This window comes from Porites lutea, chromosome 7 (assembly GCF_958299795.1).
Source record: "Porites lutea chromosome 7, jaPorLute2.1, whole genome shotgun sequence".
Lineage (NCBI taxonomy): Eukaryota > Metazoa > Cnidaria > Anthozoa > Scleractinia > Poritidae > Porites > Porites lutea.
In genome coordinates this window covers 28,680,722-28,746,678 of record NC_133207.1, presented here as the reverse complement: position 1 = coordinate 28,746,678, position 65,957 = coordinate 28,680,722, and the positions used below count along the sequence as shown (strand labels likewise).

General features: G+C 38.6%; 4 protein-coding genes across 4 annotated transcripts; 3 read left to right on the top strand and 1 right to left on the bottom strand.

Moving 5' to 3' along the window:
* The first annotated feature begins 12,136 nt into the window (after positions 1–12,136).
* LOC140944254 (uncharacterized skeletal organic matrix protein 5-like) lies at positions 12,137–17,709 on the top strand. Its single transcript, XM_073393387.1, has 5 exons — positions 12,137–12,361; positions 13,884–14,009; positions 15,140–15,173; positions 15,626–15,767; positions 17,062–17,709. The coding sequence occupies exons 1-5, from the start codon at positions 12,322–12,324 to the stop codon at positions 17,578–17,580; spliced, it is 861 nt and encodes a 286-aa protein (XP_073249488.1). The 5' UTR covers positions 12,137–12,321; the 3' UTR covers positions 17,581–17,709.
* Positions 17,710–24,315: 6,606 nt separating this feature from the next.
* On the top strand, positions 24,316–36,404 carry LOC140944737 (uncharacterized). The gene is made up of 7 exons (XM_073393853.1): positions 24,316–24,325; positions 25,574–25,815; positions 25,932–26,046; positions 27,579–27,704; positions 32,470–32,746; positions 33,223–33,364; positions 35,397–36,404. Exons 1-7 carry the CDS (start codon positions 24,316–24,318, stop codon positions 35,934–35,936), a joined length of 1,452 nt encoding a protein of 483 aa, XP_073249954.1. The 3' UTR covers positions 35,937–36,404.
* A 4,180-nt stretch (positions 36,405–40,584) lies between these two features.
* Positions 40,585–45,284, bottom strand: LOC140944253 (TNF receptor-associated factor 3-like). The gene is made up of 5 exons (XM_073393386.1): positions 45,075–45,284; positions 44,621–44,777; positions 43,810–43,968; positions 43,107–43,262; positions 40,585–42,230 (listed from the first exon to the last, which is right to left on the bottom strand). Exons 1-5 carry the CDS (start codon positions 45,233–45,235, stop codon positions 41,187–41,189), a joined length of 1,677 nt encoding a protein of 558 aa, XP_073249487.1. The 5' UTR covers positions 45,236–45,284; the 3' UTR covers positions 40,585–41,186.
* Positions 45,285–59,086: 13,802 nt separating this feature from the next.
* On the top strand, positions 59,087–63,684 carry LOC140943530 (TNF receptor-associated factor 3-like). The gene is made up of 5 exons (XM_073392617.1): positions 59,087–59,271; positions 59,960–60,116; positions 60,428–60,586; positions 60,976–61,131; positions 61,957–63,684. The coding sequence occupies exons 1-5, from the start codon at positions 59,132–59,134 to the stop codon at positions 62,995–62,997; spliced, it is 1,653 nt and encodes a 550-aa protein (XP_073248718.1). The 5' UTR covers positions 59,087–59,131; the 3' UTR covers positions 62,998–63,684.
* Positions 63,685–65,957: the final 2,273 nt, after the last annotated feature.

Below are 65,957 nucleotides of genomic sequence, written 5' to 3'. Positions count from 1 at the left end.
GTCAAAGACAAGTTTACTCATACTTACATTTCCTGTTACACGTTCTTCTTATTCTTCCTATTCATCGCCAGTGAACTTTCTTGAAATACAAAGAAAATTTCTCTGTTCTTGCCCGCAAGAAGACGTAGCCACATGTGTATAGATTTTCCAAATCGAATGTAGCGATCACCAAGCACATCTTCGCGCATGCTCAGACGTTTGACCGCGGTGGAGCCATCCGTATGGTTACGAAAGGATTGGGGATGAACTCGACCTCTTGTTAGATTTGTAAAAAAAGGGCGCGACGTCTCTAGGAAGTCGCACACGTCCCGCCTGTAATGCAAGGTATGACAACAAGAATGTATTAAAACCATCCAAGTGATTTTTATTGGCCATACAGTGTGTTTTTTTCTTGACTTCCGTTCCTCTCCGAGGACCTGGGGAGCAGTTGGGGATGGTCACGTGATCAATTCACGTCAAAAACTTTCTGATGGGTTTCTTTCTTGACTTCCGGTCGCGCTGTACACGACAATGTCCGGTGTTACTTTATGCGCATGCGTTGTTGGACATTAACACAAAAGCAGTACCACATGCGTGAGCGTACAACAACCACTGCAAATATAAAGGCAAGGTAATCTCTCCTAGGTTATAAGACAATGTCCTAGCGGATGTTACTTTATGCGCATGCGTTGTTGGACATTAACACAAAAGCAGTACCACAAGGGTGGGCGTACAACATGCAACACAAATATAAAGACCAAGTCATCCCTCCTAGGTTATAAGACAATGCGACTAGTTTATGTTACTTTATGCGCATGCGTTGTTGGACATTAACACAAAAGCAGTACCACAAGGGTGAGCGTACATCATCCACTGCAAATATAAAGGTCAAGTCATCCCTCCTAGGTTATAAGACAATGCCCTAGCGAATGTTACTTCATGCGCATGCGTTGCTGAAAATCACCCTAAAGGCATACCACAAGGGTAAGCGTACAACACAAATATAAAGGCCATTTATTCCATTGTGCAATAAAGCAGTTGAGGGGTACCATTTGTTGACTTCCGGTGGCGCGGTCACTTCCGGGGTCTGGGGAGTCACTTCCGGTTGCGCAATCACTTCCGGGAGTCTGGGGAGTCACTTCCGGGGGTCTGGGGAGTAGTTGAAGGAATGCTGCGCTCTGATTGGTCGAGAGAGGTCACGTGAACAAAATTCGTCCATTTGACGTCATCATGGTCACGTGGGCTGAATGCTGTCTTCTGATTGGTCGATTCAAAATTTGCTGCGCTCTGATTGGCTAGGACCCATATGAGCCATGTATACTACTACTGTGTTGTGAAATTTTATACCAATTTTTAGCTGACTGATAGACCTAAACGTGCCAAAGGGAAAGCTGCATGATTTTTCGTTTGTGTCGATCTGTGGACTGTAACGTGGCGGTAAGCAAGTCACAAACATGAACGAAAGATTGATTTTTTTTTCTCAATCATAATTGAATGTGATATGAAGTTTACGTCGTCCGTGGATAAAATTTCGTATAAATGAGCGCTATATGGTTGTAAAACGCTAAAAACGAGCCAACGCGTCTGACGCGTCAGAAACGCTCAGTCTCTCTTGATCTCTCAGTCATCTCAGACTCGGTCGAGGAACAGACGGATTTTTTTGTTGTGCTCCTGAATAAGAATGAATTGCACAGGCCACAGCGTATGTTTAATTGGCCAGTTACTAACAAAACGAGGAACCAGGCAAAATGATCCACAACGATCAAAACTAATAGACAAACGATCCACAACGATCCAAAACAAGTTCCACCCTCCTACGAACGTCGGTTAAAATTGATTAAATAATAAATATTTCACTGCTTTTTCATACCCGGAGCGAAGGATGATCTGTATGGTCTTTTTATACAAAAAAGACTTCAAAACAAAAGGATAACAGGCGAAATCTGGGCGTTGCATGCATTTTTCTATCAGCATGGCTGAAAATAGAGTTCACAAAAGTAGACTAAGTGAAAAATAGAGTCCTGAGGTCAGTCTCACTCTCTACCGTAATCATTAACCAGCTCCAAGATCCTCCATCCCAAATTACATGGAGATTTGGATTAGATTAATCGTAGGACAAAACTTTAAATTGCGATGTCGGTGTTTCGCTACGTTTTTTTGGCGGTGATGCGGCGTTTTTTTTTTTTTTTTTCTGCGGTGTTGCGGTGTAGACAGTCCCCCAATGTTCCCCTCATTATTATACCATAAACCCTTACGGAACTGTAATACATTTCTTCCCGTAATTTTGTAAATCGGAAAAGAAAACAAACTTGTTATGCCTTCTAACAACGTCTTTCATATAGCAAGATTCGAACACGAAACAAAGTGCGAAGACAAACATTAAAACCGGGAAAAAATGGAATCCAGCTCTTTTTGGAATCCGGAATCCACTGTGCGGGAATCCGGAATCCAGTACCCGGAATCCGGAATCCACAGCATGGAATCCAGAATCCAAGACTGTCCTGGATTCCCTTACATGGGGCGAGAAAATGGCGGGAAAGTGAAAAATTTTCGAGTCCTGCGTCGAGTTCTGGCTCAAAGTCCTGGATCGAGTCCTAGCGATCGAGTCCTGGCACGGTATATAGGCATTCTCGCTTAACTACGGCTTGTTTTATTTTTAAATACCGTCTTACTGAGCCTTATTATCTATACAGCACTGAAATATCTGAACCAAAAAGGTCCACTGGATGAGAAACACCCAACGACGGTTTTCTTCATTCTAAATACATTGAAAACACTTTTTAGGCTATCCAGAATTCTTTTACAGATATTTAGAAATGCATTCCGCCTAAGCGACGCTATAAAATTTGTACGGTTCGGTCATTCTAGGGGAGCTTGAGTCTTATCAAATTACAAAAGCTTCAGTATCATTTTCCCAAAAATTTTAGAGGCAAATTAACGCATTACGAAATAAGAAATTTTCTGAATCCTCTCTCCATCATATTTGTGAATTCGAAAATTTTAGGTTTCCTTTTTTCTACGAAAAATAACCTAACCTTGGGAGTGAAATGTGAAAAAGTCAACTTCAAAGTCAAAATCGTAGGGAATTTATTAGATAAGCTTAGAAAATTGTGCATGAATGCGGAACGGTCATGTAGAAATGTTTTGCCGTCCTCAAAAACAAATTATCTCTTTAAAGAAAATAGGCTTACAGTCAAGTCTTTGGCCCATTAAGGAATTAATTTTTCCTCGTGTCTTTCAAAATACGCAGGAATTTCGCACAAAATAATTTTCTTAAATTAAGACTGAAAGGACACAAGCACAATAGTATGTCACCATTTTCAACCTGAGCTCTCTGTCTTCTAGTTCTGGACAAAAGATTTCAGCCGAATATGCATTTTATCGACCACCAACGAAGATACTTGAAAAATTATCTTATATATTTTACTCGCTCAATCTGTCTTCTCATTACCTAAGAGCCTATAGTTAATTTTGGAAATCAACGCTAACTAACAAGTCTTTTTCTTGCGCGCGCAATGCATGATTTCCAAGAGTAAGTCTATTCTTTCTGTAAAATAGTAAACTGTGTTCAGTGCAGCGGTGTATTTATCGTTATTACCCTGAAAAAAATGTATAATAAAATAATTTTTAAATTCGGTTTTTGTAATATGCGAAATAATAACTAATGTTACTAATGATCAGACCCTGCCGAACCTGGGTTAAGCAAAGAGGAACTTTAAATCCTACAAGTCCAAAAAGTATAGTGTATTACCAGGTATTTATGTTTTCTCATCGTACCTTTTCTGTTTAGAAAATAGACGCCTATTAATTTATTGAAGTAGGTGTATTTAAAAACAAAAACAATTTCAAAAATTTTAGCAGGCTTTACATTTCTTTAAAGTTAGCCGTGGTCTTCTTTCCCTAGGGGGCCACGCACGGCGAGCGAAACTGCAAATTTATGGTTAAAAGGAATAGAGATTGGGACGGAAAAGGAAAACAGACCGTGAAAAAAAAAGACTGATTGTCTTATTATTCCTTCTTAATTTTTCTTCACTCGGGCTTCCGCCCTCGTTCCTCGCGGCTTTGCCTTTCGACCTCACGCACGCTCTCCATCTATTATGACTCAAAAGAAAACCAATGCAAGACACTGCTCGCAGTCTAGTCTCAGGGTATCAACCGGTAAAAGAATCCTTAAAGAGTGCTGAAAGTAATAATTAAAAACTTTACAATACAAACGAAAAGAAATAGTGACCAGAAAAGAAAAAAAAAAGGTTTCCATGCCAATGAAGTGGCCTTTATTTTGATTTCCATGAAATCCATTGTCAGTAATTCTCTCAGTGAATAGAGGAATCCACGCCCTTTTTGCATCAGGAACCCAGGGGATCCTCGTTGGATGGGGGAGCTGGCTACTGTAAGGGTTGTAAAGGACCATCTGGAAGCAAATCTATTAATTACCTTATTTACTTTATTTTTTAACACAGTTTCATCTTGTAAAGACCTTTTCGACAAGAAAATGTGACTAAAAACCACCGATTTATTTATCCAGAGTGCTTTTACATCATCTCTAATAATGCATTCTAAGCGGCGCTATAAAATGTGTGCCTGTTCGGTCATCCCAGGGGAGCTTGAGTCTTTTCGAAATTACAAGGACTTCAGTATTATTTTCCGGAAAATTTTACTTGCAATTTAACGCATTAGGAAAGCGGGAATTTTTCTGATTCCTCCCTCCATAACATTTTTGAATTTCGAAAAGTTTAGGTTTCCTTTTTTCTACAAAAAGTAGCCTAACCTAGGGAGTGAAATGTCAAAAAATAAACCTAGAAAATCTCGTAGGGAGTTTCAATCAGCTTCGAAAATTACATGAATGGAACGGTCATCTAAAACTTTTTAGCTGTCCTCAAATAATAGAAAATCCTAGGCAATATTTGCTTCTCCGAACAGACATTCTACAGAAAACCGTCGTTGGGTGCCCCTGAGAGTTGACGCACCGACCGATCGTAGCTGATCGTTACTGGCTATTGAACTGTAGATTCTCGTCTTAGATTTTCCCTTATTATGATATTTGTTCCTTGCAGATCAACTCTGAGCAAAGCTTACCTACTAATTCTGGGAGATGATGTTTTTGACATTTCCTTCAAAATGACTGTGGCCCTTTCTGAAAATGACGCATGCAAAGTTGATAGATGGACGCTGGTTATGAAGATTGATGGAAAGGAAGTATACACACTTCCAACATTGCTCGTTCACATTTCAAATCAAGAAACTGACTATTTTCTTTCATATTGTCAGTGATCATCAAGTGTATGATAAAATTTCAAGTACGACCGTTTTCAGGATTGTATCAAATGCATAATAACACTGAACACTTAAAGGAACAGTTCCCCGTTACTGCGCATGCACCAAACTTTGCTTTTTGGACAGGATGTCGCGAAATCAAAAGATGCGAGGAGAGTAAGAGAACCTTGAAAAATCCGTTTGCATCGCGCTTGGCCGGGTTCAATACGACAATTAAACTTCTCAGGATTACAGATCAGTGATATATTGTTCCGCTTCAGTTTCGATTTGAGCAAAATCTGGATTTTATGGCGTTACTTTTATTGCCGTTGGCCGGAGGACCAAAAGATTGGAAGCACTTTGTTGCCGATTGAAGGCTTATTTCTTCTGCTAGCTTCCATACAAGCTCAGATAATTGTGAAAGGGATACGCAGAAATGAAACAGCAACAATAGAGACTGTAAGAAAGAAACCATTGATACATGGATGTGACTGAGGAGATCTTGTGGAGGGGAGCTTCGCGAAGCAGAATGTTTTGCAACGACGCGTTAGTAAACTTTTAAATGAATCTCCCTACGGCCGACAAAATCAAACAAACAGGCGCTACATGTTTAGAAAAACTAGTGCCCTGAAATCATAATATAATTTTTACTAACCTTTGTGATGATTCATAGCGTTGAGATTGCATTTTTTTGTCTTTCAACATTTGAGGCTAGAACGCGAGCAAATCAGGCAGATATTACTGGACTTGGCACAATTGACCTCTGACACGAGTTTCAAATTTGAAAATATGTTTTTAAAGCGAGCGAAACGAGATTTTCGGGTCGCGAGGCGGCCCAGCTAGCGATAAAATCGCGATGAGTCTTCGAACCGCGAGCTAAATATTTATATAAGACGAAAACCTTCTTCGATCGCGAAAGTCTAAAATATTACTTGAGAATATAAACAACAAGACGCCGTCAGCGGTGCGGTCCGGAAGGAAATCTTGTCGAGTCAATATGAACAGCTCTATTGTCTTTTGAAGAAAAACAGATGATGCTCGCGCGTGCGCATAATCGGGACACTGTCCCTTTAAAAGTGTTTTTAGAGGGTCGAAATGGGGTTTGAGTCAGCCGTGAATTAAAGGGGTAGTCTCATTAGCTATACATGCACGGGAAATCCCTCAGTCTAAATCGCTCTTCCGGCTCTCGTTTATCTCTAATTATTAAAACTGGATCATTGGATAATGGAATTCTAGAGCTCTGATTGGCTTAGCCATGGTCTCCAAATATGGTAACTGTATGTGTCTGCTCAAAATTAAAAACATGCCGAAAATCGGTTGTTTCTACAAATGAAGTCGCGAAGAATTCTCGACATTTTGTGGGCGTTTTTAATAAAACAATTATTCCACTCGTGCTTGTTGGATATGAGATGATTATAGGCAACTCATATCCAACGCGCACTCATGGAACAATTGTTAATTAGCCGTCAATCGAGTCAATTGTCCTCTAACTAAGAGTAATTTGCTGTCAGTAAAAGCAAAATGCAATAGGCCACTTTCGATATATTAAAATTCAGCATGATAGCGAGTATTAGAGGATACAAACAAAGAAAATGGATACACATGAATAATCATTGTTTATTCATCTTCTTTGTTTGTGTCTAAGTCTCGCTGACTATTAGATCGACTTTCCGTTCTGGTATTTCTAAATACACTCGCCTTTACCACTGATTCTCGTTTTTCATTTGACAGTTTTGAGTATAATTCTTGGTAATTGAATGGAATTAGCCTTAATTCCAGCGTGAGTATAAGAATTTTCCTTACCCGGCGTAAACGTAGGGAGATTATGTCGAAGAGTCTGAGTGATTGTCTCAAGAAAGACTCCCCCTGGTGTTTTGTGCGATTAAAAGAGGCTAGCTAGGGTCTTGTAACCATAGCATATTGAATGGATTAAAAGGATGAAATCCAAAGGACTCATTCACTGCATAACTAAACACTGCTGCATTTCTTTTCCACTAGTTTTATAGTGCAGAAGGATATATTGAAAAAAAAAAGGTTGTCATAACTTGTGGAAGCCAAAGAAAAAATTTCGTAAAGGAGTTTAATACAAAGTCTTACTATCAAGCTCCCTTTAAGATAACGAATACGAAAGGGTTAAGGATGATAACGTGACTCTTTTCAATTATATTTGTTATAAATGAGTGAAATATGCCTTATTTGGTGACTATTCATTAAGCCTGCTGAGGCTGATTACACTGATTCAGTTTAATGGTGCAAAAACGATGAGGAGTTGCTTTTCTCCTTCTTTTTTGTCACAGCGAACGTTTCACTACAATTTATGCCTCCTATTGAAGTAACGAAGAATCCTTTATTAACCTTGACGGAGGGAAGACTTGGTTTGACTCACAGGAGACCCTCCTACTGGAACACATCATTCACCAAGATCTGCCTCAGTTTGAAGATTGACAACCTGTTCAAATTTATTGCAATCAACAGGGATGCCAATTCCCTGTATTCCTGAGTGATTACTGATGGCAAAACCGCAGCACTTCATTGAATCGTGAAGCGTGGAAGTTGCCGATTGGTTCAAAGACCTCCTTGCAGCTCAATTAATGTAACAAGGAGGGGTTTGACGCGGTGAGCAAAGACGCTGGTTATTGCAAAGCAAGAATCGGCATCATTGGAAGCAATTAGGGGGATTGAATAAAATGTGACACCAGAATCGGGTTTGGTACTAGGAGAAATTTTGATGACTCTTAGACTAACACTTGTGGAAACGAAACTACGTACTGGGTTGGTAAAAGTGACTGATTCAGAAGCACATCAAGGCCATGGGATACATCTTGGTGCAGTGACAAAAGAACTACACGGTAGAAACTTAATATGTTTGTCAAAGCTGTTTATTATCACGATCACATGCAACTCTCTCTTTTTATATGTTTTTTTTTATACATCGGGAAATTACCCTAAACATCTATATTAGTTGCTGACCTTTAACATGCTTTAAGAAGCTTAAAGAAAAACCATTAGTGCCATCAGTTCATGTCTTAACACACCTTCCAGATATGTAAGAAACCGTAAACAATAATCGCGGCATGATTAGCTCAGTCGGTAAAGCGGTTGACTGCAGAGCGGAAGGTCGCGGGTTCGATTCCCGGAGCCAGACGAATACTCAGGGTCTTAAAATAACTGAGAAATGAAGGTACTCTCTTTGCACTGCAAGCGGCTAGACCTTGGTCGCGTGGCTCGGATGACCACGTAAAATGGCGGTCTCTTCTCCAGTTGGAGGCGTAAAAACAGTGTCCCCTGTAAACCTTTCTACCGATACGGCGGCCATATTGAATTTATTAGATTTAAGGACTATTATGAGATGCCCCGGGGCACTCATAATAAGCACAAGCGCTCTTTTCGGCCAAAAAGAGAACTACAATTTATATTTCTCGACAAAAAGGTGATTATTATTACATCCAAACACGGCACAACCATCTTTTTTTTCCCATTACAATCTTTTTATAGGAAAACTTGAGAAAAATTGGCCCGCAAATCGCGCGTAATTACTGATGGAGTATATCGGATCGTGCTCATGCCCCTGGTTATCCCATAATACTCCTTAAATCCAATTAATTCAATATGGCCGCCGTATCGGTAAAAAGGGTCTATAAGTTATTTCGAGCTAGCTACCTTGAAGTGCATTTTTTTTAAAATAAAGGATGGCTAAAGATCAAGTGTTTGGACGAATTAAATGCCATAGTCAATGTTATGCTACGCGATTGTGACCGCGAATATTCGATTTTTAACCAGGGCCAACCTGCTCATGTAACCAGGCCCTTATTGAAGAAAACAAGTACTCTGCACCTGCATCATGCTTATCTGTAAATTTTTTGTCGTTTCTACATAATTAGGACGTAAAATGATCAAGTTTTAAGCGCTCTAGTTAAGAAAAGGCGATGAATTTTATTGTATCTGTCGGACGCGGTCCTCTCTCTTGAGCTCTAACTTAACTTCTTCAGACGGCTTGAAATAATAGCGGAAAGGTGTGACAGGCGCAAATTCAGTGTTTTAGCGACCTTTTCATTGTCGTTACAGTTGTTGTATCGTGTTAGGGTTCTGATTTTTAGGTGGTCGCGCATAGTTCGCGGGAGACTTGCGCGACAACTCGACAGGAAGAAAGCGGACAACTGATCTGAGGAGGGGTCATCTGGGGAAAAGTTAGCGAGAGAATAAAAAGTTAGGAATTACAGTTTCTACAGCGACTGAGGTTCCCACTGCGTGAGCCGTAGGTGGTCTATGCGAGGGTAAAATTCAAAGATTTCCCGTTAAAATAGTGACTTTAAAGCCCTTTCTTAAAATGGAAACATCATGTTCTGAGATATGAGATATAGATACTTACATAAGATATAGTTTATTAAAAAATCGCTTCGCGCCCAAAGGCTAAATTGTGCAATTATTTTCAATACGATTACAAATTTTTAGAAAAAAAACTTCATTAAAATATAGAATATAAAATATTGTAAATCTAATTAATAATTTAAAATATAACAGAATTAAACAATTATGTGTATAAAAATATTTACAATTTGTTCAAAAACGGTCTAGATTCTTATAGTCTTGTAAATGTTAATGCCTTCTTTTACACTGGCTATTTTTATGTTTCCTTTATAATTATAATGACACATGAAAAATAATTCAGCTATTTTCTTTGTTGTAGTTGATGAGTTTATTCAATGGGCACTTCAAAAGCGATGGCGCAATACTCAACTGTTATATTCTCTTAACAAGAAAGAAATCCTTGAAAACGTTGCACGTAATAAAAATGAAAATATACATCCCTTAACTTGACAAAATATAAAAAATAAATGTATGCGTTTAAACAAGTGTAAATAAATATGCATGGATACCTCATATAAACTGATAATAAGCTGTGGGTGTAAGCTTATTGTTCAAACAATGAGAGACAATGGCCATTGGTAAATAATTTGTTTGAAGACCCTGCACTGAGCAGTTTTTTCCGGTTCAAACAAGGGCAACGTCGCGGTGTGCATATTCCTATCAAACTTATACGAAAGAGTTTTCGCAATTTTTTGGTTATGTTCTTTGTTTGTATCTTATGGTTTACAATCACATTGTTCTGTCCAGTTCAAGGGCAATTCTGCAGTCCAAGTGGAGGTTAGTTTTGCCAGTCCAGACGTATCTGAGAGTTCCTCGGATTAACTGCATTGACTAAACAGTTTAAAGTTGAGATTACAGTGGTCTCAAAACCAGCGATAAAAAAAAACCCTCTATAAAAAATGCCATGAGATTCACCAGGTTATGAAATTTGTTCGTAGGCTTACGCTTGTAAATCAGTAGATTAGCGATTAAGGTGAAGGTTACAGGACTGTTTGCCAAGATGCAGTCATATTTAAATTATTTAATTCTTTGACACAAGAGAATATTGATATAAAATGGTTTAGTGATACTTAAGAATGTCGAGGATCCTATATTAAACTATTTTAAAATATGCACTTAAAAGTTTGAGGAAATCCGTGTTACTGAACAAGCAAAGTTAATTTTGACGAACCTGATCTACCACTGAGAATGCGTCACTCAGTAATTAAATCTGCGCCTGAACTACCGCTTTTGTTTTAATAAAATCGGTCACTAAGAGGAGGATATAAAGAAAACAGAAACTTTAAATATAAGCTAATATATATAGTATTAAAATACAACCATTAATTTATACAGCAAACTTATGAACCGAAACTCCAGAGGATACATCTACATCTAACTTTATTATGTCACTAAAATCACTGTAGATGTTTGTATTAGTCAGCTCCTTTTTCTTTTCCACTATAGTAACGTCGTTCTAAACCTTTTCCAGCGGCACCTTATTCGGGTTTCAGTATTGAATTTGTGCTTATCACGTGACCACCATTACCACCACGTATCTAGTGTTTTCGCTCTCTTGACAAGTCCCAAATTGACGTTTTCTGCAATACTTGCTAATTGGAGCACAGGCGTCCCAAGTTTACGTTACGAGAGTGTTATGTGAATTTTCTCACAAGAGAGTCGGTGTCGCGTTACAAGCGACCGTTGAGACTTTGTATGGAAAATAAAATACTGAGGTCTGCAAACGCTGATATCATTTTATTTTTCTTTTTTTTTTTTTAAAATAAATAAAGGAGACTTACCTTTGATATTTGATAACAAACTCGGATCGTGACGTGAGCATGGGAGGCCTGTGATTAGAGGCCCCTTTGAGTTTGACGGCACCTGTTGTTTTTAAAATGAAAAATACTTTACAAAATATGCATTAAAAAGAAACGTACTGAAAAGGAGCTTCAGCTAAGAACCATTTAATACTTGGAGTGACCTAATATGATTAAAAATATGATTTAAAACGAGTCTAGACCAGCAGTGAAATGTTACTCCGGAAGTTGGGATGCGGTTGCGGGAAAAATTAATGATAATATGTATACCTTTTAAAGGTAAATTTCCTGTTTTTTATCAAGTTGTTCCGTTGCCACTTCCGTCAAGGAATTTGATAAGTAGAATTTTTTTGCAATTCGTTGAAAGCTTAATCTGGTAGTGGATTTAATATAACAAATCTCTTGTTATATACAAGAGGTCTATTATTGAAAGTACAGCTATTTTTCAGCGCTCATTCTTTTTTGTTTCTCTCAGGCACCTGTCGCCAGCTAGACTTTGACAACACTGTTGATGGAAAGCGCCTCAAAAATCACGTGATTCGTACTGTTGACGTCACCTGTGAAAGATCCTGCCGGACTTTGTGCTACATGGAACCAAACTGTGTCAGCTACAACTTCAACAAAGTCACAAGGAAATGTGAGCTGAATAATTCCACTATAAAAGACAGAGAAGAAATGTTGGAAACAAATCCAGATTACATATACCTTGGAGCTAATGTAAGTTTTTGCTATTAACTTTACCTTAATTAACAATCTCAAATTCATGTTATATGTTAATCCATGATAAGATTACTTTCAAATTAATCAGTCGTTGTGGAGGCATTAAGAATGTCTGTTTTCTTTCCAGAACGCTTGTGAAAATGAACAGTGCAAAAACAATGCAACCTGTCAAACAGGTTTTACAGACAGAGGATACCGCTGTATGTGCACTTCTGGATTTGAAGGAAAGTACTGTGAGATTGGTAAGTTAAAGCTAATAAGGTGCAGTTTCACCAGAAATTTCCTAACTGTTCGTTCAAATCAAGCCAGAATTTGAGGGCATTATATAAAATCACTTGCTGACGCACAAAATGGTCTTCGAATAAAACTAGAACTCATAAATATATTTTCCAACGTGTGGGCAAGCTGTGATTAATAGTTTTTGACAAAATTTCCCACGGCAAATAACCTGGCATTGTCGCAGGGATATGAATCGGGGTCTGTTGGATTTCAAGTAGCTGCATTATGTTGCTTTCATAACCCGCATGAAAACTTTAGGTTTGCTCGGCAAGTGCGTCTAATCAGACGAGTTGGCTACTGATCAGTGTTTTTACTTAATTCAATTAGAGAGTCTGGAAGTAGCCAGTGTGAATAGGCTCATTTGTGTGTAGGGAGACTGCGAAAAGAAGGCGAAAAAGTGGAAGACGACTGGGAAAGGGGAAAGCGGAATGAAAGGGTAGGGGACGTTTCCTCTTATCTCTACGCTTCCAAGGAGTCTACCCAAAGGCTACATTGAAAACACTAGATGGAGTACCTCCCCTTTTTTTCCAGTTATTAATTTGAAGCGCTATCTTTCTCTTTGCATTCGCTTGTTTTGTCGCTCCTCTCTAAGAATGGTAAACGTCCAGGGTGCAACCACTGAGTTATGGATGCACGCGGGAGGCTGTGGCTGGTAATAAGCTCAAAAGCAGAGTAAGAGTTGCTTCAGGCGTTGTAGAGAGCAACGTAGCTTTGACTCCTTGAGTACATAGCAAACCTCCCGCGTGCATCTAAAACTCCGGCGATGGTTACGTATACACAACTGCAACGTTTACCATTTATTTTATAACATAATTAAAAGAGAAAAAATTTTCATTTGCGTACGGTTGAGTCAGTCATCGCACAGTTGACGTATGCGGTCACTGCCTGCTTGTAAACAGATTATGCCTTTCAAAAACTTGACTTTGAGATTTTCTTTTGCTGAATCAGCCGTTTTCAGCATTTAGGTAGATTGTAAAACGCCTTATGTTGTTATTCTGAATGACTTCTGTGTACTATAGGCCTAAACCAAAGGTCGAACTTTTCATGAGACGAACAAAACTCTACTTTGGGTCGACTTAAAGTACGTTAATATTGTCTGTTGAGTAAGACGTCGAACTTAGGACGCGTCGAACCAATCAACTAAATCAGACCAAAAATCATTTTTATTTATTTTACCTTCGACCGAGGCCAAAATCAGCCACCATCCACTGTATTGATGGTAGAAAGCTTATACTGAAAAATCAAAGCGCGCTTTAATTACTTTTATTGTGTTAAAAACTCTCATGAGGTCAATCTAATTTGGGTAGCTATACAAGTCCAGTGGTTTGTGGTGACATCCTTTGTTTTCTGCGGTGGGTACTGAGTTTGTCTAAATCATAAGGTCTCTGGTAACCATGCATTTCTCGTCATAGAGTCTTCACTGATTAATGTTTACAGTGGTTATCAGATGAACTGATCAAAAACAGTTGAGAAATTATGTTTCAGATATAGACGAATGCGCAAAGAACACACACAAGTGCGATACCTATGCTTACTGCAATAATACCAAGGGAGGATACAACTGCAGTTGTCATCCGGGATATTATGGAGATGGAAAGAATTGCAAACCAGGTGAGTCAGCAGTCTTTTTATCGATTTTGAAGATACTTGGGAGACTTAGAGAGCAAACAGCACAACTAAATCCTACGAATCCTACAAATGCAAGGTACGTCTATCGTACTAGTATTTGGGCCTCTAGGTATATTCTTTTTACCTACAACGTACCTCTCTTTCGTCTCCAGAAGCGAAAGTTTTAAAACTCATTGCAATTCTCCAGAACAAATTAAGTGTCTTGTTTTGTATTCCTTCATACGCAGAAGGTCTTTCTTACTCCTCTTTCGTGCCTTCGAAATTGAACTTAGTTATCAGTAATATAGAACTGGAGAGAATCAAGCTTTTGGGCGTTCAAATAGACCAAAATTTGAATTTTACAATTGAGTCACACAAATGAATTCAAGTCAAGTCAACTTTATTTAGGCAGGGTAGCCCTATCAGCAATTGGGCCCTGCGTAAATTATGACTACTTGATAAAAGTTTAAAAATTAAAAATTACTTTAAAATTGTGTACAAGGATTTTAAAAAGTGCCCAAGAGGGAAATTACATATCATCATAATTTGTTTGAGATCAAGAAAAACAAGAGAGCTATCGAAGTTACCTAAGAATTATATTAATAAGAAACAACTAATGGCTAAAATGAACTCTAAGAAAGTTCTTAAAAGTGGAAAGCGACGTAGCTTCTTTTTTTATGTGGGTACATTATTAAAAGGAACCGTACCTGAAAATCTAAAAGTGTTTTTTCCTAGCATTAACTTAGGGTTCGGCAGATGAATGTCGTTCCTTTGTCTTGTCTTGTAAGTGTGAATAGTGCGATTTCTAATAAAAAAATCCGATAAATATGGAGGAACTAATTCATTTGGATATTTAAAAACTAAAATACATTTGTGGGATTTTTTAAGAACCAAGGCCCGTCAAAAAGGTGGCCGGGTCTTAGTCCTAGTCCATGTAAGCCTGTGGCTTCAGCGCACCTCATTATGTAACCTTGTCAGTGATGAATTAAGAGTTATTATTTTCATCATACGATCATCACGCAATCATCATCATCAGTTATACTTCTTACCACTTGGATTTCTTAACTCACATGTGTCTAAAAAAGGTCTTTTTTTAAAATTTATATCTCCCTTATTTTATTTTTGTAACACAGTCTCATCGTGTAAAGAACTTTTCGACAGCAAAATGTGAGTAAAAGTACAAAGTTTACTTTTTAGACAACTATTATAATCACAAAATCTGTCGACTTTTTTATAGCGGGCATGAGCGGGGGGTCGAGTGCATGCGCACGGCATTGTCTCGTTTTGAAAATGTGGTATCAAATATAACCTATCGATTCAGTGATCGACTCGGAGAATTCACTCAAATTAACTGAGGTGAATGGGACAATTGCGTGATGACGTCATTTTAGTACAATCACCAGAATACTTCAGTTTTGTTGTTCTCTTCAAATTAGGGCTATTGGTTTTTAAACCAGAGCAGGAATGACAAATTTAAATAAGAAAACAAAAAATGAAATGGATTCTGGTTGTTGCTGTCATTGTCGTCATCGTAAAAATGGTCTATTGAAAGATGTCAAAATTAGGCCTCCACTAACCTATATCATATGACGCTCATTTAGGTGTTGTTTCCCTTGCAGATCAAACGAGAGCAAAGCCTATCCACTGATTTTGGGAGATGATGTATTTGACATTTTTTGCAACATGGCCGTGGCCCCTGCTGAAAATGACGCATGCGGAGTTGGGGGATGGACGCTGGTTATGAAGATCAATGGAACAAAGGTATACCTATTCCAACATAGCCCATTCCGTCTTTTAAATCAAGAAACTGAGGAAACTAAGAATTTTTTTCTTTCTGTCAGTAATCGTTACATTATGATGAAAACTCAAACAACACAATATTTTATTGTTTTATAGCAAGATATATTGTTATATGGCTGGAAATTTTTTCTCAACTGGTTACTTCGACGTCACATGACATTTAACAATGAAACTGTTTCCCGCCAAAATCTCCGAGCGGGTAACATTGACAAGTCTATGACATCAAAGGGTAGCAGTGGTTGTTTACCATTTACAAAAATTTCCAGGAAATCCGGTTGGAAAGTAAATAGAACACGACCTCTTAGGTCTTCCTAACGGAAAATATCCTGGAGCAACGGAACATCTGAAAAGGTGGTCTTGTCTTTCCCGATGGAATACTCCAAACAGAAGTTCGTGTTCCATTTCTTCGAAGCCATCTTTGGTATCAGTCTCACGACTTTGCGGCCGTTTTCCGGTAAAAGGAACTGATTTGTGCAGTGGTAAACGCGATTCCAGTTCCGGAACAAGATTTACCAGTTCTGATCTTTGCGAACCATTTACACAAACCGTGAACCGACCTGTTTATCAATGTAAATGGTAAACAACCAGTGCACTGTTACCCGCGAATGTTGACCGCTCTAATCTCAAATGTTTCTCGGGAAACGAAATTAAATTATAACACCGTGGGTTGTAGACGGCGCCGCTAGGCTTTGAAAGAGTGTGCTCACACAGGAAGTAGCGTAATTTGCTTCTAGCATTGCTCCTATATTTCTAAAGTCATGCCAATAGTTAATATGTTAGTTTTTGCAAATTATGCTCATTTTAGCAAAAAATGCAGAAAACCAAGACCCCCTTGGATTCTGGATTCTCCGCCGTGGATTCCGGATTCCAGTTTAATTGATTCCACTCACTGTCAGTGGGACTTGGATTCTGGATTCAAAACGTTAGTGGGATTCTGGATTCCAAGGCCCAGGATTCCGGATTCAATAATGAAAATTTCCCAGATTTGGGAATCCGGATTCCCTTGCATGGGGCGAGTAAAAGAGCCAAGGAGCTTTTAAAATAATACACTTCTTTGAAAATGACAAGTTTGTGCAGTCTGACGAGCCAAGTAGAAATTGATTACCTGGATTAAAAGTATGAAGTCCAATTACAGATAATTCGGTGCATCAGCCCAAATTTTTATTGGGCTTGTGCGTTTATGAATCAAAACTTTTGAAAAACGTTTCCTGTTAAATGAGTGCTTTAAATATTCCCCATTCTGTTGCCATCACAGCAAACGTTTCACTACGATGCCACCCTTTGGGGCAACAACGAAACTTTCAACCTTGATGGAGGGAAGACTGGGTTCGACTCAGATGAGACCAAACTTCCCACCTACTGGAACACATCCTTCTCTAAGATCTGCCTCGGTATGATGATTGACAGCCAGGCGAAATTTATTACAATCAGCAGGAACGCCAGCTCCCTGTATTCTGTGATCGCTGATGGACAATACCGCGACACTTCATTGGGTCGTAACACGTGGAAGTCGCTGATTGGTTCTGAGGCCTCCTTGCAACACCACTGTAATCAGGAGGGGTTTAACACCTTTGGCAATGTGGCTGGTTCTTCCAAAGCAAGAATCGGCATCATTGGAAACAATGAGGGGGACTGTGGAGGATGTGACTCAAGAATCGGGTTTGGTACTGGAGGAAATTATGATAACTTTAACACTTGTGGAAACGAAGCTACGTACCGGAGTGATAATGGTGACAAGCACATCAAGGCCATGGGTTACATCTTAGTTCAGTGACAAGAACTAAACGAAGAAACTTGTGTTTGTTGAAGTTTTTTTTGTGTGCGTGTCACTTTCACATTGTATTAACCAGAATAAACATCCGGATTCGTTGTCTGAAATCTTCTCACTTTTTGCTCCACAAACTGAGTTTACCGAGGTATTTTGTGAAATAGAGCCATAAACTGTTGAAGTTATACCTACGAATTTAATAAAATGAAGATGATAAGTGGAAAGTTTCTCGTCACTTACGCCGTTCATTCGATTGGTGACTGCATAATATATTTGATTTAGTCTGTAGTTAATTCGTTCAGCTCTCCTCTAAATCTGTTTGACCCAACACAAAACATACACAGCCCTGGAGTGCGGCTCGCTTTAAGCCAAGCCTTCGGTTTATTCTATGAAAAGACTAAAGCATACATGGTTTATTATACAAAAGTAATATATAAGTAAACAAAACAATCCATGTAAACTGAAATGGGAAGATGGAACAACAACTTGGTGAAAAACCTCCCCGTGCGTCTACTTGCTCCTAGGAGGAAAACCCCAGGCCAGCGGTACACCATAAACAACGGTCCCTCGGACAAGACCAACTAAAGGCCATGAGAATAAATGAAAAAGCGTTACGTAGGAGAAAACTAATATACCTAAGACATTAGAAATTGACGTGAGGAAAGAATCTTTGACATAACCATCCTTAGCAAATTCACTAGACCAGCGGCCATGCCCCTTAAAAAGACGATCTGGAACACAAGCATTTGTGGCATTAGCAGCCCGGCCACTTCTTAGACTATGCGTACCAAAAGCGCAAATATCAGCCACAATGTCTTTAAATGCCTCTAACACTGACTATATTTCTCTTAAACGCGAATAACTCAAAACCAGTACTGAAGATATCACTGCAGTGCTATTTCCAGTTAGTAAATATCTACTAAGCTAATAAGCCATACTAAATACTATGGCTAAGCTTACTATCACAAATGCTGCAATCTAACTGGCTACGCAACTCACTGGCTATTCCGTGATAGACAATGAGCAACGAAAACGTGATCAGCAGGCGCAGTTTTATACTTCAAAATGACAATGACTAAAGTAAAATTTTCATGTTAGTGGAATATGAATCGACATTTATACTACTAACAACAATTAGATTATTCGCTCTCGAATTGCGATACGTGATAAAAATCTCGAGCTTGCGATCTTATTATTAATTACTAGTAGTAGTTGGCACTACAGCTGCCCCCCCTCTGTATGTTGTCGGTCAATGTGCTCGGCCATTTTCGAGAGCTTCCGAAGCAATGACGTCGTCATAAAATTGCAAAACGATTTTCCTCTCTTTGACGTTCGAAGATGTCGCGAATGAGTTATCTTGGCTTAGATCCTTACTTTAAAGACTTAGTGCCTTCATTTCATCCATATAAGAGAGATAATCATAGCAATCGTCTAACGCCCTAGCCATTCTTGATAGCGAATTTTACAAGAGCCGAATTTTCAAAACCTGCTAGCTGCTATCTAATAAGTATCTAGGCGAAACTGTTAGAGACGGCTCTTGTCTTAGGCATTTAAATCGGGTCAGCATTATAGATCCTATCGGCCGTAGCCTCTTTCTCCCCTTATAAAGTTTACACAAGGAACAACTGTTTTCTGCTTTTACATCACACTCAGGTGATATTTCAAGCAAGAAATGTTCACGAAAGAGCAAGTTTCTTTGAAAGAAGGTTGAAAGTAGAATTCGAACCCGCGACACATAAGATCCAATATACCACGCTAACCACTTGACTACTGACAGAGGATTTGACGAGTGGATGGGAAATAATTTTAAGACATATAGCATTAACCCCAACCCCAAAAAATAACCTAACCAGTTTCGAAACAGTGCTTAACCCTAATCACTAGAGGCAGTGCTTAACCGTAATCAGAAAAGGCAGTGTTCAACCCTAATCAGTAAAGGTAGTGCTTAACCCTAATCAGAAAAGGCAGTGCTCAACCCTAATCACTAGAGGCAGTGCTTAACCTTAATCAGTTAAGGCAGTGCTTAACCCTAAACTGTAAAGGCAGTGCTTAACCCTAATCAGTAAAGGCAGTGTTTAACCCTAATCAGTAAAGGAAGTGTTTAACCCTAATCAGTAAAGGCAGTGCTTAACCCTAATCAGTAAAGGCAGTGTTTAACCCTAATCAGTAAAGGCAGTGCTTAACCCTAATCAGTAAAGGCAGTGCTTAACCCTTAACTGTAAAGGCGGTGCTTAACCCTAATCAGTAAAGGCAGTGCTTAACCCTAAACTGTAAAGGCGGTGCTTAACCCTAATCAGTAAAGGCAGTGCTTAACCCTAAACTGTAAAGGCGGTGCTTAACCCTAATCAGTAAAGGCAATGCTTAACCCTAAACTGTAAAGGCAGTGCTCAACCCTTATCAGTAAAGGCGGTGCTTAACCCTAATCAGTAAAGGCAGTGCTCAACCCTAATCAGTAAAGGCAGTGCTTAACCCTAATCAGTAAAGGAAGTGTTTAACCCTAATCAGTAAAGGCAGTGCTTAACCCTAATCAGTAAAGGAAGTGTTTAATCCTAATCAGTAAAGGCAGTGCTTAACCCTAATCAGTAAAGGCAGTGCTTAACCCTAATCAGTAAAGGAAGTGTTTAACCCTAATCAGTAAAGGCAGTGCTTAACCCTAATCAGTAAAGGAAGTGTTTAATCCTAATCAGTAAAGGCAGTGCTTAACCCTAATCAGTAAAGGCAGTGCTTAACCCTAATCAGTAAAGGCAGTGCTCAACCCTAATCAGTAAAGGCAGTGCTTAACCCTAATCAGTAAAGGCAGTGCTTAACCCTAATCAGTAAAGGCAGTGCTTAACCCTAATCAGTAAAGGCAGTGCTCAACCCTAATCAGTAAAGGCAGTGCTTAACCCTAATCAGTGAAGGCAACGCTTAACCCTAATCAGTAAAGGCAGTGCTTAACCCTTATCAGTAAAGGAAGTGTTTAACCCTAATCAGTAAAGGCAACGCTTAAGCCTAATCTGTAGTGCTTAACCACTTTAAGGAAAACTACGTTGTGCAAATTTCATGAGGTGTCTGAAGGGGCTACGGTCGATGAGATATAAAGTTAACCTTTAAATCGAACTTATGCTTTTTTAATAGCAATAACCGCGATGACCTGCTAGCTAGAATACAAGCTATGAAAACTAAGCATGTTTCACTGTCACAGAAGTGTAAAACATTCATACAAGAGGACCGTAATATATAGCTTGCAAATCTAAAAATTACTGCCTATATTGATTTAAAATCCATCCATCTGAGCAAAACTGTTTGTTTAACATATTTTCACATTTTTTCACTTTCACGTGCAAACATGTTACTTTTGTTCCTTACTTTGTCTCTTTAAACGCGTATATATCAAGTCAGTTTTTAGTTTTATCTTGTCACTTGATAATGATGTCGTGGCGACATCGAAACGTTGTGCTAAACTTTTTTCTCTTATTTTCATTCTTAAGTATTCATGATCATCTCAAAAGGTGGGTAAATAAATACCCATACATTATACATATTTTAGTTGTTGGATGTCACGCATTATTTTGCACAAACGGCTGAGAGGTACCCTGGGTGCCATAGACTTTTCTAGCGCGGTTTCCGGTTTCTGTCAAGACTTGAAAGTGACCCGCGTTTTTCTCGCGCCTTCGGCCTACGGCCGACGCTGTGTTGGACTTCGGCCGACACCGAAAATTCCCGCCGCACGCGAGAAAAACCTCTGGTACCCAGGGTAGCTGAGAGGCAACACCCATTGGTAAATGAATTGTCTTAAAACACATTATAAGCAGGTTGAATTTATGACAGGAGCAACAATTAAACTCACTACCAAGCTTCCTTGATAATATTTAAGATTCTGCCATTGTGTTCTTTGTTTATATTTTATGGATTACAATTAAGTTGCTCTGTCCAGTTCACAGACAATTCTGCAGTCTAAGCCAGTGGAGGTGAGTTTTGTCAGACACATTATTATATGGTTACTCCTAGGAAAATTGGGACAGTTAAAGTAAAATTTGAAGTTAAATTTAAAAAGCTTAGTGACATAAACCCGCCGTAAAAGCCAATTTACTTAGTTACTTGCAGACCGTTATGAAATTTGTTAGGTTATGAAGTTCATTCGAGAGATCAGACTTGTAAATAGACTTTTCAAAGTAAAGGTTGGGTTGGAGCAATAAAAGACAGAATCAATATAAAGGTTCAGTGGCACCTGAAAATGTCAATGATCCTCCTATTTGATTTGACAAATTAAGGGTCTACTTTTGTATTTGATATAATTCCAAATAAACTTAAAAGCTTGAGGTAACGGTTAACAATTCAAGGAAAGTCATTTTCAAAGTAAAGGTTGAAGGAAAGTTTGCACTGAATACAAAGACAGAATCAATATAAAGTAATGCCACCTGAAATGTCATTAGGATCCTATTTAACAAATTAAGTGTCTACTTTCGTATTTGACACTATTCCAAACAAACTTAAAAGTTTGAAGAAACGGTTAACAAGTTTGTTTTAACTTTTGAGGAACACCATGTAATCAGTAACTAATGCAGTACTTGCCTGTTAATTAACAATACGTCACTCAATCTTCTATTCAGAATATCGTACCTTACAAATACTGAGCCAGTCAGTACAGCAATGAACTTTGTATATGATCCCATGAACCGTCCATAGGATACTTAACAGTTTCTTTTTCCTTTCGAATAATAATTTCGATTTTTAACCTGGGCCAACCGGCTCATGCTATCGGCTCCTGTATCAGGTAACAAGAACTCTGCACCTGCATCACGCTTATCTGTAAAATGTTTTGTCGTTCCTGCATAATTAGGACGTTTTAAGCGTTCTAGTGAAGACAAGGCGATAAAATTTACTGTCTCTTTCTGAGCTCGGACGCGGTCCCCTCTCTTGAGCTCCAACTTAACTTTTTAAAACGGCTTGAAATAATCTCGGAAAGGTTCGACAGGCGCAAATTTAGTGTTTTAGCGACTTTTTCATCGGTGTTACAGTTGTTGTATCGTGTATGGGTTCTGATTTTTAGGTAGTGGCGCATAGCTCGAGGGAGACTTGCAAGACAACTCGACAGGAAGAAAGCGGACATTACTGAGGAGGGGTCATCTGGGGAAAAGTTAGCGAGGGAATAAAAAGTTAGGAATTACAGTTTCTACAGCGACTGCGGTTCCCACTGCGTGAGCCGTAGGTGGTCTATGCGAGGGTAAAATTCAAAGATTTCCCGTTAAAATCGTGACTTTAAAGCCCTTTCTTAAAATGGAAACATCACGTTGGAAGATATGAGATAGATAAGATATATTTTATTAAAAAATCGCTCCGCAGCCCAAGGCTGAATTATGCATTTATTATTTTCAGAGGGTCTCAATGGGGTTAACCGATAGGCGTAAAACGGCCCAAAATTTAGTCGATAGTCGTAAAAATTGAAAAACTTTAACCGTTAGCCGTAAATCGGGTATAAAGAGTTAACCGTAAAAAATTTTTCTCCTTAGATTTGATAATTTGAGGAAGGTGCTAAACTCGCTTAGAACGGTTGTGTTTCTTATTTACGTTCCCGTTTCTGCTAGTTTTGCTTTTCACAAAGATTCTGTTCAAATAAACTGTTATGTCTTTTATTAGGAATGGTCCTTTTCATGGCTCACAAAAAATTTTAGTTGACTGGCAATAGCTTAACCTTTTGTTTCTATTTTAAACAAAGAGTTCATGTCAGTAGAAAACTGCGGCAAAGATCTTCAAAGCCGCGTACTTCTCAGCTTGGCTCCAACACTTGTAAATGTGAAAGTCACAGAAATGTTAATTTTCGAGTCTCAATCTATATGCTTGTTCTTTTTTAGTTCATGTTGTACAATCTGTTCTTCAGTGGAGTAAAGACCCTGTCGTGGTTAGTAAAAAGAGAAGAGGGTAGCAAATACAAAGCGACGCGAAGAACAAATCAGTAGCCCCTGAAGAAAAGGAAATTACGCCAGGATACAAAAGATGACAAACGTTTTCATAGTTAACATTTCTATGCGTAAAATGATATTAGAAGTGGAATACTCTAAAAGCATAATTTATGAAATATTAAAAATTTTCAGAAGGATAACTTATTTCATCCCAAGATGATCCTAAGACATTTATTTTGCTTTGAAGATACAACAAAAAAAAAAAAAAAAAAAATACAGGTTTATTAATATTTAACTCTTTGAAACAAAGAAATTAATTTGTAACTTTATAGTTAACCGTCACTGAAAAAAATTAACCGATAGCCGTAAAAGAGTCAGAATTTTAGCCGATAACCGTAAATGCCACCACGTAGGAAAGACATATCCCTAGGGACATGTACCCTATTGAGACCCAGAAAAAAAAAATTATGTATATCAAAATATTTACAATTTTTTCAAAAACGGTTTAGATTCTTATGGTCTTGTCAATGTTAATGCCTTCTTTTACACCGAGTATTTTTAGGTTTCCTTATAATGGCACTTGAAAAATAATACGGCTATTTTCTTTGTTGTAGTTGATGGGTTTATTCAATGGGCACCTTAAACGTGTTGGCGCAATACAAAACTGTTATATACCCGTGACAAGAAAGAAATCCTTGAAAACGTTTCACGCAATAGAAATGAAAATATACATCCCGTAACTTGACAAAATATAAAAAATAAATGTATGCGTTTAAACGTGTGTAAATAAATATGGATACCTCATATAAACTGGTAATAAGCTGTGAGTGTAAGCTTATTGTTCAACGAATGAGAGACAATGGCCATTGGTAAATAACTTTTTTGAAGACCCACTGAGCAGTTTGTTCCGGTGTAACAAGAGCAACGTCGCGGTGTGCAGTCCTTTCAAGCTTATACGAAAGAGTTTTTCCAATTTTTTGATTATGTTCTTTGCTTGTATTTTATGGTTTACAATCAAGTTGTTCTTTCCAGTTCAAGGGCAATTCTGCAGTCCAAGTGGAGGTTAGTTTTGCCAGTGCAGACGTATCTGAGATTTCCTCGGATTAACCTTTGACTAACAGTTTAACGTTAAAATTACAGTGGTCTCAAAACCACATATAAAAGCCAATGTGCAAAGATACTTACCCTCTATGAAACATGCTATGAAGTTCACCATGCAGGTTATGAAATTTGTTCGTAGGCTTACGCTTGTAAATAGATTAGCGATTAAGGTAAAGGTTACAGGACTGTTTGCCGAGATGCAGTCATATTTAAATTATTTAATACTTTGACACGAGAGAACATTGATATAAAATGGTTTAGTGGTACTTAAGAATGTCGAGGATCCTATATTAAACTATTTTAAAATATGTTATTCTGACTGCACTTGAACGTTTGATGAAATCCGGGTTACTGAACACGCAAAGTTACTTTTGACGAACCTGATCTACTAATGAGAATGCATCGCTCAGTAATTAAAATACTGAGGTCTGCGAACGCTAAATATCATTTTATTTTTCCTTTTTTTTTCTAAAAAATAAATAAAGGAGACTTAACTTTGATGTTTGATAACACACTCGGATCGTAACGTGAGCTTGGGACGCCTGTGATTGGAGGCCCCTATGAGTTTGACGGCACTTGTTTTGGGCAAAACAATTTTCTTTTGTTTTTAAAATGAAAAATACTTTATAAAATATGCATTAACAAGAAAACGAACTTAAAAGGAGCTTCAGCTAAGAACCATTTAATACTTGGAGTGACCTAATATGATTTAAAACGAGTCTAAAAACTGAGCAAAACTAGACCAGCAGTGACATGTTACTCTGGAAGTTGGGATGCGGTTGCGGGAAAAATTAATGATAATATGTATACCTTTTAAAGGTAAATTTCCTGTTTTTTTATCATGTTGTTCCGTTGCCACTTCCCTCAAGGGATTTATTAAGAAGTTTTGTTTTGCAATTCGTTGAAAGCTTAATCCGGTAGTGGATTTAATATAACAAATCTCTTGTTATATACGAGAGGTCTATTATTGAAAGTACAGCTATTTTTCAGCGCTCATTCTTTTCTGTTTCTCTCAGGCACCTGTCGCCAGCTAGAGTTTGACCACACTGTTGATAGAAAGCGCCTTAAAAATCACGTGATTCGTACTGTTGACGTCACCTGTGAAAGATCCTGCCGGACTTTGTGCTACATGGAACCAAATTGTGTCAGTTACAACTTCAACAAAGTCACAAGGAAATGTGAGCTGAATAATTCCACTAAAAAAGACAGAGAAGAAATGTTGGAAACAAATCCAGATTACGTATACCTTGGAGCTAATGTAAGTTTTTGCTATTAAGTTTACCTTAATTCATGTTATATGTTTATGCATGCTAAGATTACTTTCAAATTAATCAGTCGTTGTGGAGGCATTAGGAATGTCTGTTTTCTTTCCAGAACGCTTGTGAAAATGAACAGTGCAAAAACAATGCAACCTGTCAAACAGGTTTTACAGACAGGGGATACCGCTGTATATGCACTTCTGGATTTGAAGGAAAGTACTGTGAGATTGGTAAGTTAAAGCTAATAAGATGCAGTTTCAACAGAAATTTCCTAACTGTTCATACAAATCACGCCAGAATTTGAGGGCATAATATAAAATCACTTGCTGACGCACAAAATAGTCTTCGAATAAAACTAGAACTCATAAATACATTTTCCAATGTGTGGACAAGTCGTGGTTAATAGCTTTTGACAAAATTTCCCAAGGCAAATAACCTGGCATCGTCGCCCTGGGATATGAATCCGGGTCTGTTGGTTTTCAAGTGGCTGCATTATGTTGCTTTCATGACCCGCATGAAAACTTAAGGTTTGCTCGGCAAGTGCGTCTAATCAGACGAGTTGGCTACTGACCAGTGTATTTACTTAATTCAATTAGAGAGTCTGGAAGTAGCCAGTGTGAACAGGCTCATTTGTGTGTAGGGAGACTGCGAAAAGAAGGCGAAAAAGTGGAAGACGACAGGGAGGGGGAAAGCGGAATGAAAGGGTAGGGGACGCGTTCCTCCTATCTTTACGCTCCCAAGGAGTCTACCCACAGGCTACATTGAAAACACTGGATGGAGTACCTCCCCGTTTTTTCCAGTTATTAATTTGAAGCGCTATATCTTTCTCTTTGCATCCGCTCGTTTTGTCGCTCCTATCTAAGAAATGATCAACGTCCAGGGTGTAACCACTGAGTCATGGATGCACGCGGGAGGCTGAGGCTGCTAATAAGCTCAAAAGCAGAGTAAGAGTTGCTCCAGGCGTTGTAGAGAGCAACTTAGCTTTAACTCCTTGAGTACATAGCAAACCTCCCGCGTGCATCTAAAACTCCGGCGATGGTTACGTATACACAACTGCAACGTTTACCATTTATTTTATAACATAATTAAAAGAGAAAAAATTTTCATTTGCGTACGGTTGAGTCAGTCATCGCTCAGTTGACGTATGCGGTCACTTGCCTGTTTGTAGACAGATTATGCCTTTCAAAAACTTGACTTTGAGGTTTTTCTTTTGCTGAATCAGCCGTTTTCAGTATTTAGGTAGATTGTAAAACGCCTTTTGTTGTTATTCTGAATGACTTCTGTGTACTATAGGCCTAAGCCAAAGGTCGAACTTTTCATAAGAGGAACAAAACTCTAATTTGGGTCGACTTAAAGTACGTTAAGATTGTCTGTTGACGGTAAGACGTCGAACTTAGGACGCGTCGAACCAATCAACTTAATCAGACCAAAAATCATTTTTTTTTTATTTTTCCTTCGAACGAGGCGAAAATCGGCCACCATCCACTGTATTGATGGTAGAAAGCTTATACTGAAAAATCAAAGCGCGCTTTAATTACTTGTATTGTGTTAAAAACTCTAATGAGGTCAATCTAATTCGGGTAGCTATACAAGTCCAGTGGTTTGTGGTGACATCCCTTGTTTTCTGCGGTGGGTACTGAGTTTGTCTAAATCAAAAGGTCTCTGGTAAGCATGCATTTCTCGTGATAAAGTCTTCACTGATTAATGTTTACAGTAGTTATCAGATGAACTGATCAAAAACAGTTGAGCAATTATGTTTCAGATATAGACGAATGCGCAAAGAATACACATAAGTGCGATAACTATTCTTACTGCAATAATTCCAAGGGAGGATACAACTGCAGTTGTCATCCAGGATATCATGGAGATGGAAAGAATTGCAAACCAGGTGAGTCAGCAGTCTTTTTATCGATTTTGAAGATACTTGGGAGACTTAGAGAGCAAACAGCACAACTAAATCCTACGAATCCTACAAATGCAAGGTACGTCTATCGTACTAGTATTTGGGCCTCTAGGTATATTCTTTTTACCTACAACGTACCTCTCTTTCGTCTCCAGAAGCGAAAGTTTTAAAACTCATTGCAATTCTCCAGAACAAATTAAGTGTCTTGTTTTGTATTCCTTCACACGCAGAAGGTCTTTCTTACTCCTCTTTCGTGCTGTTTGAAATCTAACTTAGTTATCAGTAATATAGAATGGAGAGAATCAAGCTTTCGGGCGTTCAAATAGACCAAAGTTTTTTACAAATAAGTCACACAAATGAATTCAAGTCAAGTCAACTTTATTTAGGCAGGGTAGTCCTATCAGCCATTCGGCCCTGCGTAAATTATGACTACTTGATAAGACTTTAAAAATTAAAAATTACTTTAAAATTGTGTACAAGGATTTTAAAAAGTGCCTAAAAGGAAAATTACATATCATCATAATTTGTTTAAGATCAAGGAAAACAAGAGAGCTATCGAAGTTACTTAAGAATTATAGCGGAGCTCCCGCGCGCGAAGCGCGCGCAGCGGAGCACCATGGGTAACAAAATTTGGTAAACTATCCATCCGAGAAAATTTGGTTATGACGTAGCGTACGCCCGCCCGTCCGTACACACACTTCATGTAAGCCGATGTCAAATGTCACAATAGATCTTGCACAACTTGACTAGCCTTTCAGTTTTGTAAGCCATCCGTATGAGTACAATTATATTGACAGCTGTCAAAATCAGACATCCGCTGACAATTATCACATGACCATCTCGCGGGCTCAGATGAAAGACCAGTCGTTTTGCCCTACATATAATAAAAATTTGGTAAAATTTGGTAAACCATCCATCCGAGAAAATTTGGTTATGACGTAGCGTACGCCAGTACACTCTTTGCGGGGGAGGGAAGGGAATCAGGTGTCAGCCCGTCCGGGGGAGGAGTATGTTATAAACCGCGCGATGCATTTGTGCAACCCACCTGTTTCCTGGCGGGAAATCGCGCGAGAATTGACGTGGCTGTCGTCGCGTTCAAAAACATGTTTACTTCAACGGAACTACCTCATTGCATAAGGATTTTGTCCGGGGAGCTCAGTTTCTAGTAAACTGTTTCGAAGAAATTATTATGGCAACAAACAAAAGCGGATTGGATTGGAACTATTTGCTTGTAAGTGAAAAGCGACGGGAAAGAGAAGAAGAGAAAGGCATAGAGTAAGAATTAACAGGCGCGCTAGCGAAGAGGATTCAAGTGGAAAATTTATGCAGCATCTGCGACTTGTTCACTGATAGCTGAAGCTGACAGAGTTTTGAGTCATCTTTTGATGTATTTACCTGTCTTTTTGCACTGGATCTACAAAATGAAATACAGCAGCTATCAACATTTTTTTGTTATTCTTGGCTGCCTTGTTTACTGGGTTGTGGTTGAGAAATCCGCCGCACGACAAAAAGAAATCGGGAATCATCGTTTTCAAAAATAAGCTACTCTTAGTAAGCTTGCTTCGCCTTGCTGGACCTTGCGAAAAATCTTCAGCTATTCTGGCCTTACTTGATGGGTTTCCGTGCTGCATCTCGACCGGTAAGCTTGAGTAATTTTATTGCTTTTTATGTGTTTTCTTTTTTCATGTTTATGCCGTCATTTTACGCACATTAGTATGGTTTGAATCAATTTATCTGATCTAGTAAAGAACTTAAAAAGTCTTTAGACGTTTTCTGACCGCGACTAGAAGAAAAAGTTCTGAAAAATAGTTTAGTTATCCTATTGTTTGTTAAAGAAAACTTTGAGCGATATTCTTGCCTGGAGTTCATCTTGCAAAATAGCAAACACGGCGAAGGCGGCTTAAAACTTAAGGCTTAATTTAAATCTATTCGTGACTTAGCTTTACTCTAAAACACGTCTTCGGGAATAAAAATTGTTGACCTTTAAATGGTTCTTCGTATTATATTTCTTGTCTTGATTGTTTGTCAAGATCTCGTTCTTACATGATCGCTTTGCCAGTTGTTGTTTTTAGTTGTCCGTGAACGCGTTGGTCACGCTCTACGTCCAATTTTTATGCTCTGATTGGTCAAAATTTGACAGGTGAGTTCATGAGGAAAATTTATGCAGCATCTTGAAGCTTGTTTACTGTGACAGCTGAAGCTGACAGAGTTTTGTGTCAACTTGTGACGTTTTTAACTGTCTTGTTCTACTGGATGTACGAAATGAAATTCAGCTACTATCAAGAGTCTTCTGTTATTCATGGCTAGTTTGTCTATTGGGTTTTTGGTTGAGAAATACGTCGCCTGTCAAAGTCGGAAATCCGATTTCGGATGGCATCGATTCGTTTTCGTTTTTCACCTTGCTTGATTGAAAAGTCTGAAGCGATGTAGCTTCCAGGAGCTGCCTGAGTAATTATTGTATTTGTGTTTGTTTTTTTCATATATCTAATTTCATAAAGCCGAGCGCAGTTTATGAGGCTATAGTTTATGCATGTTTGAATTAAGATTTGAGATAATCATCTTACCTATAGTATGAAGTTTGATTTAAGCTTGCAGAACTTTAAAAAGTCTTTAGTCGATATTTTCTCACCGCAAATAGAAAGAAAAAAACGTTGCGTTTTTATTTTGGCTGTAGAAAGAAAGCTTTGAGCAATTTTCTCGCCTCGAGTTCATCTTTGTAAACAACAAACACCGGGAAGCCGGCTTTAAAACATAAACTTAGGCAATTAACCATAAAGACTCAGGATTCTTAGAGACACTTTAATACGTAATTGTCTTCGTGAATGAAAATTGTTGTCTCTCTTACAGTGTAAATGTTTCACCGAATTATATTTCTTTTATTGATTGTTATTAGTCTCTCTTGCAATTTGCCGTTAATGTTTTCAGTTGCAGGAGTACTCAAAACGTCGCGCGTTTTAAACGCTTGTGTTATAAAACCATTAAATAAAAAAAAACACAATAAATTCTTTATTATGTTGAAGTTTAACTCTATTAATGTTCATTCAAACACTCCACAGCTTGCAACTGGCTGGCCGTTATATAGGTGATTTTAGAAATTTTTTTAGCGGTTTCGCTAAAAGTCCACGCGTGCTTCGATCGTCCTGAATATTGAATGAGTGTAATTTATATTTCAAAACTGTGAAATACTGCATTCTGTCTGAGGTCTGTATGATAAAAACAGCGCCTCATAGTACAAAAAGGTTGGTTTACAAGCCCCCAGATTTGTCTGCAAGATTTTGTAAAGCAAACTTGTCAAACGGAAAAAATTCTGCCGGATTTGCTTTCCAAGTATTTGTTTTCCAGGCCTAATGTACTGTGATCAAGAGCCATTATGGACGTTAAATGCGATCGTAGATGATCGCTATATTTTGGGTGTACATAAGGCCGTCAACTCGATGTAAGGTTTGGTGCACTCTTGGACTGTTAGCAAATTATTTTTCTCTCAAATCACTTAGCCTTTATCCCTCAAAACAAAAGTCACATGAATGTGCTCTAAAGTGAACTGATTTGTGGAATAAAAGTTTATTGTTTGATTGAAATTACAAATTTATTAATGGGAGCTTCGCTTTTAGCCCTGGCTAAATCTATATATTATTAATAAGAAACAACTAATGGCTAAAATGAACTCTAAGAAAGTTCGTAAAAGTGGAAAGCGACGTAGCTTCTTTTTTTATGTGGGTAAATTATTAAAAGGAACCGTACATGAAAATCTAAAAGTGTTTTTTCCTAGCATTAACTTAGGGTTCGGTAGATGAATCTCGTTGCTTTGTCTTGTCTTGTAAGTGTGAATAGTGCGATTTCTAATAAAGTAATCCGATAAATATGGAGGAACTAATTCATGTAGACATTTAAAAACTAAAATACATTTGTGGGCTTTTTTAAGAACCAAGGCCTGTCAAAAAGGTGGGGTCTAAGTCCTAGTCCATCTAAGCCTGTGGCTTCAGCGCACCTCATTGTGTAATGTTGTCAGTACGATCATCACGCAATCATCATCATCATCATTTATACTTCTTACCACCTGGATTTCTTAACTCACATGTGTTTGTGGTTTTTTTAAATTTACATCTCCGTTATTTTATTTTTGTAACACAGTCTCGTCGTGTAAAGACCTTTTCGACAGCAAAATGTGAGTAAAACTACAAAGCTAGTTTACTTTTTAGACAACTTTTATAATCACAAAATTTGTCGACTTTTTTTAATAGCGGGCATGAGCGGGGGGTCGAGTGCACGCGCACGGCATTGTCTCGTTTTGAAAATGTGGTATAAATATAACCTATCGATTCAGTAATCGACTCGGAGAATTCACTCAAATTAACTGAGGTAAATGGGACAACTGTTTGATGACGTCATTTTAGTCGAAAGAGGATAAAGGCGACAGAGAAGGCATCCCCCATACACACCCTATTCCATAGGTAATTCGTCTGGAGATATTTTTAAGACCACAGATCCCAAAGGGGATTAGACAACAGCCAATCACATAGTGCGAATGTGTTCCGCGTGGATGACCTACGCTCAGAGCCACGCCTCCTTCACAAATTGACGCAGAACAAAATGGCGGAAGACGCGGAGAGAGATGTTGCTATTCGTTTTGTCGACGATAACGACTACAGAGAGATTTCTGCTAAAGCTGTGTCAGCAAAACGGAAATTAAAAAAGAATCGCCATTCCTGGCTTGTTTCGAAGCATTGTTACGACGTTGATTCGAGCGAAGCTGAGCGTTCTAGCGAAGACTATGAAAAAGTCAGTACAAGCGAGGAGGAAGCTGTAACCGAAACGGAGAGTGCCAATGAAATACAAGAAAACGTAGAAAGCTCCTGTTCCGATGATAGTTCAGCAGATGAAGCGAAGAGAAGGAATTGTGCAGGGAAGCCTAAACCTGCCCCTTCGAGTTTGACCGTCACCAAATCAAGCAAAAAGGCGTCGAAGAAATCAAATAAACGGAACAAGAGTCTTTCGGAAGAAGAGATGGAGCGATTCCCTTTCCCCAGGTGAGCGCCGACTCATTTCGCTTCAATATTCAAGAATTCTCTCGATCTCTTTACGCGCTTTCATTGCCTTTCGCCCGACATATTTTGCACGGCGTTTAGGCATGCGAAACCTCCACGAAACATCCACGAAGCGCGCGCGCGAGGTAATGTTATCCCGATTCTAAAAATAACTCGAGACGAATTACCTATGGAATAGGGTGTGTATGGGGGATGCCTTCTCTGTCCCCTATATCCTCTCTTGATTTTAGTGCAATCACCAGAATACTCCAGTTTGTTGTTTTCTTCAAATTAGGGCTATTGGTTTTTAAACCTCAGCAGGAATGACAAATTTAAATTAGAAAGCAAAAAATGAAATGGATTCTGGTAGTTGCTGTCAAGTGTCGTCATCGTGAAAATGGTCTATTGAAAGATGTCAAAATTGGGCCTCCAATTACCTATATCATATGACGCTCATTCAGGTGTTGTTTCCCTTCCAGATCAAACGAAAGCAAAGCCTATCCACTGATTTTGGGAGATGATGTATTTGACATTTATTGCAACATGGCCGTGGCCCCTACTGAAAATGGCGCATGTGGAGTTGGGGGATGGACGCTGGTTATAAAGATCAATGGAACAAAGGTATACCTATTCCAACAAAGCCCATTTCGTCTTTTAAATCAAGAAACTGACGAGACTAAATATTTTTTCTTTTTTGTCAGAAATCGTTACATTTATGATGAAAACTCAAAGAACACAATATTTTATTGTTTTATAGCAAGATATATTGTTATATGGCTGGAAATGTTTTCCCACTTCACATGACATTTAACAATGAAACTGTTTCGCGCCAAAATCTCTGAGCGGGTAACATTGCAAAGTCTATTACGCCAGACGTTATGACGTTAACAGTGGTTGCTTACCACCTACAAAAATTTTCCAGGAAATCCGGTTGGAAGTTAATGGAACACGACTTTTTCGGTCTTCCCAACGGAAAATTTCCGGGAGCAACGGAACATCTGAAAAGGTAGTCTTGTTTTTCCTGATGGAATACTCCAAACAGAAGTTCATGTTCCATTTCTTCAAAGCCATCTTTGGTATCAGTTTCACGCCTTTGCGGCCGTTTTCCGGTAAAAGGAACTGATTTGTACAGTGGTAAACGCGATTCCAATTCTAGAACAAGATTTACCAGTCCTGAACTTTGCAAATCATTTACCCAAACCGTGAACCGACTGGTTTGCCCATGTAAATGGTAAACAACCTGTGCGCTGTTACCCGCGAATGTTAACCGCTCTAATCTCAAATGTTTCTCGGGAAACAAAATTAAATTAACTATTTCCCCCTGGACCAGTCATTCAAGTGTTTATTATAACACCGCCGGGGTGGTACACAGCACCGCGCACTAGGCTTTAAAAGAGTGTGCTCACACACGAAGTAGCGTAATTTGCTACCAGCAGTGCTCGTATATTTCTAAAGTTATGCCAAAAGTTATGTTAGTTTTTGCAAATTATGCTCATTTTACCAAAAATGCAAAAAATCATGCATCTACTTTTTTACTTTGATTTTTTTAAAAGACCTTAATAACTATGCAACAACTAGCAAACACATTCACCCTATTTACATCCAGAAACCTTAAAAGTTTATAATTCATTTTCTGGGCCATCTTGGATAACCGATCTAATTATGTGCGTGTGTCAGTTGAATCCTGTGCAAAGAGTCCTAGGATACTTCCTGTAGGACCAACGTCCCATGAATGTCACAATTAGCAGGCAAAAATTGATTTTATCCATAAAATTCGCTTAGGTTTAAAAAATGAAGTATTTGCACGGCTAAAAATTAATGTTTACAAAGAAAAAATCCATACAATTTTGACACTAATAGGTCATCGTCAGCCGACTGATGACCAAGTGTCGAAAATGTTTGGATTTTTTCTTTTTACATACAAATCTTAGCCTTGTAAAATGCTTCAAAAATTAATTAATTAATTAATTAATTAATTAATTTTGTCTCTTAGTTTGTCTTTAACACTGATCTCGATCCGGCCAAAAAAACCATGGTTGGTTGCATGATGTGCAAATGACAATTTTTGCCAAAATTGCAGATTATGCCATCGCGCAACTGGCAGAAGGTGAAATTTATGCTCGTGATGACGAATTATGCCAAAAATTATGCAATTATATGTATCTAGACTGATCTGTTACCGCATTTTTCACTGATGAAGATACTTTGGGAGCGTATAAGTCGCCTGAAATGTAAGGGAATCCAAGACAGTCTTGGAATATGGATTCTCCGCCGTGGATTCCGGATTCCAGGTACTGGATTCCACTCATTGTTAGTGGGACTTGGATTTTGGATTCAAAACGTTAGTGGGATTCTGGATTCCAAAGCCCAGGATTCTGGATTCAATAATGAACATTTCCCAGATTTGGGAATCCGGATTCCCTTGCATGGGGCGAGTAAAAGAGCCAAGGAGCTTTTAAAATAATACACTTCTTTGGAAATGACAAGTTTGTGCAGTCTGACGAGCCAAGTATAAATTGATTACCTGGATTAAAAGTATGAAGTACAATTACAGATAATTCGGTGCATAAGCCCAAATTTTTATTGGGCTTGTGCGTTTATGAATCAAAACTTTTAAAAAACGTTTCCTGTTAAATGAGTGCTTTAAATATTCCCCATTCTGTTGCCATCACAGCAAACGTTTCACTACGATGCCACCCTTTGGGGCAACAACGAATCTTTTAACCTTGATGGAGGGAAGACTGGGTTCGACTCAAATGAGACCAAACTTCCCACCTACTGGAACACATCCTTCTCTAAGATCTGCCTCGGTATGATGATTGACAGCCAGGCCAAATTCATTACGATCAGCAGGAACGCCAGCTCCCTGTATTCAGTGATCGCTGATGGACAATACCGCGACACTTCATTAGGTCGTAACACGTGGAAGTCGCTGATTGGTTTTGAGGCCTCCTTGCAGGTCAATTGTAATAAGGAGGGGTTTAACACCGTGAGCGAAGTTGTTGGTCATCCCAAAGCAAGAATCGGCATCCTTGGAAACAATGAGGGGAACTGTGGAAGATGTGACTCAAGAATCGGGTTTGGTACTGGAGGAAATTATGATGACTCTAACACTTGTGGAAACGAAGCTACGTACTGGAGTGATAATGGTGACAAGAACATCAAGGCGATGGGTTACATCTTAGTGCAGTGACAAGAAACTAATATAAAAGACGAAACTTACATTTCTGGAAGTTTTTTTTTGTGTGTGTCACTATCACATTTTATTAACCAGAATAAACATCCGGATCCTTTGTGTGAAATCTTCTCACTTTTTGCTCCACAAACTAAGTTTACCGAGGTATTTTGTGAAATAGAGCCATAAACTATTAACGTTATACTAACGTTTATAATTACAATTATAATTACTATTAACGTTATACTAACGTTATACTAACGTTTATAATAAAATGAAGATGATAAGTGGAACGTTTCTCGTCACTTACGCTGTTCATTCGATTGCTGACTGCATCATATATTTGATTTAGTCTGTAGTTAATTCGCTCAGCTCTCTTCTAAATCTGTTTGACCCAACACAAAACATACACAATCCTGGGGTGCGGCTCGCTTCAAGCTAAGCCTTCGGTTTATTCTGCGAAAAGACTAAAGCATTCATCATGACTTATCATACAAAAGTAATATATAAGTAAACAAAACAATCTATGCAACCTTCAGCTCCAAAGTTTTCAATCGCAAGCCAACTGAAATGGGAAGATGGAACAACAACTGGGTGAAAAACCTCCACGTACGTCCACTTGCTCCTAGGAGGAAAACTCTAGGCCAGCTGTACCCCATAAACAACGGTCCCTCGGACAAGACCAACTAAAGGATATTAGAATAAATGAAGAAGCGTTACAAACGAGAAAACTAATGTACCTAAGGCTTTAGAAATTGACGTGAGGAAAGAATCTTTGACATAACCATCCTTACCAAATTCACTAGACCAGCGGCCATGCCCCTTAAAAAAAACGACGATCTGGAATACAAGCATTTGTGGCATTAGCAGCCCGGCCACTTCTTAGACTATGCGTACCAATAGCGCAAATATCAGCCACAATGTCTTTTAATGCCTCTAACACTGACTATAATTATCTTAAACGCTAATAACTTAAAACCAGTACTGAAGATATCACTGCAGTGCTATTTCCAGTTAGTATAAATCTACTAAGCTAAGCCATACTAAATACTATGGCTAAGCTTACTATCACAAATGCTGCAACCTAATTGGCTGCGCTACTCACTGGCTATTCCGCGATAGACAATGAGTAACGAAAACGTGATCAGCAGGCGCAGCTAGTTTTATACTTCAAAATGACAATGAAGTAAAATGTTCATTTTAGTGGAATATGAATCGAGATTTATACTACTAACAACAATTAAATTATTCGCTCTCCAATTTCTGATACGTGAAAAAAAACTCGAGCTTGCGATCTTATTATTAACTACTAGTAATTGTTGACACTACAACTGCCCCCGCTCTATATGTAGCTCTTTGAAATACTACCGATTCATAATGACGATTTTCACACAAATTGCATACAATAGCAGAACTCGGTAACAGATGTTTCTGTTGTTTTCTGTCCGCCATGTTGGAGCTCATTCGGATGAGCTACAGCATGGCGTCTCCATACAAAGCTCTATAAATTTGGGTAAAACATTTCCTCGGATATCTCGTATACGAGTTATTCCTTCGACCCAAATCTTGGCGAGGGTCTTTGTGTATTTACCTTCTTTTATTTCCCAGATTCTGGACTTTATCTGTCGAATGGTTCTGATTTTTATTTTGATCTATTTTGGATGGCGTGACACTGAAAACCAGCAATAGGTTATTCTAAACCATAAGAAAAGATTTAATTAGAAGTTGAATTTTTCGCTATTTCTCTTTCACTTTGCCGGAAACTAAGCCTTAGAAATTGAAAGGACGTTTGATCAATTCACACTTGCGCATTCTAGTCTTATTCGCCCCCAGGGATTTCGCCCAGAAGGCGAAATCCCGAGGAGGCACTCTAGTAACTCGCGCCGTTAAGGAAAGTACTTTCAGTTGAAATATACAGCCACTCGTGTCTAGCGAACTCTCCAAGTGTTTATATATACACAGTTATATACGCACGTTATAACTTCATCTGCGCTTAACGAGTGTCTTTTGGTCCATAACTTTTCAAAACAACTGCTCCACAGAATGTCACTGATAACACGTAACGCAAAAGAGTATCGAAGTATGACTGCACAATAAATGTCACAAAATCTACTAAAGCGGTCCCCTCGGGATTTTCTGTCTTTACGTCATCCTAACCATTTCGTACTTGCGGGGGGCAAACAATAGAAACGTCATCATTACCTACCGATTCCTCTCGGCCCCTGTGATTTTTTCTGGCATACTGACTGTATATTTCAACTGTAAGTACTTTCGTTAATATACGCTCGAGTTACTATAGTAAGAGTGCCTCCTCGGGATTTCGCCTTCCGGGCGAAATCCCTGCGGGGCCAATAACTAATTAGATGCCAGTGCTATTTCATTGACGTAAGTGTATCTTGATTTTGATGGTCGCGTAACAGGCCTTAGTATACTTTACGATAATTAAAATCACCGAGCCTATCCAGTGAATCCAGAACTCGATTGTTCTGCACGACTTCATCACCACACCAACCGCTGCAATGTCCTGAAAAGCGTGACAAATTATAGTGTATTGCTCAAAACCAACCATCAATCATACGCAACATTATACAACATTTAAAAAGTCAGTTTTACATTACCGCAACCCCTATATGATTCAGTTTCCACCAATTAAATCTCTCTTGCACCAAGAATCTCTTTAAATCTAACTGTTAGACAAAATTTAACGCATTCGTAACAAACCGTAGGCAGACGAGTGTGATGGTGAGGGTTCTTGCGTTCAAAATCTGCATCCACAGCCGCCAGTTCATCTTCCTTCTCAATCTGGGAATCTTCTTCAATCACTTAAGTGTCAAAGGAATCGGAGAACGGCAGGAAGATAAGTACCATCTGCAGAGCTTCCTATGACTACAGTACCAACAAGCTATTCTTCCAACAAGGCGACTATTTTTGCAATGTGCTCGGCGATTTTCGAGAACTTCTCAATGACGTCGTCATAAAATTGCAAAGCGATTTTCATTTCTTCGACGTTCAAAGATTTCGAGAATGAGTTATCTTGGCTTAGATCTTCACTTTGAAGACTTAGTGCCTTCATATCATCCATAAGAGAGATAATCATAGCAGTGGCAGTGCTTAACCCTAATCAGAAAAGGCAGTGCTCAACCCTAATCAGTAAAGGCAGTGCTTAACCCTAATCAGTAAAGGCAGTGCTTAACCCTAATCAGTAAAGACAGTGCTTAACCCTAATCAGTAAAGACAGTGCTTAACCCTATTCAGTAAAGACAGTGCTCAACCCTAATCAGTAAAGACAGTGCTTAACCCTAATCAGTAAAGACAGTGCTTAACCCTAATCAGTAAAGACAGTGCTTAACCCTAATCAGTAAAGACAGTGCTTAACCCTATTCAGTAAAGACAGTGCTCAACCCTAATCAGTAAAGACAGTGCTTAACCCTAATCAGTAAAGACAGTGCTTAACCCTAATCAGTAAATGCAGTGCTTAACCCTAATCAGTAAAGACAGTGCTTAACCCTAATCAGTAAAGACAGTGCTTAACCCTAATCAGTAAATACAGTGCTTAACCCTAATCAGTAAAGACAGTGCTTAACCCTAATCAGTAAAGACAGTGCTTAACCCTAATCAGTAAAGGGAGTGCTTAACCCTAATCAGTAAAGACAGTGCTTAACCCTAATCAGTAAAGACAGTGCTCAACCCTAATCAGTAAAGACAGTGCTTAACCCTAATCAGTAAAGACAGTGCTTAACCCTAATCAGTAAAGACAGTGCTTAACCCTAATCAGTAAAGACAGTGCTTAACCCTATTCAGTAAAGACAGTGCTCAACCCTAATCAGTAAAGACAGTGCTTAACCCTAATCAGTAAAGACAGTGCTTAACCCTAATCAGTAAATGCAGTGCTTAACCCTAATCAGTAAAGACAGTGCTTAACCCTAATCAGTAAAGACAGTGCTTAACCCTAATCAGTAAAGACAGTGCTTAACCCTAATCAGTAAAGACAGTGCTTAACCCTAATCAGTAAAGACAGTGCTTAACCCTAATCAGTAAAAGTTAGTAAAGGCAGTGCTTAACCCTAATCCGGCAGTAAAGGCAGTGCTCAACCCTAATCAGTAAAGGCAGTGCTTAACCCTAATCAGTAAAAGTTAGTAAAGGCAGTGCTTAACCCTAATCCGGCAGTAAAGACAGTGCTCAACCCTAATCAGTAAAGGCAGTGCTTAGCCCTAATCAGTAAAGGCAGTGCTTAACCCTAATCAGTAAAGGCAGTGCTTAACCCTAATCAGTAAAGGCAGTGCTTAACCCTAATCAGTAAAAGTTAGTAAAGGCAGTGCTTAACCCTAATCCGGCAGTAAAGGCAGTGCTCAACCCTAATCAGTAAAGGCAGTGCTTAGCCCTAATCAGTAAAGGCAGTGCTTAACCCTAATCAGTAAAGGCAGTGCTTAACCCTAATCAGTAAAGGCAGTGCTTAACCCTAATCAGTAAAGGCAGTTCTCAACCCTAATCAGTAAATGCAGTGCTTAAATATAACCCTAAACTGTAAAGGCGGTGCTTAACCCTAATCAGTAAAGCCAATGCTTAACCCTAATCTGTAGTGCTTAACCACTTTCAGGAAAACTGCGTTGTGTAAATTTCATGAGGTGTTTGAAGGGGCTGCAATTTTAAATAGCAAAAACCGCGATGACTAACTAGCTGCGGGTTTTTATTAAATTAAAAATATTAAATATTAAAAATAATAGGATAAATTTGAGTGACAGAACAAAATTGCATTTTCTAACGTCAAGTTTCAATAGGCGCGATCATGGCGGGCGTAATGCGCACCAAGGCAACTAGTTGGAATCATATTTTGCTAAAATTAGCAAGTACCAGTATTTCTTTCAGGAAAAACTACAGAGGTTTACCTATAAATAGGTATAAAATTGAGCATAAGTGGGAGATTTTTATACTGAGACAGCCTCTTAAAACTATGGAATTTCAGACTGGGTTCGTCAGCATATAATACAAACAAACAAACAAGAACAACTAAGAGAAAATTTTCGGTCAACAGAATAAATATTTATCATTTTCTCTGCTTCAAATTGTTCACTGTAATTTGTATAGCGATAACTTAATTTACTTTTTAACCTTTAAATACATTAAATACCAACAATGGAATGTCTCTTTTAAAATATATGTACTCTAAAATATATAAATAAAGTTCATCTCAATATGAAATACAATAAAATACAAATAAATTAAATTAAATTTTCATTGTTCCGATAGAAAATATTCCTAAAAACGTATTCATGTCCATATATCTCCTTGAATTCCAGAGGACTCTACTGTTACTTTGATAAACAGTGTATCGTTTCGAATGTATCCACCGCGCCGTAGCTCCTGGTGAGAAATAAAAGTTGGACATCCAGATGCTATATTCATGTCCGATGTTGGCCTTTTAAAACTTGAACTTTGGGGATCGGGCCGAAATGCATCACAGGCGTCTCGGACTCTGTCTTGATCAAGCAGTTTAAAGTGCACTTTTTGAACGAACGGCCAGGGTAATAAGGCGTCGTATTCACCTCTCATCACAACAAAAAACATTGACAGGTGCGTTCCTTTACCCATCCCATCACCATTAGGGTAGAGACGCGCGCACACTTTGTAACCAAATCGTCCAACGTAGAAAGGGGGGCTATATATTGATGGAGTTTTACCAGAAACTGCTTCTTGAAATCTTCGGCTAAAATGGTCGATTTTCCAAAGGTAAACTCCATCATAAGAAGTAGCCTCCAGCATTCTAAACTGAAGATCCTGTTCAGATAGCTGAATTTCATGTAACGCTAGTTGGTGCTCAGTTCTGTCCAAGCGTTGCTCGCAGGAAAGATGGGAGGAGCCAGACAGGCTCTGGACCCCGAGGTCATTTCGGCCACGTGGAGAAACTCTCAAACTCTCCAACTCACTTTGTAAGCATTGAACTTTTCTTTCGTGTTCTCTTACAGAATGTAGAATCTCCTTCATTTGAGACGAAACAACACCTTCATCTTCTCCTTCTTTGACTGCTTCTAAATCATGATAGAGTTTCTCGAAGTCTTTTTGTTGATCACTTATCGATTTTTCTATCCTTGATATTTTGGTTTGCTGTGTTTGTACGTTGATTCTTGCAGCAACAAGTTCTTCCGTTTGGTTTTGAAGCTGACGTTCTAGAATGCTTTTCTCGTTAACCAGACCGGAAACTTGTTCCTCCAGTTCTTTCTGTTTGAGGCTGTACTGACGTGTGGAATGGTTCATCATATCCAGATGGTCGGCCATGCTATCCTTGATGTGCTGGTCAAGGTTTTCTTTTGTTCCCTTCGTTTAAGTAACAAAGTTCAAATTTAGTTTTTTTTGCGTATATTCGAACACAAAGAAATGATAAAAGAAAAATAAAGATATAGGATATAAGAACCGCGTAAGCGCAAGGATAACTAAGGCAAAATGGGCAAGCGTAGCCCCAATGGACCTTGGTAGAGTTTTGTATTTGTGACTTGGGGCAACTTTTACACCCGACTATCCACTATTAGTAAAATCCAACTAGAGGTCTATTATCAATGCTGCGTTCTGATTGGTTGAGCTACTACTAGGCTATATGTTATAGCCTACTAGTAGCGAAAAGCGCGCGCTTTTGGGCGGCAAAAAAGGATTAAAGTCTAGTTTTAACTAGCTAATTTTTTTTATCCTCGATATTTTTTACCAACTAGTTGGATTTTACTAAAACAATTATTCCTCTCGCCCTCATGGCCTCTGAGTCAATAGCCCATTCGGCCTTAGGCCTCATGGGCTTTTGACTCAGAGCCCATTCGGGCTCGAGGAATAATTGTTAATTATATCTGTGGTGGACGAGGTTACAGAGGTTATGACCGCCACAAGCCCATATTCATCCCTCCCATTACAAGGACCATTTTCTGCTACCAACACAACCAATAACTAATCGTTTGGACTAGGGTTTCGAAGAAGCAGAGCGCGTCCCAAAATTAACCGCACCCGTTTGCATCGAAGGTTGTATTTAATGACTGAGAGGGAATAGGAACGACATTACAAAGAAGAGCGAGCATTGGGAAACCGTTTTTAGATTAAGTATAAGCTTTTATTAACTTAAACTAGAGCAAAATGCCATCGCCAACAGGAAAGCAGTTTTCTCGACCTCATTATGCTTGCTGTAAAACACAAACCGAAAATAATACTTACTCTATAATGGCAACCTTGACAACTAAAAGGGCACAAATGTTCCGCCTTAGGACAAAGTGTAGTCACGTGTTCCTCCATCATGTCACGCGGTATGTTGTCTTGACCACATTTCAATTTGCATTCCATGGGAAATTTAAGACAGACTTCTCCATGATTCTGAAAGGAAAATAGCCGTGACGATTAAAAGTGTATTACAATGACGGACTGGCCGTAAAGTCCAGTTATGGATTTGCGCTATCATCATGCATAAGCCTATTTATCTATGGTAAGTATTTCGCATTTCCAATCAGTACCCGGGATCAGTATACTTAACTCCAACCTAACCTGCATCATTTATTCAGGTAATGGTACGTGATTTCGCCTAATCCTTTTGTTATAGACAGACTTTGTGGCGTGATTCAGAGGAGCCGCTACCAATTTAAGAAATATCGGAACTTGGGAAATAAGATGGCACTAGAAACCGCGGGAAACGTTGGTTAAAGAATAAATTGAAGTGCGACAGACGCGCATACAAAACACAGTGGGCCTTTGTTTTCTTCGCTGCTATCACCTTGTACCACCATGTGCCATTTGCTGATCTTCAAAGAAGTATTGAGATATTTTATGCACTGTTTATGAGGCCAGTTAGTTATAACATCAGTTAAACGCCCAAATACTTTTTTAGTAGGGTTTATAGTAAAGGTGAAGCTCATGTATTTCTTACCTCCATGTTGCTTTGGAGAACCTCCCCACCACAGTATGCACAGGCCACGGCTCTGTTGATACACTCCTTTGTTCTGTGTTGTTCAAGATGCCTTCTCTCCACTGACTCTCCACATGCTTGGCACTGCTCATCGCCATACTGACATATATCTTCATGTTTCTGCAAAAATGACAGGAGTCAGCTTGTAAGAGAAATCGAGAACAATAGCGAAAGCTTAGGTGTCTGCCCCGTTCATGGCGGAACGGATGGGCAGTTATTGACGTGTGAAGAATGACTGCCTGCGTCACTCCCGTCGTTAGCAGCGCGTCGGGCCTCAAGAAAGCTAGTGGGTGGCTGTTTAGGCAGTTTTTAAAATTTCTCTGGTCGGAGCACCGGCCGGTCAATACAACACCACGTAGCCTGTTCTATTCGTTCGGATAGTATAGCGCGGGAGAAAAATCCACGAAGAAAAAAAAAACGAGGGGAGGCTATAACTTAACTCGCTCCCCACTTACTATCTGAACGCCTGGAACAGGCTAAGCACCACGTCACACTCGTTCCAAAAAAACTGAAATAACAGACCTTAGGCATTGAAAAATGATCATTGTTTTGTTTTTTTTGCTTTTGTCAGTTGGAAAAAATGAACTTCTTGAAACGTGGGCCTTCATATTTCGGGAATTTAATATATCAGTTAAAGTATCTTTTTATCTTACTGAAATTAAGAAGCATTAAAAATTGTAACTTTGTGTGACCTCTGTAAAAAAAGGTTCGTCACTGCGTAGCTAGATTAAACATGCGTCAACGTCGTACCAAGTGATTGCTTTAATCCTACCTTTAAGTATCCCAATTCTCCTTTCCAATCGCAGCCAATGTCTCTATATCGACAAAAACATTGAAGATTATGAACTTCTCTCTCGCAGCATCTGTCCCGAAAGTATTGATCTCGTAGAATTTTTTCTCCGTCCAACGGGCATTTTGGAACATCAAGTCTGCAAAGCATAAGAGAACACAACCTGTGTTCAGAAAATGTCTAAAACAGCAAACCTTGGAGGCTGAGTTCTTTTTAAGGAAAAGGTCAGAAGAAAAATTGGGGGCTCTTGATTCTGTCTGAATTCTGACTGATATACTCTGCGACAACAATAAAATGGATGTGAATGTGATTGTAAGAGCTGTAGGCCGTGTCCCCTTTGTGTTCCAAAAGCATCACTGTTTCTGGAGGTTAAAACAAAGGACAAAGCAGCCTCTTGGAGAGAGAGGTGGTGGTTAAACGATTTTAAACAGTTTACCTTAAGAGCGCGTCTAGGCACTTTTTACAAAATCGATGTCCACAAGAGGTTTGCCAAGGCTCATTGAAAATATCCTTGCAGAAGGGACACGTAAGTCGTTCATCTGTATTACAGATAAATTTCACACGAGAAGCAGGCTCACCACTAACGTTTACGCACATTAGAGGTTTTCTTAAGAATGAATTTTGTGCACGATGTTTCTGTCGAAGTACTTATAGAATTAACCGTACGTGACAGTATGTGACGAAACGACGTGCAGCATTGCACAATCTGCATGCATGGTATTGAATGACTATATTTAGCAATCACAGTATAAAAAACATTAACTGTTGCGTAAATCATTACAAGGCAGAAGATGAAACAAACGAAAACCAACTTGCTAAATCACTCAGTCAAGAAAAGGCGGAGCTGAAGACTAGAGGGTTGTGGAAGTAACGGAAAGAACTTTGACGTAATACTTTTACGTAATCGTTGGGGGGTTTCCCGGTGCTTCAAGGCATTAAAAGGACTGTCACGTAACATGTCGAAATTTGATTAAAATTCAATGGGTCGGGACTACCTCCAGATTGAGAGAAACATAAATATAACTGCTCAAAACATTAGAACGAGCCGAAAACGGATCATGTAATAATGGTTTTTTGAATACTTGTTAGCCTAACAGTTTTTCAAGAGTTCATATTCTTTTTGTCTATAAAGTTTGACGCTTGGAGACATACTTCATCGATACTTGTTTTACGTGAAGCAGTGATCTTGTCGTTTGCAAGTAATTTTCTTTGCTGAGGATAAGTTCCACGGTGTAATTGGCAACGTTAACAAAATGAACTATACAGCTGTGACACAGCCCGGCGTTGCATCAATGATGAAAAGTGATAAAAGGAGGGAAATGGATTGAGGCTTTGAGACCAGTTGAGACCATCTTAAAAAAGCAGTTAGCCGTGTCTTTTATGTGTCGAGTACGAGATGGAAAGAATCCTGCGTACCTCACTGAATGATATTAAATCCTTAAACATCCGATAAATTCCCCAGAAAACGTTTGTTAAAAAGATGGAAAAATCTCATGAAAGCTTTATGCTGCATCTTATGAGAGTGATAAGTTTATGGCGTTTAATGAATTTATTTATAATGCAAATTTTTCAAGCACTCATCAGACTCATGCTCGATCATCTTCTTAATTATTTCGCAGCACTGCAATCTATCTAGAAAGCCATCTTGTAAACCTATAGGCAACCATTTTGAGTACCTGAGTACAATACATCAAGAAAGAACGCGGTGAAAAAGCTTAAACACGTCTACAGCGGACGTCATCATGGGTTCAAAATTAAGCTATGCATGGAATTTTTACTGACGATCAGTCTTGCTTTGTTTGCAAAGTATGACGTATTTGCACGTCCAAACTTCAGTGAGAATTATTGCGGTGATGATCCAATTAAAACAAAAAACAAAAAACTATAAATAAGTTTCATGGTGATCTCAACTTTTGATCAAGCGGTAACTGTTCAGTTCACCCGAAACTGGCATTGATTACGTACTTTCATCAGAAGTCGAACTTAATATTACCAGTATGCAGCTGCCAAATAACGCATGCTCGCAGTTTCCCCTTTTCTCATCATACTAGACGTTTTTACTAGATTATTTTATTTCTCATGAAATTTTCCTAAGTGATAGTCCATCCCAGCTTAAATGGCCATTGCCACCCCAGTTTGGCTAATTGAGTGCTGAATTAATTGTCCTTGAATTTATGCCAACATCGTCTTAGAGTCATCCCGGTGCGTGTTCATAAGCAGGATCTGGGAAAAATCAAAGGCCATTCCGTGTGCGTTCCACTGCCACTGAGATGATACCTACACTGTTTGAGGGGCAAGGAATTGACTTAAGCCGAAGAGAAGCTGCGACAATTTCCTCATGGCAATGTGAAGCTAAATGCGTAACCCTATTATCCAAAAAAGGTGATTAGAAATAACATTGCTGGATCGCGTTGTACTTCGCTTCATGCAATGATTATTTCAGATTAAAGAGGCTTATAAGTCATCACCTTACCGCCCATACAAAATACCCGTGACAAATGTTATCTGGAAGTTCTATTAAAAAATAAACCATAATGATTTTTCTAGCGTGGATAGACCCTTTAATTTCCATGAAGATTTTGTCGATGCAAAATCTTTAAGGGCTTGTTTACATGGAGGTGAGGTGGGAGGGGGGGGGGGGGGGGGGTTTGGGGGTGGTATATGGGTGAATTAACCCGCTTAGGTGGATAACCCGCCTTCCAACAAATTATTTCATTTTAATTTGATCACGTTTAGATGATGGGTGGGGTGGCCACGCATATCAAAGATGATATCGACAGGCGGGTTACCCCACCACTGCCCACCTAAGAGAGTTTTCTCACCTACTTTGGTGACCCTACGTTCGTGTAAACCGGCCCTTATGCCTCTGTGGTATTTTAACTTTTGTGGTTTGAATCTATTCATCTGATTCAACAGACTGAAAGCACTCAGCAGATTGATCTTGGGGCAGGGGGCACTCACCAGCATGTATTAAATTATAAAGGCTTTTAAAGACTATCATACCGTCATCAAACTCCCAAACTCCCATTCGAGCAACCATGACTGCAATCATTAAGAGAATAAATGGCCGGCAAAATAAAATACATAAAAAGCACATAAAAAGAGTGATTATAACTCTGTCTTTTTTTTTCACTTCATGTTTGTCAAAGAATATTCGTTCTTCCACGTCGTTAATTACTTGTTTATATAGTGATTGATTCCTCTTATCGTTTGGCAGTAACCTTTTTATGGTCGGGGATTTGAACAATGCTAGACTACGAGGAGTGAACAATTAATCCAGCTAGCTGAGCAGTCAGTGACTTCGAACTCGGGGTGGTGTTACCAAAGATTCTTACACCAGCAATTCAGTTCTACGTTTCTTTTCTGATTTATTTTTTTGTTCAAAAGTTTCACTTTCTAAGATCATAAATTCATTCTTAGGAAATGCCCTAGCGGAAGTTGTCATTTTGTCTTTATAATTAGGCCTTGGACTCCCCTAAAACCTGTTTAAGATCGAGTTGGGAGATCCTGAATCTTCCTTCGATATCTTTCGCTATGGTTTGATGCTCTATACTTTATTTACTGCACGCTTCAGAACCTTTAAGAAACCTTGATTCTAATGACGGAATGAAGTCCAATTAGGCGTGACCAATGAGCAGTGTCACGACTGGTTCTTGTGACGCACGTGACAACGTAACTCTAATCATATGTCGAAAATAAACATTTAGTTCTAAAAATGCCTATAAACGCACAGGCAGCCCAAGCGCACTATTTGTGGGTTCGGGCTTCAGAGATCATTTGGTCGGAATATACTAGAATTATTAGTGTATTATCTGATGCCAAATGCCTGAACACTAGTGTTCAGTACTCGATGGAAAGAAAGTGGACTAAACGGCGTTTAAATCGGCCGTAGGACACAGAGTGGCTATGAACTAAAGGTAAGGGAGCTTTTTGAATCAATATTTCGCGTGATCATGATTTTTTTTTTCTTAGCGTTGTAGATTCGAATACATGTGATAAAATTCGAACAATAAGGGCCCGAATCACATGTAATAATGCAAGAAATATCGATTTTCGTTATCTTAAAGGCTACTAGTACAGATAGACAAACAAGAAGACTTTTTGCATTTATTTGGCATCAGATAATACACTAATAATTCTAGTATATTAAGACCAAATGACCTCTGAAGCCCGAACCCACAAATAGTGGGCTTGGGCTGCCTGTGATAAACGTAAAAAAAATCCCTTCAGTGTTAAAGGATATAATATAATATAAAACATTCCAAAGCTGAGTTTGAAGACTATTGTGCAATTTGCGTGATAAGTTTCATTGCGAATAGAGCACGATGTAATATTATTGGCTCTTACAATTTATACGATAAAAAACTTTAAAAGCAAGAAATGCCTCAGCGTCAGAACAGATACTGGAATGGAAGTCAAGGAAAGATAGCCGTTCAGGATTTACCCTGCTATGTTACAATTTACTACACAGACGTGAGCATTGAAATGCAACGGCACACTTGCACGTTGCCTTTTTTAAAAACAACAGTTATAATGGACGCGAAATACGTCAATATACGGGTAGTACAAACGTAAAATCTTCCTACCTTTTCCGATCGGAACAGATACCTGCGCAGTTTCTAAACGCCTTCCAAATGACCATAGATCGAGGAGGTTTCCCGTCCCGGCGAGCACATAACAAATTAGTTCCAACGGAAATATTCCAGAGCGCGCAAACCTGGACGATATTGCAAACAAGCATACCGAATGAAATCAGTTCTGAGTTCACTCCGCTAAAAGACCAGAGTGTATTATTTATTGGAGAGAGTTTTTGTATTCAATCGTCTCAATATTTGATGGCATTTATGTGCACTAGCAAATGTTCTTAATTCGATACACATGCACGGCAACCTGACAAAGGAACACAACCATTTTGCTTACCTTTTGGCCGCCTTGATATCAGGTTTAAAGTAGGACGTAGGCCAGTAGCTGATATGTAGACAGGCATATTAAAACACGAACACACAAAAGTGTTTTCTATAAAGGATCGACAGCGAAACGACTATATAAGACAGAGCGGTGAGCGGTGCTTGACTCAACTGTGTCATTTTCTCACTACGTGTATCTTTTACGAGGTATTCACAGCAGGACGTTTTGCTTACACACCCAAATATCCGCTTTTACAGGCAAAAGGTGTCATTTCTACAGCCCGCGTGGGGTGATTTTCACGCGCACTTACTTGCTTCGCTCGCTCTAATATATCTTTTTATCCAGCCAGAACCGGCATGAATTTTTCATATTTTCAGCTAGCGAGACGCTCATTCAGATTTCCCAGCCAGCTAATTTGCCAAGGTTTTTTTTCTACCTAGCTCAAATTCTGCCTGAAGAGCGGGTATTTTGTCGAGCGGCTCCGTTTGGTACTCCTGATACTACTGAACAAAATGAACTATACAGCTGTGACACAGCCCGGCTTGCATCAATGACGAAAAGTGATATAAAAGGAGGAAAAAATTAAAATGGCTTGAGGCTTTGAGACCAGTTGAGACCATCGAAAAAAGCAGTTAGCCGTGCCATGTGTCGGATATAGCGGCAGAGTACGACGTGGAAAGAATCCTCCTTACCTTACTGAATGATGTTAAATTCTTTAGCATTCGATAAATCCCCCAGAACGCGTTTGTTAAAAAATGGAAAAATCTCATGAAAGCATTATGCTGTAACTTATGAGGTAAGTTTATTTTCGTTAATTAGTGAATTTATTTTTAATGCAAATTTTTCAAGCATTCATGCTCGAGAACTCTCAATCATCTTCTAATTTTTTAATAATTATTTCGCAACACTGCCATCTATCTAGAAAGCCATTTAATAAACTTACACGCAACCATTTTGAGTACCTGAATACAATAATATCAAAAAAGAACGCGGTAGTAACGTAGACGTGTGTAATTATTAGGCTTTTTTTTATCGTCATAGCCGACGTCAACATGATTCAGTTCCCCTTGAAAGCTATGCACGGAATTAGTACTGACGATCAGTCTTGCTTTGTTTTCAAAATATGACGTATTTTCATGTCCAAACTTCAGTGAGAATTATTGCGATAATCCAATTAAAAAAAATGTAAAGTGCTTCATGGTGATCTCAACTTTTGATCAAGCGCAAGAGCCATGCTCTTGTCAAGCGGTAACTGTTCGATTCACCCGAAACTGGCACTCCGGATTACGTACTTTCATCAGAAGTTGAACTTAAAGGAACAGTATCCCGTTACTGCGCATGCACCAAACTTTGATTTTTGGACAGGATGTCCCGAAATCAAAAGATGCGAGGAGAGTAAGAGAACCTTGAAAAATCCGTTTGCATCGCGCTTGGCCGGGTTCAATACTAAGCTAAAACTTCTCAGGATTACAGATCAATGATATATTGTTCCTGTTAAGTTTTGATTTGGGCCAAATCTGGAGTTTTTTGCGTTACTTTTATTGCCGTTGGCCGGAGGACCAAAAGATGGGAAGCGCTTTGATGCCGAGTGAAGGCTTATTTCTTCTGCTAGCTTCCATACAAGCTCAGATAATTGTGAAAGGAATACGCAGAAATGAAACAGCAACAATAAAGACTGTAAGAAAGAAACCATTGAGACATTGATGTGACTGAGGAGATCTTGTGGAGGGGAGCTTCGTGAAGCAGAATGTTTTGCAACGACGCCTTAGTAAACTTTTAAATGAATCTCCCTACGGCCGACAAAATCAAACAAACAGGCGCTACATGTTTAGAAAAAATAGTTCCATGAAATCATAATATCATTCTTCTGACTAACCTTTGCGATGATTCATAGCGTTGAGATTGCATTTTTATTTGTGTCTTTCCGACGTTTGAGGCTAGAACGCGAGCAAATCAGGCAGATATTACTGGACTTGGAACAATTGACCTCTGAGACGAGTTTCACATTAGAAAATCTGTTTTTAAAGCGAGCGGAAAGAGATTTTCGGGTCGCGAGGCGGCCCTGCTAGCAATAAAATCTCGATGAGTCTTCCTGCCGCGAGCCAAATTTTATTTAAGACGAAAGATTTCTTCGAAAGTCTAAAATATTGCCTGAGAATATAAACAACAAATCTCCGTCGGCAATGCGGTCCGGAAGGAAATCTTGTCGAGTCAATTTGACAGTTCTATTGTCTTTTGAAGAAAAAACAGATGACGCTCGCGCGTGCGCATAATCGGGACACTGTCTCTTTAATATAATATTAGTATGCAGCTGCCAATTAACGCAGACGGTCTTGGAGTTTAGTCACGCGTCTGTAGTACTTGCAGTTTCCCCTTCAGTCTCTAGCCTGTTCCTAGCCTCCCACGCAGACGTTCTTAGGGGTTCGTCACGCGTGCCTGGCCCACGAACGTCTGCTGACTTGAGGGGACTGGGACTGGGCGCCAAATGGAGTAGTCGTGTTTTTTTGTCGCTCCGACGCTGCCTTGCCGTTTCACTATATCAGTTTCAGGAAATTAGCCAAATCAGCCTCAAACTATTTAGAGAATCTTTGCTTTTCCTTTCCGTTATGCCCAACGAAAAGCGAGCGAGACAAGTGGCATGCTTAAGCAGTGAAGATGAAAGAACGCCACCACATAAACATGAGGCCGGCGCCGCCATCTTGGAAAGCATACACGAAAAGCTAAAGAAGCTAGACGTGCTTGAACAAATAAACGGAAGACTGCTGAAGATTGAAAATACCGTTGGTGACATGGAAAGAGGACTTAACTCTATGACAGCAGAACTGCAGAAGGTAAAAACGGATTTAGACTCAAAAGCAGATAACGCCACTGTCGATGCGCTGAAGGATGAAATCGAAGAATTACAAAACAGGTCAAGAAGGAACAACTTAGTCTTCTACAATATACCAGAGAAAGCCGAAAAAGGAGATTGCATCTCTTTTGTACAGGATTTTATTACGCAGCATATGGGCCTTGAAACGTTATGTGGCCATGTTGAGCTGGAGAGGGCACACCGCACGCCAAGCAAAACGCCTTCTGCTGGTGAAAAGGGTCCCAGACCAATGCACGTCGCTTTTCTTCGATACACGGATAAGATGAAGGTACTAAGGAATGCCGCCGCTCGTCTAAAGGATAACCCGTTAAACGGAAATGCCATCGGTATAAGTGAGGATTTCGCCAAAAAAACCCAACGGCGGAGGCAAGAGCTCGTGCCCTACAGAAAGTTTCTAAAGAAGAAACTCGGAGACGACCGGAAAGTCTACATCGCATATCCTGCAATACTCAAATATGTCGATGCCAATGGCCGTCACAGAATCGTAGGAACAGAAGAACTAGCAAAACTACGCCATGAAATGGAAGAGGCAAAGAGTTAACCTAGCAACGCCGTCGGAGTGATACTGACCAACAACAACTTTAATCTCACATTCTACCCATTGTTGGAGTTAAAAGAACTTCACAGGCAATGCCTTTAATTTGTTTCATAAAAGGTAATTTTCGTTTTTATGTTGTAAGTGATGTAATGTTTTCTCCAGGCTTTAGCTTAAGAAGGCTTCTGTATTGTGAAACTATTAAGATATCGATATTTATTCGTTAATATGAATAACTTAACTTTTATTACGTTAAATGTTAGGGGTTTAAATAGTTCAAGAAAACGAAGAGCTATTTTTCGGCAACTGCACGTTAACAAGTACTCAATAATTTTCTTGCAAGAGACATATAGCTCTACTGACCAAGAAAAATTATGGAGTAACGAGTGGGGTAGTAAAGTGTACTTCTGTCATGGTAGTAAACACAGCAAAGGAGTAGCAATTCTGTTTAATCCTCGACTCAAAGTGCTAGTAGAAAATGAAATTTGTTGTGAAAACGGCAGGATTCTTATCCTGCAGTTTTCTATAGATGATCAGAAATTTATTTGTGCCAATATTTACGCACCCAATAATGATAACGCGCAAATTATATTTTTTAAACAACTCAGATCTTTACTTGAACAGTTTCCCAACGACAACATTATAGTAGGTGGCGATTTTAATTGCCCTCTTTCCAAAACCGATAAAGAAGGAGGACGTGATGTTTCGTCAAGAAGGAATGTCGCCAGCGAGATCGAGCAACTGATGTGTATTTTGGATTTAGACGACGTATGGAGAACGCTACATCCAGGAGAAAAACAATTTACTTGGCGAACATCTGACTTGAAAATAAAATGCAGATTAGATTATTGGCTAATAGCCCGTCAACTATTACAAAATTCCCCCGTGCAGAAATGTGAAATCAAGCACGCTGCACATTGCGATCACTTTTTAGTGACGTTGGAATTGCCAATTAATGAGAAATACCCAAGAGGTCCTGGATTCTGGAAATTCAATTCCTCCCTCTTAGAAGATGATGAATATGCAGAAAAATTAATGTTTAAAATTCCGCACTTTATAAACAAGTATCAGGATCTTGAAGATCACGGACTCTTATGGGAGTTGATTAAAATGGAAATAAGGGCGTTCACAATTAGTTATTCAAAACAAAAAGCTAAAATGAAAAAAGATTATGAAAAAGATCTCGTACAGGAAGTCTCAAGACTGGGAAATATGGGTGAAAACTGCCCATCAGCAGAAGCCGTCCAGAGATACATTAAAGTTAAGAACGAATTGGATAAGATTTCCTACGACCGGGCAAGAGGAGCATGTGTGCGCTCCAAGGCCCGTTGGCATGAGTTCGGCGAACGAAGTTCGAAATATTTTCTTAATCTTGAGAGACGAAATTATGAAAATAAATGCATTACCAGCCTTATACAAGAAAACGGAAGCAGTATCACGGACCCAAAGGAAATCCTAAAAGAACAAAAAAGATTTTATCAATCCTTATATTCCTCGCAAAATCCTCAAATAAACGATCCTAAATTCAAAGTGTTATTCGATAATGACAAGGTAGAAAAGCTGAATGATGAACAAAGAAAGAATTGCGAAGGCTTGCTGACGGAGAATGAGTGCTGGAATGCTTTAAAATGTTTCCAAAAAAACAAATCCCCTGGCAATGACGGTTTTACTGCCGAATTTTACAGCTTCTTCTGGAGTCAATTAGGCAAGATAATGGTAAACAGTTTTAATTATGGATTCCATAAAGGTGAGCTGTCAATTTCTCAAAGACAAAGCATCATATGTCTTATTCCAAAAAAGAACAAAAATTTATTGTATCTTAAAAATTGGAGACCTATTTCACTTTTAAATGTGGATTATAAGATTGCCTCTAAAGCTTTAGCTCTCAGACTAAAAAAGGTTCTATCGGCAGTTATAAATAACACACAAACTGGTTACGTAGAGGGAAGATTTATCGGTGAAAACATCAGACTTATAAGCGACATCCTCAATTTCACCGTTGATCAGGACATAGAGGGAATTGCTTTATTCATCGATTTTGAAAAAGCATTCGATAGTTTAGAATGGGAGTACCTATTTAAAGCTCTAGATACCTTTCAATTTGGACCCGACTTTAAGACTTGGGTGAAAACTCTGTACACAAACATTTCTAGCTGCATAATAAACAACGGCTTCGCCTCCGAGTCATTTACTTTAAAGAGAGGAGTAAGACAAGGCTGCCCTTTGTCTGGCTTGTTGTTCATTTTAGCCGCAGAATTACTGTCTTGCTCAATAAGAGCTGATGAACATATAAAGGGAATTCGAGTCCTAAACAAAGAAATAAAATTATCTCAATATGCCGATGACACCACCGCCTTTTGCAAAGATAAAGAGTCGCTTGGGAAACTGTTAGAGTTATTAGACCTATTTAAAGATTGCAGCGGTTTAAAGCTTAACCAAAGTAAATCTGAAGCAATGTGGCTTGGAAAAAACCCAAATAGGACTGATACACTATTTGGAGTTCAGTGGCCACAAAGGCCTATCTCCGCCTTAGGGATATCATTCTCTTACAATCTAAAACTTTGCGAACAGGAAAATTTTTCACAAAAGATATGTAAAATTCAAAAGCTGTTTAATATATGGTCTCAAAGAGATCTCTCACTTTATGGCAAGATAACAATCGCCAAAACATTAGGGCTATCGAAACTTATCTTTGTAAGTTCGTGCATACATACACCGCCTCATTATATAGATATCACTAATAGATTGATTACAGATTTTGTCTGGAATAACAAGAAACCAAAGATAAAAAGGGATACTCTTATAGGTCCAAAAGAAAGAGGAGGGCTGGATTTACCAGAATTTGAGACTATATCCAAGTCGTTACAAAGTGCTTGGGTTCAAAGAATGAAGAATGGTGTAGAGGATCAGTGGATGTTAATTCCTTTATTTTATTTGAAAAATGTTGGAGGGCCATTTATTTTTGATTGTGATTATGATGTAAAATTTCTAGGCCTAAACAACTTACCAATCTTTTACGCTGATGTTCTTAACACCTGGGCGGAAGTCCGAGAGCAAACTTCGGACAATGAAATCTGTGTTGAGAATGTAATCTTATGGAATAATAAGCATATTTTAATAGACGGTAAATCAGTATATTGGAAAGAATGGCATGAAGCTGGTATACTTAGAATTAAAGACCTACTAGATGAAAAAAACAGATTCCTCACACTTAATAAGTTTCTTTTAAAAACTGGCCTCAAGGCGCCTTTTACTAAGTTATTTGGTTTAATATCAGCTATACCTTATAGATGGAAGTGCGCTTTGAGACCGGGATTTATCATGAACAATCAAGATATGGAACAAAATACAACTAAGGAAATTAACGTGGTTACTAGCAAGAAGGTTCGCAATATACTTATTCAAAGGAAATTTGTAGAACCGTTGGCTAGCCTTCGACTATGCAGGCAAGGATTGGACAGTTCCAAACTTAGTTCTATTTATATGCTTCCATTTAAAATAACTAAAGAAACAAAATTAAGCGTATTTCAATATAAGATTGTTCATAATATTCTTCCACATGGGGTTCTGTTACACAGAATGAAAATCGTAAACTCTCCTCTCTGCATACATTGTGATTCCCTAGAAACGCTCTCCCATATGCTAGTTAACTGTATAGTAATTCAAAAGTTTTGGTTTGAAGTAATTAGCTGGTGGAAAACTCACAGTGGTGAATGTTTGCTATTTGATGACTTAAGTATAATGTATGGCTATAATCCCGAAGATCCTAAAAGGCAAATCCTTAACTATTATATCCTTCTTGGCAAGAGACATATCTTCCTGCAAAGGAGCGAAATTAAACCCCCAAACTTTGATCACTTTCTTGAATTCGTTAAAGACAAGTTAATTGTACAAAGATCGATTTTTTATTCCAAAGGACAAAAAGCAAAATTTCTTTCACAATGGAAGCCTCTCCTCTCCTTACTGTAAATGATTATAATCTAATCTACGTATGCGTGAAGCAAGCCTGGTTGCAGTGTATGTTGTATTAATCGTTGGAATCTTAATTCTTAATTGTAATTTTTTGTAACCTTAAATTTTGTAGTGAAAGTGTTGTAAGTGATGTAGTGGTAATAAAGATCTCTGTTAATAAAAAAAAAAAAAAAAAAAAAGTCTGCTGACTTGAGCGGAAAAAAACGTAGACCAATCACAGCAGACTTCCAGATCTGGGAAGTGCACTTTGGACCTTGAGAAATTTCGGGCTTGACTTAATAGCTCCAGAAAAGATCAGAAAGGTCTCATGAAACTGTGAAGGCGTTACAGTTTTAAAACAAACTACTAACTCACAAGCGTTCGTACTAGTGGTTACCCTCAGAATCTCGTTGAAAAAAATTACCTCGGAGGTTAAATTTGCTGAACGGAAGTCGGCTTTACTACAAACCAATAACGTGTGAAAAAAAATTCTGCCTTTTGTTCAGTCTTACAAGGTAACCCAGCCGTTGCATCACCCTAAGAACTATTTTATGATCAAATGACATCTAATCCAGCCTTTACAGAGAAAAATATGCATAAAGCCAACGCTTATCTCCTAAATTCTCGTCAGGAGCAAAAATCTTTGGTCACGTATCACACTCTACAGAGCTTGTACGTATGTGTTTGGCTTGTCAACACTTTGACTTCAACAGCGCCGACTCGATCTCCGATAATTTGCATGTGATCTCCAACGGATGTTTGCGAACAGTGGGAAACGAATTTATCTTTCAGTTCAGCAGACGTTCATGGGGCAGGAACGCGTGACGAACCCCTAACAACGTCTTCGTGGCCGTGGGAGGCTAGCCTGTTTCAGGCTCCGAGGCAACTTTTCGCGTGCCTTTTTCTTTCGCGTCTTGTCCACTATCTGAGACCCTGGAAAAGGCTACGTTTTCTCGTACATACTAGACGTCTTAAAATCTTGTGGCGCTGAATGCAAACGCCATTATCCAAAAAAGGTGATTTAAGAAATAGGATTGCTAGATCGCGTTCACTTCGCTTCCTGTAATGATTATACCAGATTAAAGGGGCTTATGTCACGCGGGTTTAAGTCATCACCTTACCGCCCACACAGAATGCTCGTGCTTAATTATTTTTTGGTGATTAATTTGCAGGGCACAGCATCCAAACTTGAAAGAGTTGGCCCAAGTTTTTGAAGTTTCAATCCATGTCCATCATTTTCTTTCCGTAGAGCAACAGACGACAGGAAACAGCTTCAGTGCTTATGTACGGTGTTAAACAAAATAAATATATATATATATATAAAATAGATAAAAAGAGTGACCATAACTCTGTCTTTTTATTTTTTTTTCTCACTTAAATTCATGTCTGTCAAAGAGTATTCGTTCGTCCACGTCGACAATTACTTGTTTTTAGTGATTCCTCTTATCGTTTCAGTGTCGTTTGGCAGTATTTGTGGCACAAAGGCTTTTGAGGACCGAACAAACAGAGCAAATGACTAAAAAATATCGACGCCCCTGAAACATAACAACAAGGTTAAGAGTGCAAACTGTCCGGATGCTCAGCATAACCTTTTTATGGTCAAGGTTTTGAATGCGAGACTACGAGGCGTGAACAATTAATCCAGCTAACAGTCAGTGGAAGACTTGAGCTTGGAGTGTTGTAACTAAAGATTCTTACGCCAGCAATTCAGTTCTTCTTTTTTTTCTGATTTATTTTCAGTTTCTTATACGATGTCGTTTTTTAGTTCAAAAGTTTCTCTTTCTAAGATCATAAATTCATTCTTAGCAAATGCCTTAGCGGAAGTTGTCATTTTTTCTTTATTACGGGACTCCCCCAAAACCTCAGTGTTTAATATTTGAGAGATCCTGAATATAATCTTCCTTCGATGTCTTTCGCTATGGCTTGATGCTCCATACTTTGTTCACTGCACGCTTCAGAACCTTTAAGAAACCATTGATCTTGCTTTCAAAATACGGGATGAAGTCCAATTAGGCGTGACCAATGGGCAGTGTCACGCTCGCCCTTGTGACACTCGCTCTCCAGTCATATGCCGGAAATAACGTATTAGTTCCGATCCAAAAACGCCTATAAACGTAAAAAAAAATCCCCTCAGTGTTATAAGGTATATTATATAAAACATTCGAAACCTGAGTTTGAAGACTATTGTGCAATTTGCGTGGGTGAAAGTGTTTTGAACGGATACACGATGTGTGTCGTTGTTATAAACTTTATTGATCAACCTGATGAACATTTGATCTGTCCGATCTGCAAAAGTGTTTTCAGCGAGCCATGGCAGACGTCTTGTGGACACAGATTCTGTAAAAGCTGTCTCGATCCACTTCTTCGGTGAGTCAAGTACAAAGACCATGGTTATTGCTTGTATAAACATAAATCTTGGTTTCTTTAAAACTAGAAAATTCTACTGCCAGTGATTATTATTATTTAATACTTGTTGTATGAATTGAATTTGCATTGAGTCGACACCGGGCATATTTTATATTTATTTATTTCATCACTTCTTTTTACTTTAGATCGATCACGAAAAAGGCTCATTTTACTAAATATATTAATAGTGACCAAGAAAATTTGTCTCATTTTATATTAACAAAATGGTATAATAATGTTGCACTCCGGCCAAACAGAAATATCTTCTCAGCTCACTTATAAGAGTTGCTCAGTGTTGGGCATCGTTTTAGAATTTTTAAGTTAAACTTATAATATACACCATTATAAATAAAAAGCCGGCGATATAATTTATGGTTAGCTAAACATACAGATGGACATGCAATATATTTCCTTATCCAGTCTTAAATTGCCCCCTAGTGTCCCATGATATATACATGCACTAGCTGATAACTTGATCCCGAAGTTCTGATCTTTGAGCCATTTTAATTACGGCAGAGGCTTACAATAGAAGCTAATAGAGAAGAAAAGGTAACAAAGCAAAAAATTAGCACATGGAGGACCCAAATACACACAAAAAAATGGGCTCCTTGTATTGACATATACTAAATGTTTTATTTCTGTTTTAAAGACCAACGTGTTTAAAATGTCCTGTCGATGGAGAGAAAATTGCAAGAGAGGAATCATTTCGTGACAAATGCTGTGAAAGGGAGTTACTTGATCTGCGGTGTAGTTGTCGATATAAAGACAGAAATTGTGAATGGAAGGGAGAATTCAGGAATCTAAAGGTAAACAACCTAGGTGTAATTCATTCAGGTTCCTTTTTGCCATACTGATTATGAAAGTAAAATTTGCTTGTCAGCCCCAGTAGTCCTTTTGCAGGTGTGCTATCACGACGCTATCAGCTTGACGGAACGGATCCAAATAAACGGACCGAAGTGTGTAATCACAATTAGGGGAAAATACCGCAGTCATATTGATATTGATATTTATATTCTTTTACTCTATGTACAAAACTAAATTAAATTTAAAATTAAATCGGTTGGCTACACAATCAACTAAAGATGTTGAATCTAATTTTTTTCTTTGACATTATAAGGTCCATGAAGAGTTTTGTCAATATGGCGATGTACAGTGTAAAGCGTGTGGCGAGGCAATGGAGAGAAGGCGTCTTGAACAACACAGGACAAAGGATTGTATCAATAGGACAGCAGTATGTGCATACTGCAGCGAAATGATCCGAAACGACAAAATGAAGGTATGAAAATTAATAGCAGCTTTCGCTAATTAAATATTAGCTACTTCCTGCTTTATTTTCCTTACCAAAGTCTTTTGGGGAAAACTCAAAGAAATGCAAGTTACGTATGTCCTTAATTCACAAAATGGAAACCCCAAATTTTTTTCCTACTGTTTTGCATTCAAATTTTCCTAAATTATATTCTTACCTCCGTTATCTATATCCACTGAAAATGAAAACTTGTTATTTCTAAAAGGGGAAATTTCTAAGGGGAAAACACCATTGAATGCTGAAATGTTTTGTTTTTGAATGCAAATTTTAGCCACCTGGTGTTTGTTTGAAGTTGTTTCAGATTCATTTTCAATTTTGCCCAATGGATATCTCATCAGTATATCCACTTTCTATTTTAGGATCATCTACAGGTTTGCCTCAAACTTCCAACAGCTTGTCATTTGCATTGTGGAAAAGAGGCCATACCACGAGACATGATGGAAGAACACCTGAACAAGGAATGTCCAAAAGCGGAAGTGCTCTGCCCTTTCACACCCCATGGATGTTACTTCAAAGTAAGTTAAATCTTGTAAAAACAGTAGCAGAACTAATGAAAGAAGCACTAAGTCATGCTCCCATTCGAAACAATTTACTATGTAAAGGCCAACGTACCGTTGCATATATCGAAGAATCGAACATGGCAGCATTTTGTCCTCAGTTATTTAATACCTGGTCTCAATATGGTTCAGCTAGAAATCAAGCAACAGGCGAAATTGCGTGTACGTTAGGACCCCAGCGAAGCTCATTTTCCCGAAAGAAACAAAATGAATTTCATGGTCTTGGTACATCAATTTAGCTACAGTTTTACTTGCCCTGTATAGAGCAATTTCAGATGTTCCGATAAATTTGCATAGATTCTAGCCACGTGCGTGAGGGAAAGCTATCCGGCTTTAGTGAAAGCTAAAACGTGTTTTTGGAACAATTGGATTCCAAAAGACTATATCAAGGCACTGAAATTTTTCCCGTCGTCTGCTGCTACGGATGGCGTGGATCGATGGAGATGGATTGAAACTTGAAAAAATTCGGGCTAACTTTTTTGGGTTTTACTGCTTTCCAGCAAAAGTCAACAAAAACTTATCATGGTCAGTGCTCCTGTTTGATCTGCTCTTTATAACTCTACAAGAGCATTTTGGTTAAAGGGGCTAATTAATGACTTTAGCTAAAACAGGAATATCCTCGTGACATAGCTCCTGTACGGCCGGTCATTTCTAGCCAATCAAAAATCGCACTTAACATTAAGAACTGTAGGAAGCGTCTTGATATGCTGCGATTGCGATATGGTTAAAGATATAGTAAGTAATGTTCTTTTATTTCTTTTTCTTTATTCTTTCTTTTCCTAGGGAAAAAGGGAGATCATCGAAGAGCATCTCAAAAACACTGTAGCGCTTCATTTGGAAATGATGAACCAGTCATTTGTCAGGAGTCATCAAAAATCTGCGGAGTTAGCAGAGAGAGTAGTTCACTTAGAAGAGGAGAAAAATGCCCTAGAACAGCAACTTCAAAATCAAACTGAACAACTTGTAGCTTCAAGAATCAACATTCAAACACATCAAACGAAAATATCAAAAATAGAAGAATCAGTACAAGATCATCGAAGGACGTTGGAAAAAGTGCATCGAGATCTGGAAGCCGTCAGCGGTGCTGTGCCTTCGCAAATGGAGGAGATTCTCAACACCATAAGAGAACATGAGTTGAAGTTGAATGGCTTACAGTCTGACGTGGTTAGTCTTAAAGACACCAGGCTGATCTTTGGAGAAAATGGAGAAAAGCGTCAAATTTCTTCCTCCTTGCATCACTACAAGGGGCGTTTGGACAGGGCTGAGCACCAACTAGCGTTACATGAAATTCAGCTATCTGAACAGGATCTTCAGGTTAGAATGCTGGAGGCTACTTCTTACGATGGAGATTACCTTTGGAAAATCGACCATTTTAGCCGAAGATTTCAAGAAGCTGTTTCTGGTAAAACGCCATCTATTTATAGCCCTCCTTTCTACGTTGGACGATTTGGATACAAAGTGAGCGCTCGTCTCTACCCTAATGGTGATGGGATGGGTAAAGGAACGTACCTGTCAATATTCTTTGTTATCATGAGAGGTGAATACGACGCTTTGTTACCCTGGCCTTTCAATCAAAAAGTCTACTTTAAACTTATTGATCAGGACAGAGTCCAAGACGCTTGTGATTCGTTTCGTCCCGATGCTAACAGTTCCAGTTTCAAAAGGCCAAAGTCAGACATGAACATAGCATCCGGTTGTCCAACTTTCATTTCCCACTCTAGACTCCGAGAAGGTGGATACATCAAGGAAGATACCATGTACGTTAGAGTGGCAGTTGACATGACGAATCACAATGTTAAGGGCAATTTGACGGCTTCCACATGAGGCACGTTCTAGATAGCTGTCATTTTGAACTTACTAGTAAATATGTTTGAAACTGACACCGATTTATGTCAACTGGACAATTCTTTTTAGTATTATAATAGTAAAGGGAAATGTTAATGTAAAATGGCTTTAGGGTAAAACTTAAAAAAAAAACAATGAACATGAACAATTATTACTTTATGCAATGACTGGATAAAAGTGAAAAATCTCAGAAGAAAAAAGTATCCCTCTCATTGCTTATCAGGAAAACCAGGAACAATGTTAACAAATGTCTAGTTATTCATAATTGACGTTATTTTGTCTCTGTAAAGCAGAATGTCTAATAAGTCTAACTATTTATTCCTTGCAAAGTTATAAAATACTAAGTTTCCGATAAAACGAGGTTTTCAAAAGTGATATGGTTCATTTATTACACATAACTGTCATATTTAACATTTTTAGAGTATTTAACACAATGAGATTAAATCAAATTTTGAATATTAAATAAATATTAATATTTCCATGATTGACAACTCCTGTGTTAACTGGGTAATAAATGTACTACAATAAATGCATCCAACTCTCTATTTTATCCAATAGAGGGAGAGAACGGAAAAAAAAGCACGAACAATTCTATCACAGCAGTAATATCTTTCTCCTGGTATTTTTAACTAACGGATTCAAATAAATCATGTAGATAATAATGTACTCTAGATATTAAGGGACTAGCCCCATTCTCGTCATTAATCTCTGACTCTCTTCTGTCGTTATGGAACAGATAGAAGGAATTTGCATAGCTAGTAGAGCAAAAGACAGTTCTTTTGATGGAAAACGCATCACGAAAACGAGGTCCGCAGTTGACCATAGAGAGGCTTGTGATTAAAAATGAGAGGAAGGATCAGAAAAATAACTCTGTTTCCTGCTACTCTGTTCCCACAAGGCACTTAAAGCGATTGCATTAGCCTGTGACAAGAGAGGCCGGCGAGCAAGCTGTCCATATCGTCACCGTTTCGAATGGTAAGCGAAGCGAGCCGCGAGAAAAGATGATCTTGCTCGCAGGCTACGGATCGACTGGAATACGGTCTTTGCTCTGACACAAATTAATTTTATCGATTCCCGGCCACGCCTTGGATATGTCCTCCTCTTCGGTCCTTGCGAGAGAGGAGGACATGTTCAAGAGAAGAGTTAGAAAGGCCATCGAAATCTTTTGTCGGGCTCCAACATTGAACAGCTGGGAACGCTCTGGTAATACGAGCTCGCCCCCGCTCTAGAATCCAACGCGTTTTCAGACCTTACGTAGAAAGAACGTATGTCATGATAACTTAGATTAGATCGCCAACATATAATAAACCCATTATGAATTCGCATATTAGTCAGTTCTTTCTCATTCACTTGGAATTGAAACGACAAATACATTTCATACACTCCCGTGGTTCCCTCGAAAACCATACCTATTCCAGGCCTGAACATGGGCAAATTCTATACCCGTTTTCAGACCGCAACGGCGCAAAAACCATATGGCTTATACAGGGGAGTACCCCCGGGGGTCATTGGTAATCACGTAACTGGCAAATGAGCATAATATAATACCGAACTTTTGCCTGAGTGACCACTAAACAATAGAGGGTCTCAATTGGGTGGTAGCGTTGACGGTTGACCGTTATATATATAATTAAGTACAAATTTAGTTAACTTCTGTATGAATTGGTATTCACTGTTAATTGCGTTAGGAGGCTGTCTTGACCTTTTCCTTATAAAATTTCGAATTATTTTCAGACATTAGCAGGTTCAAGGCCTTGTAATAGAAGTACTAGAAAGAGTGTTTTTAAGATTTTTCCCGTTCAGGAGCCATAATCCCGTAAAGATCGGCTGAAATAGTGCGATTTGAAATACCTTGAAACTTTTTGGGGGTTAAAATCTGCATTTTTGACGGTTTATCAGTAAAAAATAACCTTTTTTACAGTTGACGGTCAATTTTTAGGTTGTTGTAGTTAACGGTTGACGGTTAACCCCTTTGAGACCCTCAAAATAGCTTCCCAATGCGCAGTTCTCAAAACCCAAGCAATTCGCATTTGAATAAAATCAGCTTTAGAAATAAATAGAGGATATTACACGGTGGCACGAAGATATGAATTTTATTTTCGATTGGCAAAACAACAATACTTTACGAACGAGCGCAGCGAGTGAGTAAAATATTGTTTTTGCCACGAGAAAATAAAATTCATATCTTCAAGCCGCCGTGTAATGTTCTTTTTATTATATAGACAAAAAGACATTGGATCATTATCAGCAGCTGGCCAAAGGGTGTTATTTAAATTTACTACATAAAAATACGCAACTACGTAAAAAATATTTTTACCTTGTTATATAAATTTACGTAGTTACGTATTTTTAAGCATTAAATTTATATTACACCCTTTGGCTAGCTGCTGATAATGATCCAAGACATTGATAAAATAATAGAGGGAAATTACTGAAATTACGTACACGTAATCGATAAACTCACTTGTGATATTAGTATGTGTATTCAAATGGTGACGAGTGAAATTAGGGAATAATTTCACGCGCGTTTTGTCCAAATCCTAATAATTATTAGGATTTGGACAAAACGCAAGTGAAATTATTCTCTAATTTCACGAGTATACCATTTGATTACCTATTAACATCATTGTTGACGAATTACGTTAGCAATCTTGGATTTTTGACATGTTTATCCTGGATCGTATCGATCGAGAACTCCACTCAAATGTTTAGACCTTAAATTTGGCTTATAAAGTTCAGACTTTTTCGGCAAAATACCTGTTAAAATCCTTCTTGATGTTCTCCTGTGTGTTCAGGCTTTCTAAAGGGTCTTTTTGTGCCCTGACATCTTCATTCACGGCATTTTAAAACTTCCTCGCCATCTTGACACTGAGACGTAAGGAATGGTTGCCACGGCAATTTTGCAATTTCACATGTGAAATTACAAATTAACGCTGAAA

Coding starts and splice junctions, on each gene's coding strand:
- LOC140944254 (XM_073393387.1), top strand. CDS start 12,322: ATGTGCACTTCTGGATTTGAAGGAAAGTACTGTGAGATTG. Junction 12,362..13,883: donor AGGAAAGTACTGTGAGATTG/GTAAGTTAAAGC, acceptor ATTATGTTTCAG/ATATAGACGAATGCGCAAAG. Junction 15,174..15,625: donor GAACTTTTCGACAGCAAAAT/GTGAGTAAAAGT, acceptor TTTCCCTTGCAG/ATCAAACGAGAGCAAAGCCT.
- LOC140944737 (XM_073393853.1), top strand. Junction 26,047..27,578: donor AGGAAAGTACTGTGAGATTG/GTAAGTTAAAGC, acceptor ATTATGTTTCAG/ATATAGACGAATGCGCAAAG. Junction 32,747..33,222: donor GAGCGATTCCCTTTCCCCAG/GTGAGCGCCGAC, acceptor TTTCCCTTCCAG/ATCAAACGAAAGCAAAGCCT.
- LOC140944253 (XM_073393386.1), bottom strand. CDS start 45,235: ATGTGCGTAAACGTTAGTGGTGAGCCTGCTTCTCGTGTGAAATTTATC. Junction 43,969..44,620: donor GAGAATTGGGATACTTAAAG/GTAGGATTAAAG, acceptor TCATTTTTGCAG/AAACATGAAGATATATGTCA. Junction 42,231..43,106: donor GTCAAGGTTGCCATTATAGA/GTAAGTATTATT, acceptor ACTTAAACGAAG/GGAACAAAAGAAAACCTTGA.
- LOC140943530 (XM_073392617.1), top strand. CDS start 59,132: ATGTGTGTCGTTGTTATAAACTTTATTGATCAACCTGATGAACATTTG. Junction 60,117..60,427: donor GAGAATTCAGGAATCTAAAG/GTAAACAACCTA, acceptor TGACATTATAAG/GTCCATGAAGAGTTTTGTCA. Junction 60,587..60,975: donor TCCGAAACGACAAAATGAAG/GTATGAAAATTA, acceptor TTTCTATTTTAG/GATCATCTACAGGTTTGCCT.